Source organism: Coregonus clupeaformis, unplaced genomic scaffold (genome assembly GCF_020615455.1).
Source record: "Coregonus clupeaformis isolate EN_2021a unplaced genomic scaffold, ASM2061545v1 scaf2377, whole genome shotgun sequence".
Classification (NCBI taxonomy): Eukaryota; Metazoa; Chordata; class Actinopteri; order Salmoniformes; family Salmonidae; genus Coregonus; species Coregonus clupeaformis.
Genome location: NW_025535831.1, coordinates 1 through 72,089, shown reverse-complemented (window position 1 = coordinate 72,089; position 72,089 = coordinate 1). Strand labels below are relative to the sequence as shown.

Below are 72,089 nucleotides of genomic sequence, written 5' to 3'. Positions count from 1 at the left end.
GTGGAGAGAGAGGCTGGTTAACAGGACACTAAGGAGAGGAGAGAGAGAGATGCCGGTTAACAGGACACTAAGGAGAGGGGAGAGAGAGGCCGGTTAACAGGACACTAAGGAGAGGGGTGAGAGGGGCCGGTTAACAGGACACTAAGGAGAGGAGAGAGAGATGCCGGTTAACAGGACATTAAGGAGAGGGGAGAGAGAGGCCGGTTAACAGGACACTAAGGAGAGGAGAGAGAGAGATGCCGGTTAACAGGACACTAAGGAGAGGGGAGAGAGAGGCCGGTTAACAGGACACTAAGTAGAGGAGAGAGAGATGCCGGTTAACAGGACACTAAGGAGAGGAGAGAGAGAGGCTGGTAAACAGGACACTAAGGAGAGGAGAGAGAGAGATGCCGGTTAACAGGACACTAAGGAGAGGGGAGAGAGAGGCCGGTTAACAGGACACTAAGTAGAGGGAGAGAGAGAGGCAGGTTAACAGGACACTAAGTAGAGGAGAGAGAGATGCCGGTTAACAGGACACTAAGGAGAGGAGAGAGAGAGGCTGGTAAACAGGACACTAAGGAGAGGAGAGAGAGAGAGGCTGGTTAACAGGACACTAAGGAGAGAAGAGAGAGAGAGGCCGGTTAACAGGACACTAAGGAGAGTGGAGAGAGAGGCTGGTTAACAGGACACTAAGTAGAGGGAGAGAGAGAGGCAGGTTAACAGGACACTAAGTAGAGGAGAGAGAGATGCCGGTTAACAGGACACTAAGGAGAGGAGAGAGAGAGGCCGATTAACAGGACACTAAGGAGAGGAGAGAGAGAGGCAGGTTAACAGGACACTAAGGAGAGAAGAGAGAGAGAGGCCGGTTAACAGGACACTAAGGAGAGTGGAGAGAGAGGCTGGTTAACAGGACACTAAGGAGAGAAGAGAGAGAGAGGCCGGTTAACAGGACACTAAGGAGAGGGGTGAGAGAGGCCGGTTAACAGGACACTAAGGAGAGTGGAGAGAGAGGCTGGTTAACAGGACACTAAGGAGAGGAGAGAGAGAGAGGCTGGTTAACAATACACTAAGGAGAGAAGAGAGAGAGAGGCCGGTTAACAGGACACTAAGGAGAGAAGAGAGAGAGAGGCAGGTTAACAGGACACTAAGGAGAGGAGAGAGAGAGATGCCGGTTAACAGGACACTAAGGAGAGGGGAGAGAGAGGCCGGTTAACAGGACACTAAGGAGAGGGAGAGAGAGGCAGGTTAACAGGACACTAAGGAGAGGAGAGAGAGAGAGGCAGGTTAACAGGACACTAAGGAGAGGAGAGAGAGAGGCAGGTTAACAGGACACTAAGTAGAGGGAGAGAGAGAGGCAGGTTAACAGGACACTAAGTAGAGGAGAGAGAGATGCCGGTTAACAGGACACTAAGGAGAGGAGAGAGAGAGAGGCTGGTAAACAGGACACTAAGGAGAGGAGAGAGAGAGAGGCTGGTTAACAGGACACTAAGGAGAGAAGAGAGAGAGGCAGGTTAACAGGACACTAAGTAGAGGAGAGAGAGATGCCGGTTAACAGGACACTAAGGAGAGGAGAGAGAGAGGCCGATTAACAGGACACTAAGGAGAGGAGAGAGAGAGGCAGGTTAACAGGACACTAAGGAGAGAAGAGAGAGAGAGGCCGGTTAACAGGACACTAAGGAGAGTGGAGAGAGAGGCTGGTTAACAGGACACTAAGGAGAGAAGAGAGAGAGAGGCCGGTTAACAGGACACTAAGGAGAGGGGTGAGAGAGGCCGGTTAACAGTACATTAAGGAGACTGGGAGAGAGAGGTCGATTAACAGGACACTAAGGAGTGGAGAGAGAGGCTGGTTAACAGGACACTAAGGAGAGAAGAGAGAGAGAGGCCGGTTAACAGGACAATAAGGAGAGGAGAGAGAGATGCCGGTTAACAGGACACTAAGGAGAGGAGAGAGAGAGAGGCCGGTTAACAGGACACTAAGGAGAGTGGAGAGAGAGGCTGGTTAACAGGACACTAAGGAGAGGAGAGAGCGAGGCAGGTTAACAGTACATTAAGGAGACTGGGAGAGAGAGGTCGATTAACAGGACACTAAGGAGAGGGGTGAGAGGGGCCGGTTAACAGGACACTAAGGAGAGGGGAGAGAGAGGCCGGTTAACAGGACACTAAGGAGAGGGAGAGAGAGGCAGGTTAACAGGACACTAAGGAGAGGAGAGAGAGAGGCAGGTTAACAGTACATTAAGGAGACTGGGAGAGAGAGGCCGATTAACAGGACACTAAGGAGAGTGGAGAGAGAGGCTGGTTAACAGGACACTAAGGAGAGGAGAGAGAGAGGCTGGTTAACAGGACACTTAGGAGAGGAGAGAGAGAGATGCCGGTTAACAGGACACTAAGGAGAGGGGAGAGAGAGGCCGGTTAACAGGACACTAAGGAGAGGGGTGAGAGGGGCAGGTTAACAGGACACTAAGGAGAGGGAGAGAGAGGCCGGTTAACAGGACACTAAGGAGAGGGGAGAGAGAGGCCGGTTAACAGGACACTAAGGAGAGGGGTGAGAGGGGCAGGTTAACAGGACACTAAGTAGAGGGAGAGAGCGAGAGGCTGGTTAACAAGACACTAAGGAGAGAAGAGAGAGAGAGGCCGGTTAACAGGACACTAAGGAGAGTGGAGAGAGAGGCTGGTTAACAGGACACTAAGGAGAGAAGAGAGAGAGAGGCCGGTTAACAGGACACTAAGGAGAGGGGTGAGAGAGGCCGGTTAACAGGACACTAAGGAGAGGGGTGAGAGGGGCCGGTTAACAGGACACTAAGGAGAGGGAGAGAGAGGCAGGTTAACAGTACATTAAGGAGACTGGGAGAGAGAGGCCGATTAACAGGACACTAAGGAGAGGGGTGAGAGGGGCAGGTTAACAGGACACTAAGGAGAGGAGAGCGAGAGGCAGGTTAACAGTACATTAAGGAGACTGGGAGAGAGAGGCCGATTAACAGGACACTAAGGAGTGGAGAGAGAGGCTGGTTAACAGGACACTAAGGAGAGGAGAGAGAGAGATGCCGGTTAACAGGACACTAAGGAGAGGGGAGAGAGAGGCCGGTTAACAGGACACTAAGGAGAGGGGTGAGAGGGGCCGGTTAACAGGACACTAAGGAGAGGGAGAGAGAGGCCGGTTAACAGGACACTAAGTAGAGGAGAGAGAGAGGTAGGTTAACAGGACACTAAGGAGAGGGGAGAGAGAGGCAGGTTAACAGGACACTAAGGAGAGGAGAGAGAGAGGCAGGTTAACAGTACATTAAGGAGACTGGGAGAGAGAGGCCGATTAACAGGACACTAAGGAGAGGAGAGAGAGAGGCAGGTTAACAGTACATTAAGGAAACTGGGAGAGAGAGGCCGATTAACAGGACACTAAGGAGTGGAGAGAGAGGCTGGTTAACAGGACACTAAGGAGAGGAGAGAGAGAGATGCCGGTTAACAGGACACTAAGGAGAGGGGAGAGAGAGGCCGGTTAACAGGACACTAAGGAGAGGGGTGAGAGGGGCCGGTTAACAGGACACTAAGGAGAGGGAGAGAGAGGCCGGTTAACAGGACACTAAGTAGAGGAGAGAGAGAGGTAGGTTAACAGGACACTAAGGAGAGGGGAGAGAGAGGCAGGTTAACAGGACACTAAGGAGAGGAGAGAGAGAGGCAGGTTAACAGTACATTAAGGAGACTGGGAGAGAGAGGCCGATTAACAGGACACTAAGGAGAGGAGAGAGAGAGGCAGGTTAACAGTACATTAAGGAAACTGGGAGAGAGAGGCCGATTAACAGGACACTAAGGAGTGGAGAGAGAGGCTGGTTAACAGGACACTAAGGAGAGGAGAGAGAGAGATGCCGGTTAACAGGACACTAAGGAGAGGGGAGAGAGAGGCCGGTTAACAGGACACTAAGGAGAGGGGTGAGAGGGGCCGGTTAACAGGACACTAAGGAGAGGGAGAGAGAGGCCGGTTAACAGGACACTAAGTAGAGGAGAGAGAGAGGTAGGTTAACAGGACACTAAGGAGAGGGGAGAGAGAGGCAGGTTAACAGGACACTAAGGAGAGGAGAGAGAGAGGCAGGTTAACAGTAGATTAAGGAGACTGGGAGAGAGAGGCCGATTAACAGGACACTAAGAAGAGGAGAGAGAGAGGCCGGTTAACAGGACAATAAGGAGAGGAGAGAGAGATGCAGGTTAACAGTAGATTAAGGAGACTGGGAGAGAGAGGCCGATTAACGGGACACTAAGGAGAGGAGAGAGAGAGGCAGGTTAACAGGACACTAAGGAGAGGAGAGAGAGACGCAGGTTAACAGGAGACTTAGGAGAGGAGAAAGAGAGGCAGGTTTACAGGACACTAAGGAGATGGGAGAGAGAGGCAGGTTAACAGGACACTAAGGAGAGGGGAGAGAGAGAGGCTGGTTAACAGGACACTAAGGAGAGGAGGGAGAGGCAGGTTAACATGACACTAAGGAGAGGAGAGAGAGGCTGGTTAACAGGACACTAAGGAGAGGAGAGAGAGAGAGGCCGGTTAACAGGAAACTAAGGAGAGGGGTGAGAGGGGCAGGTTAACAGGACACTAAGGAGAGGGGAGAGAGAGAGGCAGGTTAACAGGACATTAAGGAGAGGGGAGAGAGAGGCAGGTTAACAGGACACTAAGGAGAGGAGAGAGAGAGGCAGGTTAACAGTACATTAAGGAGACTGGGAGAGAGAGGCCGATTAACAGGACACTAAGGAGTGGAGAGAGAGGCTGGTTAACAGGAGACTAAGGAGAGGAGAGAGAGAGATGCCGGTTAACAGGACACTAAGGAGAGGAGAGAGAGATGCCGGTTAACAGGACACTAAGGAGAGGGGAGAGAGAGGCCGGTTAACAGGACACTAAGGAGAAGGAGAGAGAGAGGCCGGTTAACAGGACACTAAGGAGAGGGGAGAGAGAGGCAGGTTAACAGGACACTAAGGAGATGGGAGAGAGAGGCAGGTTAACAGGACACTAAGGAGAGGGGAGAGAGAGAGGCTGGTTAACAGGACACTAAGGAGAGGAGGGAGAGGCAGGTTAACATGACACTAAGGAGAGGAGAGAGAGGCCGGTTAACAGGACACTAAGGAGAGGGGAGAGAGAGGCCGGTTAACAGGAAACTAAGGAGAGGGGTGAGAGGGGCCGGTTAACAGGACACTAAGGAGAGGGGAGAGAGAGAGGCCGGTTAACAGGACATTAAGGAGAGGGGAGAGAGAGGCAGGTTAACAGGACACTAAGGAGAGGAGAGAGAGAGGCAGGTTAACAGTACATTAAGGAGACTGGGAGAGAGAGGCCGATTAACAGGACACTAAGGAGTGGAGAGAGAGGCTGGTTAACAGGAGACTAAGGAGAGGAGAGAGAGATGCCGGTTAACAGGACACTAAGGAGAGGAGAGAGAGAGATGCCGGTTAACAGGACACTAAGGAGAGGGGAGAGAGAGGCCGGTTAACAGGACACTAAGTAGAAGGAGAGAGAGAGGCCGGTTAACAGGACACTAAGGAGAGGGGAGAGAGAGGCAAGTTAACAGGACACTAAGGAGAGGAGAGAGAGAGGCAGGTTAACAGTACATTAAGGAGACTGGGAGAGAGAGGTCGATTAACAGGACACTAAGGAGAGGAGAGAGAGAGGCCGGTTAACAGAACAATAAGGAGAGGAGAGAGAGATGCCGGTTAACGGGACACTAAGGAGAGGAGAGAGAGAGGCAGGTTAACAGGACACTAAGGAGCTCCTGAGGACACTAAGGAGAGGAGAGAGAGGCCGGTTAACAGGACACTAAGGAGAGGGGAGAGAGAGGCCGGTTAACAGGACACTAAGGAGAGGGGTGAGAGAGGCCGGTTAACAGGACACTAAGTAGAGGGAGAGAGAGAGGCCGGTTAACAGGACACTAAGGAGAGGGGAGAGAGAGGCCAGTTAACAGGACACTAAGGAGAGGAGAGAGAGAGGCAGGTTAACAGTACACTAAGGAGAGGGGTGAGAGAGGCAGGTTAACAGTACACTAAGGAGAGGGGGAGAGAGAGGCAGGTTAACAGGACACTAAGTAGAGGAGAGGGAGAGGCAGTTTAACAGGACACTAAGGAGAGGGGAGAGAGAGGCCGGTTAACAGGACACTAAGGAGAGGGGGAGAGAGAGGCAGGTTAACAGGACACTATGTAGAGGAGAGAGAGGCCGGTTAACAGGACACTAAGGAGAGGAGAGAGAGAGGCTGGTTAACAGGACACTAAGGAGGGGGAGAGAGAGAGGCCGGTTAACAGGACACTAAGGAGAGGGGAGAGAGAGGCAGGTTAACAGGACACTAAGGAGAGGAGAGAGAGAGGCAGGTTAACAGTACATTAAGGAGAGGGGAGAGAGAGGCAGGTTAACAGGACACTAAGGAGAGGAGAGAGAGACGCAGGTTAACAGTACATTAAGGAGACTGGGAGAGAGAGGCCGATTAACAGGACACTAAGGAGAGGAGAGAGAGGCCGGTTAACAGGACACTAAGGAGAGGGGAGAGAGAGGCCGGTTAACAGGACACTAAGGAGAGGAGAGATAGGCCGGTTAACAGGACACTAAGGAGAGGGGAGAGAGAGGCCGGTTAACAGGACACTAAGGAGAGGGGTGAGAGGGGCCGGTTAACAGGACACTAAGGAGAGGGAGAGAGAGGCCGGTTAACAGGACACTAAGTAGAGGAGAGAGAGAGGTAGGTTAACAGGACACTAAGGAGAGGGGAGAGAGAGGCAGGTTAACAGGACACTAAGGAGAGGAGAGAGAGAGGCAGGTTAACAGTACATTAAGGAGACTGGGAGAGAGAGGCCGATTAACAGGACACTAAGATGAGGAGAGAGAGAGGCCGGTTAACAGGACAATAAGGAGAGGAGAGAGAGATGCCGGTTAACGGGACACTAAGGAGAGGAGAGAGAGACGCAGGTTAACAGGACACTTAGGAGAGGAGAAAGAGAGGCAGGTTTACAGGACACTAAGGAGATGGGAGAGAGAGGCAGGTTAACAGGACACTAAGGAGAGGAGGGAGAGAGGCCGGTTAACAGGACACTAAGGAGAGGGGAGAGAGAGGCCGGTTAACAGGAAACTAAGGAGAGGGGTGAGAGGGGCCGGTTAACAGGACACTAAGGAGAGGGGAGAGAGAGAGGCCGGTTAACAGGACATTAAGGAGAGGAGAAAGAGAGGCAGGTTAACAGTACATTAAGGAGACTGGGAGAGAGAGGCCGATTAATAGGACACTAAGGAGTGGAGAGAGAGGCTGGTTAACAGGAGACTAAGGAGAGGAGAGAGAGAGATGCCGGTTAACAGGACACTAAGGAGAGGAGAGAGAGAGATGCCGGTTAACAGGACACTAAGGAGAGGGGAGAGAGAGGCCGGTTAACAGGACACTAAGTAGAAGGAGAGAGAGAGGCCGGTTAACAGGACACTAAGGAGAGGGGAGAGAGAGGCCAGTTAACAGGACACTAAGTAGAAGGAGAGAGAGAGGCCGGTTAACAGGACACTAAGGAGAGGAGAGAGAGAGGCCGGTTAACAGGACACTAAGGAGCTCCTGAGGACACTAAGGAGAGGAGAGAGAGGCCGGTTAACAGGACACTAAGGAGAGGGGTGAGAGAGGCCGGTTAACAGGACACTAAGGAGAGGGGAGAGAGAGGCCGGTTAACAGGACACTAAGGAGAGGGGTGAGAGAGGCCGGTTAACAGGACACTAAGTAGAGGGAGAGAGAGAGGCCGGTTAACAGGACACTAAGGAGAGGGGAGAGAGAGGCCAGTTAACAGGACACTAAGGAGAGGAGAGAGAGAGGCAGGTTAACAGTACACTAAGGAGAGGGGGAGAGAGAGGCAGGTTAACAGGACACTAAGTAGAGGAGAGGGAGAGGCAGGTTAACAGGACACTAAGGAGAGGGAGAGAGAGGCCGGTTAACAGGACACTAAGGAGAGGGGGAGAGAGAGGCAGGTTAACAGGACACTATGTAGAGGAGAGAAAGGCCGGTTAACAGGACACTAAGGAGAGGAGAGAGAGAGGCTGGTTAACAGGACACTAAGGAGAGGGAGAGAGAGAGGCCGGTTAACAGGACACTAAGGAGAGGGGAGAGAAAGGCAGGTTAACAGGACACTAAGGAGAGGAGAGAGAGAGGCAGGTTAACAGTACATTAAGGAGACTGGGAGAGAGAGGCCGATTAACAGGACACTAAGGAGTGGAGAGAGAGGCTGGTTAACAGGACACTAAGGAGAGGAGAGAGAGAGATGCCGGTTAACAGGACACTAAGGAGAGGGGAGAGAGAGGCCGGTTAACAGGACACTAAGGAGAGGGGTGAAAGGGGCCGGTTAACAGGACACTAAGTATAGGGAGAGAGAGAGGCCGGTTAACAGGACACTAAGGAGAGGGGAGAGAGAGGCAGGTTAACAGGACAGTAAGGAGAGGAGAGAGAGGCATGTTAACAGGACACTAAGGAGAGGGGAGAGAGAGGCCAGTTAACAGTACATTAAGGAGACTGGGAGAGAGAGGCCGATTAACAGGACACTAAGAAGAGGAGAGAGAGAGGCCAGTTAACAGGACAATAAGGAGAGGAGAGAGAGATGCCGGTTAACGGGACACTAAGGAGAGGAGAGAGAGAGGCCGGTTAACAGGACACTAAGGAGAGGGGAGAGAGAGGCAGGTTAACAGGACACTAAGGAGAGGAGAGAGAGAGGCAGGTTAACAGTACACTAAGGAGAGGGGAGAGAGAGGCAGGTTAACAGGACACTAAGGAGAGGAGAGAGAGACGCAGGTTAACAGGACACTAAGGAGAGGGGAGAGAGAGAGGCTGGTTAACAGGACACTAAGGAGAGGAGGGAGAGGCAGGTTAACAGGACACTAAGGAGAGGAGAGAGAGGCCGGTTAACAGGACACTAAGGAGAGGGGAGAGAGAGGCCGGTTAACAGGAAACTAAGGAGAGGGGTGAGAGGGGCCGGTTAACAGGACACTAAGTAGAGGGAGAGAGAGAGGCCGGTTAACAGGACATTAAGGAGAGGGGAGAGAGAGGCAGGTTAACAGGACACTAAGGAGAGGAGAGAGAGAGGCAGGTTAACAGTACATTAAGGAGACTGGGAGAGAGAGGCCGATTAACAGGACACTAAGGAGAGGAGAGAGAGGCCGGTTAACAGGACACTAAGGAGAGGGGAGAGAGAGGCCGGTTAACAGGACACTAAGGAGAGGAGAGATAGGCCGGTTAACAGGACACTAAGGAGAGGGGAGAGAGAGGCAGGTTAACAGGACACTAAGTAGAGGGAGAGAGAGAGGCCTGTTAACAGGACATTAAGGAGAGGGGAGAGAGAGGCAGGTTAACAGGACACTAAGGAGAGGAGAAGGGAGAGGCAGGTTAACAGTACATTAAGGAGACTGGGAGAGAGAGGCCGATTAACAGGACACTAAGGAGTGGAGAGAGAGAGGCCGGTTAACAGGACACTAAGGAGAGGGGAGAGAGAGGCTGGTTAACAGGACACTAAGGAGAGGAGAGAGAGAGGCCGGTTAACAGGACACTAAGGAGAGGAGAGAGAGAGATGCCGGTTAACAGGACACTAAGGAGTGGGGAGAGAGAGGCCGGTTAACAGGACACTAAGGAGAGGGGTGAGAGAGGCCGGTTAACAGGACACTAAGGAGAGGGGTGAGAGGGGCCGGTTAACAGGACACTAAGGAGAGGAGAGAGAGAGGCTGGTTAACAGGACACTAAGGAGAGGGGAGAGAGAGGCAGGTTAACAGGACACTAAGGAGAGGAGAGAGAGAGGCAGGTTAACAGTACATTAAGGAGACTGGGAGAGAGAGGCCGATTAACAGGACACTAAGGAGAGGAGAGAGAGAGGCCGGTTAACAGAACAATAAGGAGAGGAGAGAGAGAGGCTGGTTAACAGGACACTAAGGAGAGGGGAGAGAGAGGCAGGTTAACAGGACACTAAGGAGAGGAGAGAGAGAGGCCGGTTAACAGGACACTAAGGAGAGGGGAGAGAGAGGCAGGTTAACAGGACACTAAGGAGAGGGGAGAGAGAGAGGCTGGTTAACAGGACACTAAGGAGAGGAGGGAGAGGCAGGTTAACAGGACACTAAGGAGAGGAGAGAGAGGCCGGTTAACAGGACACTAAGGAGAGGGGAGAGAGAGGCCGGTTAACAGGAAACTAAGGAGAGGGGTGAGAGGGGCCGGTTAACAGGACACTAAGGAGAGGGAGAGAGAGGCAGGTTAACAGGACATTATGGAGAGGGGAGAGAGAGGCAGGTTAACAGGACACTAAGTAGAGGAGAGAGAGAGGCAGTTTAACAGTACATTAAGGAGACTGGGAGAGAGAGGCCGATTAACAGGACACTAAGGAGTGGAGAGAGAGGCTGGTTAACAGGACACTAAGGAGAGGAGAGAGAGAGATGCCGGTTAACAGGACACTAAGGGGAGAGATAGGCCGGTTAACAGGACACTAAGGAGAGGGGTGAGAGGGGCCAGTTAACAGGACACTAAGGAGAGGAGAAAGAGAGGCAGGTTAACAGTACACTAAGGAGAGGGGGAGAGAGAGGCAGGTTAACAGGACACTATGTAGAGGAGAGAGAGGCCGGTTAACAGGACACTAAGGAGAGGAGAGAGAGAGGCTGGTTAACAGGACACTAAGGAGAGAAGAGAGAGAGAGGCTGGTTAACAGGACACTAAGGAGTGGAGAGAGAGAGAGGCCGGTTAACAGGACACTAAGGAGAGGGGAGAGAGAGGCCGGTTAACAGGACACTAAGGAGAGGGGTGAGAGAGGCCTTTTAACAGGACACTAAGTAGAGGGAGAGAGAGAGGCCGGTTAACAGGACACTAAGGAGAGGGGAGAGAGAGGCCAGTTAACAGGACACTAAGGAGAGGAGAGAGAGAGGCAGGTTAACAGTACACTAAGGAGAGGGGGAGAGAGAGGCAGGTTAACAGGACACTATGTAGAGGAGAGAGAGGCCGGTTAACAGGACACTAAGGAGAAGAGAGAGAGAGGCTGGTTAACAGGACACTAAGGAGAGAAGAGAGAGAGAGGCTGGTTAACAGGACACTAAGGAGTGGAGAGAGAGAGAGGCCGGTTAACAGGACACTAAGGAGAGTGGAGAGAGAGGCTGGTTAACAGGACACTAAGGAGAGGAGAGAGAGAGATGCCGGTTAACAGGACACTAAGGAGAGGGGAGAGAGAGGCCGGTTAACAGGACACTAAGGAGAGGAGAGAGAGGCCGGTTAACAGGACACTAAGGAGAGGGGAGAGAGAGGCAGGTTAACAGGACACTAAGTAGAGGGAGAGAGAGAGGCAGGTTAACAGTACATTAAGGAGACTGGGAGAGAGAGGCCGATTAACAGGACACTAAGGAGAGGAGAGAGAGAGGCCGGTTAACAGGACACTAAGGAGAGGAGAGAGAGAGTGCAGTTAACAGGACACTAAGGAGAGAGAGAGAGGCAGTTAACAGGACACTAAGGAGAGGAGAGAGAGAGGCTGGTTAACAGGACACTAAGTAGAGGAGAGAGAGATGCCGTTAACAGGACACTAAAAGGAGAGAGAGAGCTGGTCTGGGACACTAAGGAGAGGAGAGAGAGAGGCTGGTGTAACAGGACACTAAGGAGAGAGAGAGGCAGTTAACAGGACACTAAGGAGAGTGGAGAGAGAGCTGGTACTAAGGACACTAAGGAGAGGGAGAGAGAATGCCGTTAACAGGACACTAAGGAGAGGAGAGAGAGGCGTGTTAACAGGACACTAAGGAGAGGGGAGAGAGAGGGCGGTTAACAGGACACTAAGGAGAGGGAGAGAGAGGCAGGTTAACAGTACATTAAGGAGACTGGGAGAGAGAGGTCGATTAACAGGACACTAAGGAGAGGGAGAGAGAGGCGGTTAACAGGACACTAAGGAGAGAGAGAGAGAGATGCAGTTAACAGGACACTAAGGAGAGGAGAGAGAGGCAGTTAACAGGACACTAAGGAGAGTGAGAGAGAGGCTGGTTAACAGGACACTAAGGAGAGGAGAGAGAGAGATGCGGTTAACAGGACACTAAGAGAGAGGAGAGAGAGGCAGTTAACAGGACACTAAGGAGAGGAGAGAGAGAGCTGGTGCTGACAGGACACTAAGGAGAGGGGGGAAGAGAGGCGGTTACCGGGACACTAAGGAGAAGTGGAGAGAGACTGGTGCTAACAGGACACTAAGGAGAGAAGAGAGAGAGATGCCGTTAACAGGACACTAAGGAGAGGGGAGAGAGATGCCGGTTAACAGGACACTAAGGAGAGAGAGAGAGAGAGGCCGGTTAACAGGACACTAAGGAGAGGAGAGAGGCAGGTTAACAGGACACTAAGGAGAGGAGAGAGAGAGGCAGGTTAACAGTACATTAAGGAGACTGGGGAGAGAGAGGTCGATTAACAGGACACTAAGGAGTGGAGAGAGAGAGCCGGTTAACAGGACAATAAGGAGAGATAGGCCGGTTAACAGGACACTAAGGAGAGGGGGTGAGAGGGCCAGTTAACAGGACACTAAGGAGAGGAGAAAGAGAGGCAGGTTAACAGTACACTAAGGAGAGGGGAGAGAGAGGCAGGTTAACAGGACACTATGGAGGAGAGAGGAGGCCGGTTAACAGGACACTAAGGAGAGGAGAGAGAGAGCTGGTTAACAGGACACTAAGGAGAGAAGAGAGAGAGAGGCTGGTTAACAGGACACTAAGAGTAGAGAGGACGGTTAAAGGACACTAGGAGGAGAGAGGGCGGTTAACAGGACACTAAGGAGAGGGGATGAAGAGGCCTTTTAACAGGACACTAAGTAGAGGAGAGAGAGGCCGGTTAACAGGACACTAAGGAGAGGGGAGAGAGAGGCCAGTTAACAGGACACTAAGGAGAGGAGAGAGAGAGGCAGGTTAACAGTACACTAAGGAGAGGAGAGAGAGAGGCAGGTTAACAGGACACTATGTAGAGGAGAGAGAGGCCGGTTAACAGGACACTAAGGAGAGGAGAGAGAGAGGCTGGTTAACAGGACACTAAGGAGAGAAGAGAGAGAGAGCTGGTTAACAGGACACTAAGGAGAGAGAGAGAGAGGCGGTTAACAGGACACTAAGGAGAGTGGAGAGAGGCTGGTTAACAGGACACTAAGGAGAGGAGAGAGAGAGATGCCGGTTAACAGGACACTAAGGAGAGGGGAGAGAGAGGCGGTTAACAGGACACTAAGGAGAGGGAGAGAGGCGGTTAACAGGACACTAAGGAGAGAGAGAGAGCAGGTTAACAGGACACTAAGTAGAGGGAGAGAGAGAGGCAGGTTAACAGTACATTAAGGAGACTGGGAGAGAGAGGCCGATTAACAGGACACTAAGGAGAGGAGAGAGAGAGAGGCAGTTAACAGGACACTAAGGAGAGAAGAGAGATGCCGGTTAACGGGACACTAAGGAGAGAGAGAGAGAGGCCGGTTAACAGGACACTAAGGAGAGGGGAGAGAGAGGCTGGTTAACAGGACACTAAGTAGAGGAGAGAGAGAGTGCCGGTTAACAGGACACTAAGGAGAGGAGAGAGAGAGGCTGGTTAACAGGACACTAAGGAGAGGAGAGAGAGAGAGGCTGGTTAACAGGACACTAAGGAGAGAAGAGAGAGAGAGGCCGGTTAACAGGACACTAAGGAGAGTGGAGAGAGAGGCTGGTTAACAGGACACTAAGGAGAGGAGAGAGAGAGATGCCGGTTAACAGGACACTAAGGAGAGGGGAGAGAGAGGCCGGTTAACAGGACACTAAGGAGAGGGGTGAGAGGGGCCGGTTAACAGGACACTAAGGAGAGGAGAGAGCGAGGCAGGTTAACAGTACATTAAGGAGACTGGGAGAGAGAGGTCGATTAACAGGACACTAAGGAGAGGGGAGAGAGAGGCCGGTTAACAGGACACTAAGGAGAGGAGAGAGAGAGATGCCGGTTAACAGGACACTAAGGAGAGGGGAGAGAGAGGCCGGTTAACAGGACACTAAGGAGAGTGGAGAGAGAGGCTGGTTAACAGGACACTAAGGAGAGGAGAGAGAGATGCCGGTTAACAGGACACTAAGGAGAGGGGAGAGAGAGGCCGGTTAACAGGACACTAAGGAGAGGGGAGAGAGAGAGGCTGGTTAACAGGACACTAAGGAGAGGGGGAGAGAGAGGCCGGTTAACAGGACACTAAGGAGAGTGGAGAGAGAGGCTGGTTAACAGGACACTAAGGAGAGGAGAGAGAGAGATGCCGGTTAACAGGACACTAAGGAGAGGGGAGAGAGATGCCGGTTAACAGGACACTAAGGAGAGGGGAGAGAGAGGCCGGTTAACAGGACACTAAGGAGAGGAGAGAGCGAGGCAGGTTAACAGGACACTAAGGAGAGGAGAGAGCGAGGCAGGTTAACAGTACATTAAGGAGACTGGGAGAGAGAGGTCGATTAACAGGACACTAAGGAGTGGAGAGAGAGGCCGGTTAACAGGACAATAAGGAGAGGAGAGAGAGATGCCGGTTAACAGGACACTAAGGAGGGGAGAGAGAGAGAGGCTGGTTAACAAGACACTAAGGAGAGAAGAGAGAGAGAGGCCGGTTAACAGGACACTAAGGAGAGTGGAGAGAGAGGCTGGTTAACAGGACACTAAGGAGAGAAGAGAGAGAGAGGCCGGTTAACAGGACACTAAGGAGAGGGGTGAGAGAGGCCGGTTAACAGGACACTAAGGAGAGGGGTGAGAGGGGCCGGTTAACAGGACAGTAAGGAGACTGGGAGAGAGAGGCCGATTAACAGGACACTAAGGAGAGGGAAGATGCCGTTCCTTCCTTATGCAGTGTGGATTAGTGTTCGATCTACAGCCCTACTCTTATGCCACAGACAAGGCTAGGATAGCCTTTGTGATTGAGTTGCTGCGTGGTCGAGCGCTGGAGTGGGCTTCAGCCGTTTGGGAACGACAGGATCCCTGCATGGCTTCATACCAGGGGTTCACGGCCGAGATGAGAAGCTCTTCGACCATTCCGTCCGAGGGAGGGACGCGGCTAGGCGCCTGTTTTCGCTTCGCCAAGGAACTTCGCAGCGTGGCCGACTTCGTGATCGAGTTCAAGACGTTGGCTGTGGAGAGTGGGTGGAATGAGGAGGCTCTGCAAGCGGCCTTTTACCAGGGTCTGTCGGAGCAGCTCAAGGATGAGTTGATCTCCTATCCGGAGCCTAGTGACCTGGACAGCTTGGTAGCCTTGTCTATTCGGGTGGATAATCGAGTCCGAGAGCGAAGGAGGGAGAAGCAATGGGTTCCGTCCAACCGATCAGCTTCTCAGTTCCCAGTCGGGTCGGGTGGTGGACCAGAACACGTCGATCATTCTCCACCACAAAGGATTAGTGGAGAGGTCCTCTCTCCCGATTCTGAACCCATGCAAGTGGGGCGGCACGGGTTAACCCAGGAGGAGCGTCAACATAGACGTAAGACCAACTGCTGCCTCTACTGTGGTAGCTCGGGACATTACATCTCCACTTGTTCCCGGCGGTCGTCAAACTGCCCGGCTCGCTAAAGTTGGGAGGACTTTTAGCGAGCCAGTTTCAACCTCTCAGTACCTCTGTCAGACCCCGTTTCCCGGCTACCCCTTGTGAACAGGAATCAGAGCTTAGCGATTAACGCTTTATCGATTCAGGTGCCGATGGAAGCTTTCTTGATGCCGAGTTGGTGGAACAGCTGGGGCTTTCCAAGGAGCAATTGCCGGAAGCCATTGAAGCGACCACTCTGAACGGCAGTAGTCTGGCACGTATCACGATGAGGACTGAACCGGTTAAGATGCGGTTGTCGGGGAATCATTCTGAGATGATTTCATTCTTCATTCTGCCGTCTTCCCATGTTCCTCTGGTCCTTGGATACCCCTGGCTGAAGGAACACAATCCCACGTTCGATTGGGTGACGGGCAAGGTAACGAAGTTGGAGCCTTGATTGTCATGCTAACTGTCTCAAGACTGCCTGCCCCCATTCGGTTCCCAGTCAGGTGATTGAGGCTAAACCCCCCAGATTTGTCCCTGGTTCCCGAGACATATCACGATTTGGGGGAAGTTTTCAGTAAGCAGAAGGCTCTGTCACTCCCTCCCCACCGACCATATGATTGTGCCATCAACCTGTTCCCTGGAGCTGTCTACCCCAAGGGAAGGTTATACAGTATCTCCCGACCTGAACGTGAGGCTTTGGAGACCTACATCAAGGAGTCCCTAGCTGCTGGTCTCGTTCGTCCCTCGTCATCACCCCTGGGGGCAGGATTCTTCTTTGTGGGTAAGAAGGATGGCTCTCTTCGACCGTGTATTGATTATCGGGGGTTGAATGACATCACGGTCAAGAACAAGTATCCCCTGCCATTGATGAGTTCTGCCTTCGACTCCTTACAGGGTGCTACGGTGTTCACCAAGCTAGACCTACGCAATGCGTATCACATGGTCCGGATCAGAGAGGGGGACGAGTGGTTGACGGGTTTCAATACACCGATGGGTCACTTCGAGTATCAGGTGATGCCGTTTGGACTGACCAATGCTCCAGCGGTATTCCAGAGTATGGTGAACGACGTCCTGAGAGATATGATCGGTCTCTTTGTGTTTGTTTACCTGGATGACATTCTGATCTTCTTGAAGGAACCTTCCGACCACGTCCAGCATGTCCGGCAGGTTCTGCAGCGATTGTTGGAGAATCGCCTGTTCGTGAAGGCCGAGAAGTGCGAGTTTCACGCCCACACGACATCCTTTCTCGGGTACATCATCTCCAGGGGAGAGATTAGGATGGACCAGGAGAAGGTTAGAGCGGTTCTGGAATGGGCCCAGCCCGGTACGAGATTGCAGCTCCAGAGATTTTTGGGGGTTTGCAATTTCTACCGCAGATTCATCCGGGATTACAGCCGTGTGGCCGCTCCGTTAACTGCCTTGACTTCCAGTATCAGGACCTTCAAGTGGAATCCGGAGGCGGATCGAGCGTTTCTGGATTTGAAGAGGCGATTCACCAACGCTCCGATTCTCTCTCAACCGGACACGGCCCGTCAGTTCGTCGTTGAAGTGGACGCGTCTGATGTGGGAGTTGGCGCCATCCTGTCGCAGCGATGCTCCACGGACAGTAAACTCCATCCCTGCGCCTACTACTCGTCGCCTTTCGCCTGCGGAGAGGAATTACGATGTGGGTAACCGGGAGCTTCTGCGGTGAAACTTGCCTTGGAGGAGTGGCGCCACTGGTTGGAGGGGCGGAGCAACCGTTTATTGTCTGGACTGACCACAAGAATCTTGCTTACGTGCAATCGGCTAAACGTCTCAACTCCCGTCAGGCCAGGTGGGCGTTGTTTTTCGGACGATTCAAGTTTTCCCTGACGTTCCGACCTGGATCTAAGAACGGCAAGGCGGGACGCCTTGTCCCGGATGTTCTCCAAGACGGAGGAGAGTGGGTCCAAGACCGAGACAATTCTCCCCGGAACTGCGTCGTGGGAGCAGTTATGTGGAAGATTGAGGAGGAGGTGCTGGCGGCCCTTCGGACTCAGCCCGGTCCCGGTAACGGTCCACCCGGTCGGTTGTTTGTGCCTGAGTCGGTTCGTCCTGCTGTCCTCAAATGGTCCCACGCCAGCAAGATGGCTTGTCACCCTGGCGTGGCTCGGACAATGGCGTTTCTTCGCAGACGTTTTTGGTGGCCTGCCATGGCCGAGGATACTCGGGGTTTTGTTGCTGCCTGTCCAGTGTGTGCACAGAATAAGAGTACCAATCGGCCCAGCTCTGGACTACTTCACCCCCCTTCCTATTCCCCGGCGACCATGGTCGCATCTGGCCCTGGACTTCGTCACTGGGTTGCCCGCTTCTGAGGGGAACACGGTCGTTCTGACTATCGTGGACAGATTCAGCAAGTTCGCCCACTTTGTGCCAATTGCCAAGCTTCCCTCTGCCTCGGAGACGTCCGAGATCCTGGTTAGGGAGGTTTTCAGGGTCCACGGGTTGCCCAGTGATATCGTTTCCGACCGTGGCCCTCAGTTTACCTCTGCTGTCTGGAAGTCCTTCTGTTTGGCCATTGGAGCTACAGTCAGTCTCACATCTGGTTTTCACCCCCAATCCAATGGTCAGGCGGAGAGAGCCAACCAGAAGATGGAATCCACGCTACGCTGTCTGGTCTCTTCCAACCCCACCTCCTGGGTCTCTCAGTTGCCTTGGGTTGAGTATGCCCACAATACTCTCCCTACATCTGCCACTGGGATGTCTCCCTTCCAGTGCCTGTATGGCTACCAACCTCCCCTGTTCCCTTCTCAGGAGAGGGAGCTCTCAGTGCCTTCTGTTCAGGCCCATATTCGTCGTTGCCACCGGACCTGGCATCGGGCCAGAAAGGCACTCCTTAGAGTTTCGGACCGGTATCAGCTCCAGGCGAATCGTCGCCGGATCCCCGCTCCCACCTATACCATCGGAGATAGGGTTTGGTTGGCCACACGGGATCTTCCGTTACGGACTGAGTCTAGGAAGTTGTTACCGAAGTTCATTGGTCCGTTTGTGGTGGAGAAGGTGATCAATCCAGTGGCAGTTCGACTCAAACTACCGAGGACGCTCAGAGTCCATCCCACCTTTCATGTCTCCTGCCTCAAGCCTGTCTTCCTCAGTCCTCTGTTGCCTCCTCCGCCTCCTCCTCCTCCTCCTCGGATGATCGGAGGTGGTCCTGCCTACACGGTGCGTCGCATCATGGATTCCAGACGGCGGGGCCGGGGTTTCCAGTATCTCGTGGACTGGGAGGGGTATGGTCCTGAAGAGAGGAGTTGGATTCCGCGGCGACAGGTCCTAGATGCTGACCTCATCAGTGACTTCTACCGCCTCCATCCTGGCGCTCCGGGGAGTCCGCCCGGTGGCGTTCGGCCGGAGGGGGGTACTGTAACGATCCCGGCAGTCTGAGTCGGGTCCTGTCTGGTGACTAGTTTTTCTGTTCGTGATCTCCAGTTTCCCGAGGGTTCGGGAACGCTCCGGGGAGCTCTCTTGATTTCCGCACCTGCATCCCATCAGCAATCTGCACACCTGGTCCTGATCATCACCCTTCTTAGGCTCTGGCCTAACATCCAGTTCCTGCCGGATCGTTAGCCATGAACAGTATGTTTGTCCGTGTATCAGCCTTGGAACATCTAGCGTTAGTTTTGTTGTTTTGCACCTTGTTGACTTGCTGTGTACTCACCTCCGTTTTGTTCTGTCTGCAGTCTCTCACCCGGAACCTTCACCCAACCTCTGCCTGATGGTCGGCGGCTGCCGAGCCATACTGGACCTACCACTGCACCCTCAACAACCCATCCACGCCACCCGCTCTGTTCCCTGGATTATTCAGCCTCACTCGGGAATCTATTAAATAAACACTCACCTTTGTCTCAACGTACCTTGTCCTGGTCTGCTTCTGGGTTCTGGCTTAGCAACTCGTGACATACGTTCTAATATGATGACAGGAATAAGTATATTTCAAGCCAGAATCTAACAGGTAGAAAAGTGAATGTTTGTCTGTCTCTCAACTTCATAATTGCATTGATGGCAGTGGAGTCATGTTTGTAACTTGCCCTATGTTTGACAGCCACATTTCAGGATAGTCAGACGGGGCATCTCCAGAAGAAGATTGAGGGGCTTTACCTCAGTGTGAAACAGAGGAAACACTACCTCTACCGTTTGACAGGTAAGCCCCAACAACATTATGACCTCAAACACATTATTAATCAAGCAGTAAAACTGATTTGTGAAAGAAAATGCATTAGTCATACACATCAGACCATGTTTATGATCAAATGTAGGCATGACCTATGTTATTAATTGATCTAATGCAAACAATTTATTAAACTGAGAAATGACGTGACCATAAACAGCAGTTGTGAGCAACAACTCTGCATACCTTGTTATAACTGCATGACAAATGCTTTAGAAATCAGTTGATTGCTTTGTACTCGCTTTGTCTGTGCCTCTATCGTAGCTCTATAACTTATAGTCATGTAATATATCTGAATATACAGTCCGTCTAATCACCCCTTTTTATTCAGACGGCAACAAGAGGCATCAGATTCTGAGAAATTGTTGAGGACAAAGCAGCCTTGACAAATTCAAAAAATAAAATAACGGAAAAGTGGTGCGTGCATATGTATTCACCCCCTTTTGCTATGAAGCCCCTAAATAAGATCTAGTGCAACCAATTACCTTCAGAAGTCACATAATTAGTTAGATTGCACACAGGTGGACTTTATTTAAGTGTCACATGATCTCAGTTTAAATACACCTGTTCTGAAAGGCTCCAGAGTCTGCAACACCACTAAGCAAGGGGCACCACCAAGCAAGCGGCACCATGAAGACCAAGGAGCTCTCCAAACAGGTCAGGGGCAAAGTTGTGGAGAAGTACAGATCAGGGGTTGGGTTATAAAAAATCCATTATAAAAAAATTGAAAGAATATGGCACCACAACAAACCTGCCAAGAGAGGACCACCCACCAAAACTCACGGACCAGGCAAGGAAGGCATTAATCAGAGAGGCAACAAAGATACCAAAGATAACCCTGAAGGAGCTGCAAAGCTCCAAAGCGGATATTGGAGTATCTGTCCATATGACCACTTTAAGCCGTACACTCCACAGAGCTGGGATTTACGGAAGAGTGGCCAGAAAAAAAGCCATTGCTTAAAGAAAAAAATAAGCAAACACGTTTGGTGTTCGCCAAAAGGCATGTGGAAGACTCCCCAAACATATGGAAGAAGGTACTCTGTTCAGATGAGACTAAAATTGAGCTTTTTGGCCATCAAGGAAAACGCTATGTCTGGCGCAAACCCAACACCTCTCATCATCCCGAGAACACCATCCCCACAGGGAAGCATGGTGGTGGCAGCATCATTCTGTGGGGATGTTTTTCATCGGCAGGGACTGGGAAACTGGTCAGAATTGAAGGAATGATGGATGGCGCTAAATACAGGGAAATTCTTGAGGGAAACCTGTTTCAGTCTTCCAGAGATTTGAGACTGGGACGGAGGTTCACCTTCCAGCAGGACAATGACCCTGAGCAACTGCTAAAGCAACACTTGAGTGGTTTAAAGGGAAACATTTAAATGTCTTGGAATGGCCTAGTCAAAGCCCAGACCTCAATCGAATTGAGAATCTGTGGTATGACTTAACTTGAAGGAGCTGGAGCAGTTTTGCCTTGAAGAATGGGCACAAATCCCAGTGGCTAGATGTGCCAAGCTTATAGAGACATACCCCAAGAGACTTGCAGCTGTAATTGCTGCAAAAGGTGGCTCTACAAAGTATTGACTTTGGGGGGGTAAATAGTTATGCATGGTCAATTTTTCAGTTTTTTTGTCTTATTTCTTGTTTGTTTCACAATAAATATTTTGCATCTTCAAAGTGGTAGGCACAAGAAAAATGCCTAGGGGTGAATACTTTCGTAAGCCACTTTCGCGACCAGTTGAAGTCGGAAGTTTACATACACCTTAGTCAAAGACATTTAAACTCTGTTTTTCACAATTCCTGACATTTAATCATAGTATAAATTCCCTGTCTTAGGTCAGTTAGGATCACCACTTTTATTTTAAGAATATGAAATGTCAGAATAATAGTAGAGGGAATGATTTCTTTCAGCTTTTATTTCTTTCATCACATTTCCAGTGGGTCAGAAGTTTACATACACTCAATTAGTATTTGGTAGCATTGCCTTTTAAATTGTTTAAATTGGGTCAAATGTTTTGGGTAGCCTTCCACCAGCTTCCCACAATAAGTTGGGTGAATTTTGGCCCATTCCTCCTGACAGAGAAGGTGTAACTGAGTCAGGTTTGTAGGCCTCCTTGCTCACACATGCTTTTTTAGTTCTGCCCACACATTTTCTATAGGATTGAGGTCAGGGCTTTGTGATGGCCACTCCAACACCTTGACTTTGCTGTCCTTAAGCCATTTTGCCACAACTTTGGAAGTATGCTTGGGGTCATTGTCCGTTTGGAAGACCCATTTGCGACCAAGCTTTAACTTCCTGACTGTTGTCTTGAGATGTTGCTTCAATATATCCACATAATTTTCCTTCCTCATGATGCCATCTATTTTGTGAAGTGCACCAGTCCCTCCTGCAGCAAAGCACCCCCACAGCATGATGCTGCCACCCCCGTGCTTCACGGTTGGGATGGTGTTCTTCGGTTTGCAAGCAACCCCCTTTTTCCTCCAAACATAACGATGGCTTTTTCATGGCGTTTTTGGAGCAGTGGCTTCTTCCTTGCTGAGCGGCCTTTCAGGTTATGTCGATATAGGACTCGTTTTACAGTGGATATATATGCTTTTGTACCTGTTTCCTCCAGCATCTTCACAAGGTCCTTTGCTGCTGTTCTGGGATTGATTTGCACTTTTCGCACCAAAGTACGTTAATCTCTAGGAGACAGAACGTGTCTCCTTCCTGAGCGGTATGACGGCTGTGTGGTCCCATGGTGTTTATACTTGCGTACTATTGTTTGTACAGATGAACGTGGTACCTTCAGGTGTTTGGAAATTGCTCCCAAGGATGAACCAGACTTGTGGAGATCTACAAATTTTTTTCTGAGGTCTTGGCTGATTTCTTTTGATTTTTTTCCCCATGATGTCAAGCAAAGAGGCACTGAGTTTGAAGGTAGGCCTTGAAATACATCCACAGGTACACCTCCAATTGACTCAAATGATGTCAATTAGCCTATCAGAAGCTTCTAAAGCCATGACATCATTTTCTGGAATTTTCCAAGCTGTTTAAAGGCACAGTCAACTTAGTGTATGTAAACGTCTGACCCACTGGAATTGTGATACAGTGAAATAATCTGTCTGTAAACAATTGTTGGAAAAATTACTTGTGTCATGCACAAAGTAGATGTCCGAACCGACTTGCCAAAACTATAGTTTGTTAACAAGAAATGTGTGGAGTGGTTGAAAAACTAGTTTTAATGACTCCAACCTAAGTGTATGTAAACTTCCGACTTCAACTGTACATGTTGAAATTTATATATTTTTATTATTAAATTGTAATGCTGTGCGATAGCTTTCTCGAGTGCCTACTCAAATGCCACCCGTGCCTCATCCCGCTCTTTGCTCAAGATCATTTCTCTATTTGATAGAATTTTTTTAAAACCTTTTTATTTAACTAGGCAAGTCAGTTAAGAACAAATTCTTATTTACAATGACGGCCTACACCGGCCAAACCCGGACGATGCTGGGCCAATTGTGCGCCGCCCTATGGGACAGCCTGGAATAGAACCAGGGGGTCTGTAGTGACGCCTCAAGCACTGAGATGCAGTGCCTTAGACGCTGCGCCACTCGGGAGCCCATAACATAAACGTTATTGTATGTTTAACGTAGAAAAACAAGTACCAAAATGTGTGATCTTTTACTGTGAGACACAATCAAATATATATAAACTCAGCAAAAAAAGAAATGTCCCTTTTTCAGGACCCTGTCAAAGATAATTTGTAAAAATCAAAATGTAACTTCACAGATCTCCATTGTAAAGGGTTTAAACACTGTTTCGCATGCTTGTTCAATGAACCATAAACTATTAATGAACATGCACCTGTGAAACAGTCGTTAAGACACTAACAGCTTACAGACGGTAGGCAATTAAGGTCACAGTTATGAAAACTTAGGACACTAAAGAGGCCTTTCTACTGACTCTGAAAAACACCAAAAGAAAGATGCCCAGGGTCCCTGCTCATCTGCGTGAACGTGCCTTAGGCATGCTGCAAGGAGGCATGAGGACTGCAGATGCGGCCAGGGCAATAAATTGTAATGTCCGTACTGTGAGACGCCTAAGACAGCGCTACAGGGAGACAGGATGGACGGCTGATTGTCCTCGCAGTGGCAGACCACGTGTAACAACACCTGCATAGGATCGGTACATCCGAACATCACACCCGCGGGACAGGTACAGGATGGCAACAACAACTGCCCGAGTTACACCAGGATCGCACAATCCCTCCATCAGTGCTCAGACTGTCCGCAATAGGCTGAGAGAGGCTTGACTGAGGGCTTGTAGGCCTGTTGTAAGGCAGGTCCTCACCAGACATCACCGGCAACAACGTCACCTATGGGCACAAACCCACCATCGCTGGACCAGACAGAACTGGCATAAAGTGCTCTTCACTGACGAGTCGCGGTTTTGTCTCACCAGGGGTGATGGTCGGATTCGCATTTATCGTCGATTCACACATGACAGAATTAAATTGGTATATATTGTGGATGGTTGATTTTCATTATTGTGTGAACTGCATTATATTGTGCAAAAGCCTCCACAGTTAACACTCAAATGTTTTTGTTATTTATCTGTTTAAATGCATTTACATCTCAGGTGCGAACAATGCTGGTATTATATACAGGCCATAAATAAATTAGCTACGCCATCAAATATCTAATTAAAAGGCTAAATAGTTTTTTTCTGTTTATTATATGTTATGTATTATATGCAGAGTAATTGTTTATTTTAAGTTGGGTGCGGTATTCACCACAACCATAGGTATAATAAGAACACAGGTTAGTTCCGGTACAAATGATAAAATGTTAGTTCGGTTACTACGGAATCATGGGAGATTGAATTTCACAGTCCGTCACTCACAGCCAGACACTTAAGTCATGAAATAAATAGCTCAATAATTAGCTAAAAAGTATTTCCATGTGCTTACACGATTGATATTATTGATTGTCTTTTTACGTGATTAATAACGGCAAGCAGCTAGCTAAAAAGGCCCAATGCTCACTGGGGTTGCAACCCGCGGGAACCAAAAAGCTAACGTTAGCATACAAGATACTGTTGGCCAGAGCGAATATATATATATATATAACGTCCTGTCTACAAGATGAACCAATATACGTAACTGATTGAAATAAGAGTTTAGAATTATGCGGGCAGAAATACTAGATTATTTGTCATTTCTTTTCCGATAACTCCAAGTGATTTTAATTCAAGAAATCTGTTCCCAAGTATTCCCACGCATAATAGACATGTGAATGATACAAATGTAAGCAATGTTTGAAATGATTATGTTTTAGTCAAACTATATCTGTTTGGGCTTCTTGAGGTCAATTTGCAGTCTACAAATTATTTGTAATTATGAACCATCCGCTTCAGAAGAAATCGGCCCGTGGCTGAATCTAGTTGATGATCCCTGGCCTATAGGATATAGCCTACCTTTTAGGAGGACAATTTGCAGGCAGGGACAAATAATTCAGACTTATTGAAAATAAAAAGACGCAGCACTCGCTCACCATAGCAGCCTGACCTATGTGCACGTTGTGCCTTTTCCTTTTCAATGATTACATTTTTGATTGCACAAATAATTAATACTGCTCGGTTACCAAAGCGCAGCGTCTTGGCCCTTTCCAATGCCCGAGATGGTCACATTTGAGTACCCCAGGTAGTTCAACGCATTCAGCTATGGCACTGAGGGGTTTAGGTGGCAGGCCACCTCCTGAATGCAGAGAATACTCATTAGACAACAAAATAGTCTACTTTACAGTGTGCATAACATAGCAACTGAACTTTGGCCTAACTGTTTTTTCCATTTCCCTGCAGAAGTTGGCAATCTCCAACCTACATTCTGATAGGATGGTGTGCCAGCATTTTTCACATTCTTCAGGAGTTCTTATGGAAAAATTAAATGTGCGGATTATTGATTCAGAGATGGCCCTCCACACGTCCTTCTTGTGCTGGCTGGTCAATGTAGGACACGTGTCAAACTCATTCCACGGAGGGCTGCGTGTCTGCAGGTTTTCGCTCCTCCGTTTTACTTGATTGATGAATTAAGGTCACTAATTAGTAAGGAACTCCCCTCTGCTCGTTGTCTAGGTAAAGACCGGAGAAGCTAAGGAAGAGACGGGCGGTGTGTAACGATTTGCAAATCTGGAGACGTCAGACGCAGGTGGCGTTAGAGAGGGAGCGAAGTTTATGGCTCATATTTGATCGAAAGCGCTATGAATACATTTAGAAAGGGAGAGTAGGAAGGTAAATGGAGTCCCTTGAGAAAGCAAGAAACATATGTATGTCAGGAGAAGTGCAGTATTATCATAAGGAAACGTACACCTGGATGACAGAGAGGAATGGAGGGAAAAAGTGAGGCAGAGGAGGTCTAAGAGAGAGAGAGAGGGAGGAAGACTGAGCTTGAGTCTGTTAAAAATGGCGGAAAAAAGGGAGAAGGTTTGTTAAAGAAGAATGGTAGGAAATGTAAGCAAAGTGAGCTGAAGACCGGAGGAGAAATGGAAGTGAATAAGGGTGACGTATCGGAGGTGGAAGGTGTGGTGAAGTACTCGGAGCCCGAGGATTGCACAGAGGGTCAGGATGAAGATGAGTCTGTGACAGTAGGAGTGACGTTTTAGGAAAAAGTGGAGCCTTGCCTTTTGGCTGATCCATTTGTGGTTTCAAGATGGGTGAAAAGAGCGTTGGGTAAAGTGGAATCAGTGAGGGTAACCCGAAGTGGTCTAGTGATAATTGTTTGTGTTTCTGTTGGTCAGAGGGAGAAGGCGCTCAGATTTTAGACAAATGGGGGAAAGAATGGTGAATTGTTTCGCTCTCAAGAAAAGGGCGCCATTGAAAGGAGTGATTACTGGGGTAGCAGTAAATGTAAAAGTTGACCAACTGAAGGGGAAGATTCCCGGTGTGTGTGTGATGCTCGTCGTTTGGTGCGACACAAACGGGGGCGAGAGTGGGGAAACAGAGGAGTCATTGTCTGTTCTTTTGAGTTTTTAAGTTGAGTCTTTGCCGGATAAAGTGAAGTATATAAGTTATCCTGTACGAGTATGTGCCGAATACATTACGATGTTACAGGTGTCAAATTTATGGGCATGTGGCAGCAGTGTGTAGGAGGGAGGTTCCAAGGTGTGAGAAGTGTGCAGAAGGGCATGAGACAAAGGAATGTGTAGCATTGGGGAAAGTAGTGGTATGGGCTAATTGTAGGGGTGACCATGAGGCTGGGGATCAGAAATGTCCTGTGCTAGAGAGGCTATTTGAGGTTTCCAGGGTAAGAGTAGTGCAGAAGTTGTCATATGCTGAGGCAGTGAAGAAAGTAGAGGAAGATGGGTCAAGGGGGAGGAGTGGTGAGAGTAGTAGAGATGTACCAGTACAGAGGGATAGGACAACAATTGATATATGTTTCAGTAAGATTAGATTTTTAGCATTTATAGCAATGGTTATTAATTGTACTGCAGGGATGGAACGTAAGTCTAAGAAAATTGAGGTTGTGGTGGCAGCTGCAGAGAGATATTTGGGTGTGCGAGACTGGACATCAGAAGAGTTACAGGGAGTATTAAGTGATGTTCCATCTCAGGTTGAGGGCGTAAGGTACAAATAAATATATTTAAATAGTGGAGTGGGGTGGTGTAAGGGATCGGGGTTTGGCAGGATCTAGACAGAGTCTGACACTTCCCGATCTACTGAGAGGGGGGAGTCATCAGACTCGATCTGATTCACCTGAGTTCTGAGCACACCTGTCAGTAATTAGTATAGGATTTAAGGTGTGCTCAGAAGCTCAGTCGGCGCGAGGTATTGTTCCATTGTGACTTGCTAAGCGTTTTGTTCCGAGTGAGAGAGAGAGAGTTTGTTGTTTTGATTATCCGTGTATCCGACCAGTGCCTTGTTAGTTGACTCCCCGTATTGCTTAATCCTCTACTTGTCTACCCCAGTGATTACCGTTCTCGGATCCTGTGCCTGTGACATCGACTACGACTAGCCCGCTCCTTTGGTACCCCTGCCTGTCTATGCCTGGCCCGGTTTTGACCACAGCCCGCCCGACCACGATTAAGCCTTTCCCTTGTCTGTACTTTAATAAAGCATCGCTATTCTGCGATTGGATCTTACCACTCTGTCCGAGTATTCATTACAGAATACCTCGCCATTACCATGGATCCAGCAGAATTACAGAGGCGATGGGAGATACAGGAGAAACGCATGGATGAACTCCTACAGCTACTCAACGCTGGTGCAGCGGAAGGCACCACCCCGAGTACGGTCAGTCCTCGTCATGCACCTCCGATTTCTATACCGACAAGGTACGACGGGGAACCTGGCAAATGTCAGGGGTTTCTACTCCAGATGTCCCTGTATATGTCGTATAATCATTCCATGTTTTCCGATGACCGTAGCAGGGTGGATTTCATGATTTCTCTGCTAACGGGAAGAGCACTGGATTGGGCTACTGCGCTTTGGGCAGCTGAGGTCCCCGAGCTGAATGAGGAAGTTCAGTTCAAGAGACTGTTTCAAGAGGTGTTCGACCACCCAGTATCTGGGCGTAGTGTGGGAGATCAGCTATGCGAACTTCAGCAGGGCCGTCGCACAGTAGCCGACTACGCTTTAGAGTTTCGTACTATAGCAGCCGGTAGCGGATGGAGCGAGACTGCTTTGCTCACAGTTTTCCGTAGAGGGCTGCGCAAAGACGTACAGACTGAGTTGGCTTGTCGAGGAGATATCACTACGCTACATGAGTTTATCAAAATTGCCATCTCTATTGATAATCTTATAGTGCAACACAAGGCATCCACAGTTCGGGAGCCCTCGATCACTGGTCCTATGCAAGCGACAGAGCGGAGGAGAGAATCTGAGGAGGAACCTATGCAACTGGGACGGTCACCTCTACAAGGGTCGGTGAGACAACAACGTCGGCAAGACGGACTATGCCTGTATTGTGGTCAGTCGGGTCATTTCGTGCGTCAATGTCCGGTACGACCTAACCGTACCTCAGGATATCGCCTCGGAACTGCCAAACCGGTGAGTGAGACTCCAGTTTTGAACATTACAGCTAAACAAATGTATGTACCTGTTACCTTATCTGTCGGAGAGAAAGTGCGCAGGTTGGAAGGACTTATTGATTCCGGAGCGGCGGCCAGCTTTCTGGATATGGGTCTTGCTGAGGAGTTGGGAGTTCAACTTATTCCTATTCAACCTCCCCTGCGAGTCAACGCGCTAGACGGTGAGCCCATGGGCACTGGGTTCATTACGCACCGTACCGGGGAGATCAAGTTACAAGTGGGCGCCATACACCAGGAGAACATCTTTTTTTTCATCATCTCCGCTCCACGGGAGCCACTAGTTCTCGGCCACCCCTGGCTCGTCCTCCATGATCCGGTTTGAGTTTGACAAACTTGTTTTTAAAAAGGCTAGAAACTGAAAAGGGATGAGTAGTCCTATGTAAAGAGGGCAATGCGAGACAGCTGTTCATAATGTTCTCTCAAACTATTTGGGTGAGTTAGATTAGCCTACAGTGCCAACCTTTCATGCACCGGTGTGCCTGGGAGCAGTGGTGTAAAGTACTTAAGTAAAAATACTTCAAAGTACTAAAGTCGTTTTTTGGAGTATCTGTACTTTACTATTTATATTTTTGACTACTTTTACTTCACTACATTCCTAAAGAAAATATTGTACTTTTTACTCCATACATTTTCCCTGACAACCAGAAGTACTCGCTACATTTTAAATGCTTAGCAAGACAGGACAATTGTCAAATTCACACACTTATCAAGAGAACACGTGGTCATCCCTACTGCTTCTGGCCTGGCGGACTCCCTAAACACAAATGCATCTTTTGTAAACAACTCCACTACAAACTGTGCAAACTGATGTCCCAGACTACCGACAAAGAGAGAACCGGGGCGTAGTTATCAAGTGTCTCAGAATTACTCTATAGGAATCGCGCTAAAAGCATGACTGTGACCTAATTTACTCACCACTCAGAGTAGGACCCAAAAGGTAGATCAAGCGTCTCTCCCCTACACTCAACGATGAGTAGGGGTTTAGTATTATGGTTGATCTCAGTATGTTTTTAAGACATGAGAAGAGCCGTTAAGTGATGACAAACCATCATTTTTCAAGTTGTTCAAACCAATTATAGGCCCATCAACATAACGTTTTGATGTTTGATTTGTAGGCTATTAGATATGTCTTGTTTTATATTGTTATATTAAAATGCAATCATCATAAAATATGCAAAGGAGAACGATGTAGGCCTATTACAGCAACATTTGAGTAGTAGCCTAGGCTGGCTACTCAACTACAATAGATTTTGAGTGTACCACACAGCAATTCAACCACACCGGTGATGCATGCAGTGCAAAAAAAGGAAAAACATGTTTTAAGTTTAAATGTTACAACAACCTAATAGCTACATTTTTGTTATTTGGAGTTATTAAATACTTTTTGATTCAGGTCACAGCATATTATGCACATCTGCAAGCAGTGGTGATTTTAGCATGTAAATCTTGGTGTGGCAAACTCCCAAAACATTTTAGATGCATGCCAGCAAAGCCACTACACAACACCACACTAAACAATACATTAATTGCACTATAACAGTGACAAACGGTGCCCACAAACTGTTAGGGCCTACATAAAGCTGTCCCAACAGCAGAGCTTTCTTTTCGGCACCATGGAGTGAATCCTTACCACTGCTACACCTGGCTATCAGCAGAGCCTTGTCTGGCAGCGAAATAGTTCATTCAGCCTCATTTACTGCCTTTAAAAAAACATAGCTGATATGGCTGACTTGCTTAAACAAATGTGGTTTCTACTGACAATTGAGATGTACAAATTATGGCATAAGGGGACGACTCACGGATAAGAGGCAATCCGTAATTTCGATTAAGACATTAATGAGCGAGCTAGGACGGACGTAGTCAATATAACTATTTGTTCAGCACTTTTGAAATGTACAGCGACAGAATTCAGAACATGGGCCGTTCTTACAGTACTCTCCCTGTACACCAAGTCAGACCGTAGGATAAATAAAGGGGGCATATAAGCAGACAATGAAAGTTCTTACAAAATTCGATGATTACATTTCTCTAAAACAGGTTATAGGCTACATGTGCACCACCAAGTCAGAACAGTAGGCTAAGTTATGAGGGGGGAAAGGGACCAAATCATTAGGGTGAGACACATGGGCTACTAACAGCTTACTACACAACATACACTTATATTACTTTCTTAGCTACAGTATACATATCTCCCTGACATATTACATACTTAATGCAGGAGCATACAATACATTTTTGGACTCACCTTGTTGTGCTGTGCTCACATGAACAGGAAGGTGGCACGGCGGTCCTTGTGGGTAAATTATGTCATCAAACTTTGTCATCAAAGTCTGGAATTCTCTGGATTTATGGTGCTTTCAAGACAACTGGGAACTCCGAAAAAAACAAGGTTGAATCATGACGTCAGTGATCTTCAGGTCGGAGCTCTAGAAAGAGGCCCGAGTTCCCGACTTGGAATTCCGAGTTGGATGACCGTTCAAAATGTATTTTCCCAGTCAGAGCTCTTTCCCAGTTGTCTTGAACTCACTGAAGTCTGAGATTTCCCAGTTCCGAGTTTCCAGTTGTTTTGAACACGGCAGAAGTCATGCTGGATTGACACATGGCCAATGTATTCAACCTTTTCTGGCCCATGGCATGTGAAATCTTTATCCTTTTAACTTGGAAAAGAGACCCTTAAACCCAGACTTGGACCACACACCCAGTCCACTGAATAGCAGGCTAGTGATTGCTTTGCAACACTTGCAGTTAGCCACTGATTCCTTTCAAACCACTCATTGTTGAATTTGCGATTTCCAACTTGTTGTGTAAGCACCGATTCGTTTTATCTATAATTTGTCTTCATATGACAAGGATTGAAAAGGATTTGCCAGTAGATTGTCAACATGATTCATGATGATGACAGCTTGTCTAGATTGCTAGCTAAGATTTTGAAAGTATGACGTTGACATGATCAGTCCAATCAAAGCTACGGTAGATATAACGTGATTTGACGTCATTTGATCTGTGGCCAATGACCTTGAGCCTTCTTGGATGGGCACTTCTAATGTAACTCTATGGCAGCACCCAAGGGGCTTGACATTTCTAGCTCTCCCGTAGATTTTACGGTGACGTAGTGTCCCCATGAGTGACAGAACGCTGAGCCAATCACGGCGCAAATAGAGACCATATACCAACCCCTACTGAGATTTGCTGTGACATTTGCAACATTGTTCCAATATTGAAATTCTATCTCCAGCTGTCCCATAGTAATGCATGTGTAGGGTTTGGGACGAGACAGAAAGGCAGGCAGCTTTTCTCAGCCAGTCGAAATCATGAATCAGCATAATTTTTATGGATATATATACAAAGAAATGTCAATAGATAACAGGTAAAACAAAGTGAAATGCAGCTCGTTTACGGTCTTTTCAGCTTCAGTTTGAAGTGATTGTGTTAGCTGTGTTGTTGGCTAGCTCCTTTGAACAACAGTGTCCTGACGAGAAAGCAAATGTTCTATTCCAGTTGAAATTGCACATCATTAGCTCATTGTTATGGATGTACCCAAATAAATGTCAATAGAAAACAGCTTAAACAAATGCAAACGCGGCTACTTTGCTGTTATTCTGACTGTAAGTTAGACGTAGTAGAAAACAGCTTAAACAAATGCAAGCGCGGCTACTTTGCTGTTCTTCTGACTGTAAGTTAGACGTAGTTGGCTAGCTAGCAAGCAAGGGATAAGAACGTTTCCAGCCAATATGGCAATAGAACATTTAGAAAGAACGACTGGGTGGCATCCATAGATACAGAACCAAAAGACTTAACGACTGGGTCGCGTCTCTGGCAACTGAATCGATAGAACGAACGACCAGCTGACTTGGGTAGCAACCCTAGATTTGTGTCGGGTCTATAGAATGAATAAATCCATCAAAAGAATGTTTTTAATGAAAATTATTTATTTGAATATGTTGGGAACCTGTTGTATAAAAGTGATAATGCCATCGAAGCCGGTGTTTGGAGGATATATTGGCACAGTTTGCTGACAGCTTTTTGTTAGGTCCAAGGTTCTTCTCTCTGACACTAGTGCATGCAACTCAAAAAACACAACATAAGAAGGGAACCGCTATGGTCAACGATTCTCTGTTCTCTGTGTTTATATCTTTAAGCTGATTCAGGATGTCTGTACACTAATGGTGACTAATCAGACCACAATATGGACAACCAGGACTCTGACCTTCCTGATGAAGTAGCCTTGGAAGGTGACATCTCAGCTGGTGGTGTGAGGGATGGACATGGGTACAATGTTGGCCAGTCTCTCGGTCTCATGGATCACTGCATCAATGTAGGGCAGGTTTTTCCTGTCCTCTACCAAGGCCTGATGACTTCCTATGACCATCTCCTCTGGGAACCGGTCTGGAAAAAAGACTGGAAGTACCAATGTTACTATAACCCAGAGGTGAAACATCAATCTGAATGATCTTTAGCCTGTTATCTGTTCAGTGACTTGTGTTTCAGGTTGGCCTCTTGCCAGTGCTTACATCTAACAACACCCATGCCAATACAGTGCATTCGGAAAGGATTCACACCCCTTGACTTTTTCCACATTTTGTTATGTTACAGCCTTATTCTAAAATGGATTAAATAGTTTTCCCCCCCCCCTCATCAATCTACGCACAATACCCCGTAATGACAAAGCAAAAAAAAAGACATTGTTGGAAATTTATGTTTTTAAAAACACGGAAATATCACATTTACATAAGTATTCAGACCCTTTACTCAGTACTTTGTTGAAGCACTTTTTACAGCCTTGAGTCTTCTTGGGTATGATGCTACAAGCTTGGCACACCTGTGTTTGGGGAGTTTCTCCCATTCTTCTCTGCAGATCCTCTCAAGCTCTGTCAGGTTGCATGGGGAGCGTCGCTGCACAGCTATTTTCAGGTCTCTCCAGAGATGTTCGATCGGGTTCAAGTCCGGGCTCTGGCTGGGCCACTCAAGGACATTCAGAGACTTGTCCCGAAGACACTCCTGCGTTGTCTTGGCTGTGTGCTTAGGTCGTTGTCCTGTTGGAAGGTGAACCTTCGCCCTAGTCTGAGGTCCTGAGCGCTCTGGAGCAGGTTTTCATCAAGGATCGCTCTGATCCCAGTCCCTGCCGCTGAAAAAACATCCCCACAGCATGATGCTGTCACCACCATGCTTCACCGTGGGGATGGTGCCAAGTTTCCTCCAGATGTGATGCTTGGCATTAAGGCCAAAGGGTTTAATATTGGTTTCATCAGGTCTGCGAGCACTTTAGGTGCCTTTTGGCAAACTCCAAGCAGGCTGTGATGTGCCTTTTAATGAGGAGTGGCTTCCGTCTGGCCACTACCATAATGTTCTGATTGGTGGAGTGCTGCAGAGATTGTTGTCCTTCTGGAAGGTTCTCCCATCTCCACAGAGGAACTCTGGAGCTCTGTCAGAGTGACCATCGGGTTCTTGATCACCTCCCTGACCAAAGCCCTTCTCCCCCAATTGAGCAGTTTGGCTGGTCAGCCAGCTCTAGGAAGAGTCTTGGCGGTTCCAAACTTCTTCCATTTAAGAATGATGGAGGCCACTGTGTTCTTGGGGACCTTCAATGCTGCAGACATTTTTGATACCCTTCCCCAGATCTGTGCCTCGACACAATCCTGTCTCAGAGCTCTACGGACAATTCCTTCGACCTCATGGCTTGGATTTTGCTCTGATATGCACTGTCAATTGTGGGACCTTATCAAGACAAGTGTGTTCCTTTCCAGATCATGTCCAATCAATTGAATTTACCACAGGTGGACTCCAATCAAGTTGTAGAAACATCTTAAGGATGATCAATGGAAACAGGATGCACCTGAGATCAATTTCGAATCTCATTGCAAAGGGTCTGAATACTTATGTAAATAAGCTATATATATTTTTTGCTTTGTTATTATGTGGTATTGTGTGAGATTGATGAAGAAAATGTTTTATTTTAACCATTGTAGAATAAGGCTGTAACGTAACAAAATGTCGAAAAAGTCAAGGGGTCTGAATACTTATACTTATAATACACTGTATATCCTCCAAACACTGACTTCTCGGACATTAACACTGAAGTATTTTGTGGCTTGTCCCGAAGACACTCCTGCGTTGTCTTGGCTGTGTGCTTAGGTCGTTGTCCTGTTGGAAGGTGAACCTTCGCCCTAGTCTGAGGTCCTGAGCGCTATGGAGCAGGTTTTCATCAAGGATCGCTCTGATCCCAGTCCCTGCCGCTGAAAAAACATCCCCACAGCATGATGCTGTCACCACCATGCTTCACCGTGGGGATGGTGCCAAGTTTCCTCCAGATGTGATGCTTGGCATTAAGGCCAAAGGGTTTAATATTGGTTTCATCAGGTCTGCGAGCACTTTAGGTGCCTTTTGGCAAACTCCAAGCAGGCTGTGATGTGCCTTTTAATGAGGAGTGGCTTCCGTCTGGCCACTACCATAATGTTCTGATTGGTGGAGTGCTGCAGAGATTGTTGTCCTTCTGGAAGGTTCTCCCATCTCCACAGAGGAACTCTGGAGCTCTGTCAGAGTGACCATCGGGTTCTTGATCACCTCCCTGACCAAAGCCCTTCTCCCCCAATTGAGCAGTTTGGCTGGTCAGCCAGCTCTAGGAAGAGTCTTGGCGGTTCCAAACTTCTTCCATTTAAGAATGATGGAGGCCACTGTGTTCTTGGGGACCTTCAATGCTGCAGACATTTTTGATACCCTTCCCCAGATCTGTGCCTCGACACAATCCTGTCTCAGAGCTCTACGGACAATTCCTTCGACCTCATGGCTTGGATTTTGCTCTGATATGCACTGTCAACTGTGGGACCTTATCAAGACAAGTGTGTTCCTTTCCAGATCATGTCCAATCAATTGAATTTACCACAGGTGGACTCCAATCAAGTTGTAGAAACATCTTAAGGATGATCAATGGAAACAGGATGCACCTGAGATCAATTTCGAGTCTCATTGCAAAGGGTCTGAATACTTATGTAAATAAGCTATATATATTTTTTGCTTTGTTATTATGTGGTATTGTGTGAGATTGATGAAGAAAATGTTTTATTTTAACCATTGTAGAATAAGGCTGTAACGTAACAAAATGTCGAAAAAGTCAAGGGGTCTGAATACTTATACTTATAATACACTGTATATCCTCCAAACACTGACTTCTCGGACATTAACACTGAAGTATTTTGTGGCTTTTGTCGAATGTGTTCCAATGATCTAAAGTCGCGCTGTTGCTACTGCCTGTAAACACACAGTCCAAAGTGAATGATGGCAGGCCCATGTAGCAAATGGCTTATTTGCATATAAGCCTACTGTAGCTCTGATTGGCTATGGCACACTGGTCTCGTGAGACTCCGGTCCTGGACAAGATATGTTTTTATTGTGTTTTATTTACTACAGTGTCTATTAATTGTCCAAACGCACAGCCGTTTTCCCACTCCTATGTTTCTATAGAATTTTCACAAATGCCTTAGTATACGTCATTCCCAAACATTCTATGAATTTATGAAAACGTGAAAATGACCATATCTAAGTGCTCGCTTGTCAGAAAATGTAAAAAAAAAAAAACGTGTCATTCTTCCTGGTGGTGTATATTAACAGATTTTTATAATATTTCATGTTGCTAAAACGCTGTCAGTTCCACTTTAATAAAGGAGTATATATTAGCCTACATGTAGTGTGAATAGCAAAGTCATTTGCAGTTTGATTATTGCTGCTAAAATGCCACAATAATATCCTTAACAAATTAGCTAGGCCTATTTGATGTCCACCGTAACATTTTGGAATGTTCATTCAAATCGTTCAACTGAAATTGTTAGGTAATATGTTTGCTGCAAACGGAAGCCTTGTTGAACTCACCTCTTAACTTAAAAAACGTTTAGTTATTCTATTTGATCACTGAATCTGCGCAGCACCTGTCGACCCAATCCTTCCTCCCGTACTCGTATAGGCAATTGCAAGTTCCAGATAGGCCTTGTAAACATGGATGCAGGATGCAACCGAGAAATGTAAATACTTTGTTAGAAATGTTCAAACTACCACCAAAGGCTGACAGTTATAATTACAGCTTTAAGAATAATAAGAGCTAGTTGCCCCAATGCACGGTGCCAACTGTAAAGTTTGGTGGAGGAGGAATAATGGTCTGGGGCTGTTTTTCATGGTTCGGGCTAGGCCCCTTAGTTCCAGCGAAGGGATGCTACAGCATACAATGACATTCTAGACGATTCTGTGCTTCCAACTTTGTGGCAACAGTTTGGGGAAGGCCCTTTCCTGTTTCAGCATGACAATGCCCCTGTGCACAAAGCGAGATCTATACAGAAATGGTTTGTCAAGATCGGTGTGGAAGAACTTGACTGGCCTGCACAGAGACCTGAGCTCAACCCCCATCGAACACCTTTGGGATGAATTGGAACGCCGACTGTGAGCCAGGCCTAGTCGCCTAACATCAGTGCCTGACCTCACTAATGCTCTTGTCGCTGAATGGAAGCAAGTCCCCGCAGCAATGTTCCAACATCTAGTGTAACGCTATCCCAGAAGAGTGGAGGCTGTTATAGCAGCAAAGGGTGGACGAACTCCATATTAATGCCCATGATTTTGGAATGAGATGTTTGGCGAGCAGGTGTCCACATACTTTTGGTCATGTAGTGTAGTGTAGTGTAGTTCAGGGTTTCTAAAACTCTGTCCTGGGGTCTACCCCCCCCCTTTGTGCACGTTTTGGTTTTTGCCTTAGCACATCACATTCAAATAATCAAAGCTTGATGATGAGGTGGTTATTTGAATCCGCTGTGTAGTGCTAGGGCAAAAACCAAAATGTGCACCTAGGGGGAGCCCCATGACCGAGTTCAGGAAACCCTGATGTAGTTTATGTTTGTATGATGTTGTCGCTTGTATGTGTATGTTTTGTTTTGTATTTGTTTTGTAAGAACTGTTTTGTTTTGTAAGAACTGAATAAACATTTTAGCATAATAAAGGAAGGCACAATTTATAGTATAATATTTACACGAGTTTTGGGGAGGGGGGGCAAGTGTTTAAATTTAGCAATATAATAAGAGTCTGGTAGCAGCAGTTGTGATGTGTGTGTCTGTGTAGCATGAATGTGTGTGTGTAGGGTACAATCTCGAGTGTTAAATATTGACTATATACATAGCCCTTGTACCATGAACTATTGACAAACAGGACATACATGGTAGTGACATTGTTTGAAATCCTTTACATGTGGGCGTATGTGCCCTACACAGCAGGTGTGTGGACCTTTTTGTGTTTGAATGTGTTTTGTTTCCTCTCATATCATACCTAAACCTAGAAGTATAGCTATACATGTAATTCTCTCCTCACCAATATCGTTCCTTGTTATGGTCAACAACGTGTGTGCTTTTAATGTAATAGTTGTTTTCTTTGTAATTCAACAATGAACATGCCACTAGATGCCTCTCTAAATTAAGTAGGAACAGGTAATATATGTGTGTGTCACGTACGTTAAGAGACGGGTCGGACCAAGGTGCAGCGTGAAAGGCGTACATGTTTATTTAACTAATAAACACACGACACAGTAACCAAAATAACAAACTTAACCGTGACGGTCCAAAGGGCTAACACACAAGCCTAAACAGGAACACAACAAAATCCCACAACACAGGCAGGAAAACTGGCTGCCTAAGTATGATCCCCAATCAGAGACAACTGACTGAGCTTCTGATTGGGAACCACACCCGCCAAACATAGAAATCTACCGGTACCCCCTTTATATAGCCTCCCTACTGTTATTTTGTTTTACTGCTGCTCTTTAATTATTAGCTATTTTTTATTTTTTACTTATCTCTTTTTTACATAACACTTTTTTAAATTATTTTTTTACTGCATTGTTGGTTAAGGGCTTGTAAGTAAGCATTTCACTGTAATGTCTACACCTGTTGTATTCGGCGCATGTGGCAAATAAAATGTGATTTGATTTGATAATACATGAATGCTCTCTAACTGATCATGGTGGCTGTCCAATATGGGCCCAATATGTGGACAAACCAGACTCCATGCTGGGATAAACAGGGTACGAATGCTTAACCTCATGAAAACTTGTTAACTCCACATAGCACCTATAGGAAGGACATAGCCTGCTCTTAGATCTGTTTGTGCTGTCTTGCCAACTCCAACATTTGGCATGGCGTGACATTGAGCATTGAAGGTGGCAAGACAGATCTGGGACCAGGCTATAGGCAGGGCATGCTATGACCTGTTTTAACCCTAGTAATTACAGTAGGTCATTATTCATCATGAGTTGGCTCTCTATTCTCTTCCAGCTCAACATCTTGTCTGAAAACCTGAGTGGGTAAGGTTTGTTTCAAATTATGTTTTATTGGAGAGCAGCATTCTAAATGCAATATGCAAATCAGTGTGCTCCATTTTGTACATTAATGACAGGCAGGAACTAAATAATAATAATAATAATAATAATAATAATATGTTACAACAGGATGTCAAATGAAAATGCACATGTGAACAGAAAAGCTAAGTGCATGGAAAAAGACAGCAGTGACATCTATCTTCAGTAGCTCAATGCTTATTAGTGTTATCAGTAATAAATAAGTGTTTGTTTTCAGCCCTTGGCATGGCAACCTATTTATGATGCCTCTCTGCCTAGGTAGGGATACAATCTTATTGCTAGGCAGTGCAACAAACGAAAGCTGAGAGAGGAAGTGAAAAACGTTATGGTCCCAGGCAGTTGGTTTCTAATCGGGTTAGAGGGCGGAAGGTAGCTTAGTGGTTAAGAGCGTTGTGCCATTAACCGGAAGGTCGCTTGTTCTAATCTCCGAGCCGACTAGGTGAAAAATCTGTCGATGTGCCCTTGAGCAAGGCACTTAACCCTAATTGCTCCTGTAAGTCGCTCTGGATAAGAGCGTCTGCTAAATGACCAATTATTAATTTATTTATACTGGTATGACAAGAAGACGTGTATGTGTTTGCTTCAATTAATATCCATAAATACCCACATGTTCATATAGAACAAAAATAGTTGGTCAGTCCTATAAATGACCTGCTCATTAATGCCCCCAACTCCTTGTTATCTGGAGTCTTGATAAGGCCACTTCTATAGAACCTATAAAGTTCCAAAATCTTTTACTGAGTGAAAGTCAAATATTGTCTAACTGTAAGTCGCTCTGGATAAGAGCGTCTGTTAAATGACTAAAATGTAAATGTAAATGTGAGAGGAAAAGGGAACAATACAAATGTGACCTACAAATGTGAATTAGCAGGTAAGCAATTCGAGACCGGATAAAAAAGCACTATATATGCAATCAATTATTATTATCATTATTAATATGATTATCATTAAGGTAAATGCTCTCTCTCAAATTAAATGTTTCATAGCATGCCATTCTGAGTTGGCTGTTTTCAGAATGGAATTAAAACATTTTTAACAAATCCTTGTACAAAGTAATGTACAATAAACCATTCTGGGTACTAGTCTGTTTAGCTATACAGTAGTATCTTGCCACTCCTTGTCATGCTAAACATCTTTGGCACACGGAGTACAAGGAGTGGAATGTTAGTTAAACATAGACCAGGCTACATAATATGCTATCATAAAGTGAATGTATGCCTAGTATGAGGGCCAATAGCACTCCTGAATAAATCATTAACAGTATGTCCCAGTCTGCTAGAATGGCCCTCTGTCTGCTAGTCTGTTCAGATGCTAAAAGTCCAGGGATAGACAATTTAGGTGTAAGAATACAGCTCGTGCTATCGGATTTTATAGTGGATATCAAGGCGGTCCATAGGAACCTACTCACCGTCTAGTGAGCATCAAGATCACCGTGCACATTCAACACCCTGTGAAGTTCATTATAAATTATTTAATCTGTTGCTTAATAAACGGCATGGTTTCCCAATTCGTATTGGGAGGACCACACAACATATCATAGCGTGACTAAAATTTCACTTCGATATTATAGTTATTATATCAATATTTGCGCATAATATCGTTTCTGCAGCCATTTGTTGCATAATGAATTTTACGGATAGTAAAAGATCTCACCATTTCGAACGAACAAATGATCAGACTGCATGTATAAAATTGTACCGAAACTTCTTGTTTCCAACACAGCTGCAGCCGTCATGTTTAAAACTATATATGGTATGACTATACTCGCATAAAAACTGGATGGAAACGTGGTTATATATGGTATGACTTTACTCGCATAAAAACTGGATGGAAATGTGGTTATTGAGGCGATATTGAACAAATATCTTTCTCTCCTGTCACACTGTAAGGTATGATTTATTTTTCCCTTTTTAACTTGATTAACATTTGATCAACTAAATTTGACCAGTTATTTAAACATTGAAAACGACTCTTGTTACAATAAGATGAAATTGCATGTTTTGTTCCATTATGCCTTCATGTCGTCATGAGTATTACGGTAATACATTGCTATACCCGCGCTTGTGTGTGTGTAGATAGGCCTACATTCAAGTGTTATATTGGGTGCGTACACAATGTCTTCTAGTCCACTATACAAACTAGATTTGTTATTTGTAATAGACTACTACACAGCTGTCATTTGAATCGTAATGTCACTTTGACACCGCCAATGTCATAGCATATATGTCATTTCACATACTGTCATTCCCTGTAAAAGATTATGACCCCTTTCCATTAGAAGTGACAACACCAGTGACAGTTTATTTCTGATACAACAAATATTAGTGACTGTTAATGTCAAGTGTCATTATTTCTGAGAAGAAAATGTCTGCGTAATCCACATATCTTTATTCAGTCAAGCAGTGGCAGGAGATGACTTTCAACAGATCGCCTACAACTAGGCCTATACCTGAAAGTGCACGCACCTCAAACTGTGATAGGGACATCAGCGCGCTAAATGAAACAATTTTGACAGGTACGTTTTTACTGAATCTACATTTTCGAAATGTATGCCTATTCGATGCTAACACTTTAACCTACTAGACTAGGCTACTTTACATATTTCCATTCCTTTTGCGACGTTCAATGTGTTTCCATCGCATTTTCAACTCTATGGATTGTTTTTTCACAAAATCTGTTGCGCTAAATAAGAAATGTGAAGAAATGTGCATGTGCGCTCTAGCCAACAGCTGGTAGATACAGTACGGGCAGGCTGATCTACATTAAGACATTATTATGGATAAGAGCGAGAATATTTTATATTTGTCAAAGTAGTCAAGCATCGATTATCATGTCACCAGAATCAGAACCTCGATGTTTAGGCTATTGGAAAGGAGCATCAAGATCACCGTGTACTTTCAACACCCTGTGAAGTTCATTATAAATTATTTAATCTGTAGCTTAATAAACTGCATGGTTTCCCAAGTCGTAGTGGGAGGACCACACAACATATCATAGCGTGACTCAAATTTCACTTCAATATTTGCGCATAAAGGCGTTTCTGCCGCCATTTGTTGCATAATGAATTTTACGGATCGTAAAAGATCTCACCATTTCGAACGAACAAATGATCAGACTGCATGTATAAAATTGTACGGAAACTTCTTGTTTCCAACACAGCTGCAGCCGTCATGTTTAAACTATATATGGGATGACTTTACTCGCATAAAAACTGGATGGAAACGTGGTTATTGAGGCGATATTGAACAAAGATCTTTCTCTCCTGTCACACTGTAAGGTATGACTTATTTTTCCCTTTTTAACTTGATTAACATTTGATCAACTAAATATGACCAGTTATTAAAAAATTGAAAACGACACTTGTTACAATAAGATGAAATTGCATGTTTTGTTCCATTATGCCTTCATGCCGTCATGAGTATTACGGTAATATATTGCTATACCCGCGCTAGTGTGTGTGTGTAGATAGGCCTACATTCAAGTGTTATATTGGGTGCGTACACAATGTCTTCTAGTCCACTATACAAACTAGATTTGTTATTTGTAATAGACTACTACACAGCTGTCATTTGAATCGTAATGTAACTTTTCATAGCATGTATGTCATTTCACATACTATCATTCCCTGTAAAAGATTATGACCCCTTTCCATTAGAAGTGACAACACCAGTGACAGTTTATTTCTGAGAAGGAAATGTCTGTGTAATCCACAGATCTTTATTCAGTCAAGCTGTTAGAATATAATAGCAAATTAATTGAACAGAGTGGGCACATGCAGGTAAAACAGTATTTAGGCTAAGCTCTAACTAAGCACTTAAGTAAGTGGCCTTGAGCCAGAACGCTCATAGGTATGGGCACCAGTCTGTTTATCTATCATGCCACTCCTTGCCACTCCTGTCACGCTAAACATCTTATGCATATGACAAGGAGTACAAGGAGTGGAATGTTAGCTACATCCTGTTTCTGTATATATGAAGAAAAAAACGGAATGTCAAACCAATATCAAATCATGTGAAACAAGTGTAACATAGTAGCCTTAGGAAGTAAATATTATTATTATTATTATTATTATTATTATTATTATTATTATTATTATTATATATTTTTAAACACAAGTAGTTGAATACTGGAATGTAGGCCTATTTGGAAATACACTTAAAGTATTAGCATGTATTTGAAAATAGACAAATTGTCTGTTTTGGTATTTGAAAGAATGTATTTGAAAATATTTTCAAGTAGAAGGCCATTATAGGAAGTTATTTGAAAATACTTTCAAATACTTCCAATAGAAGTAGTGGTTTAGAGCCACATTATTTGAAAATACTCAAATGCATAGAAAATAAGTATTTCAATAACAAATAATAAAATACACATGTATTTGAACCCAGGTCTGAAACACGACTGACTAGTGTCTTATTGGTCCGATCTGCCCTTTAGTCACATCGATCTGTGTCTGACTGTGTCCGTGATGCGCTGCCTCGTTCAGAAGAAAACATGCCTTGTCATTTTATCTGCACTGCTACTGTACGTCCTCCTCCACTACTGGACTGGAAGGGCCACCACCACTGTTGATGTGGGACCAGGTCAGAGCTACAAGGCACAGAAGGTTCTGAATGATAGGCTGCAAGATGTCCCGAATAGTTCTGACAATATCCCATATGTCCTGAAGGAAAGTGTGGCAGGGGTGAGTTAATATGGACAAATGGTATTCCTGAATCCCTGCAGTACATTTAAACATTTAAGAGACGCATCCAATGCAAAAAACAAAAACCAGATATCTCTAGTTAAAACTGATGGATTTTGATGGGGATTTTTTAAATTATATAACTTAGTTACTTAGTTAATCGATTATAGGTGGTTAATATATAGTTGCAATCCCATTTCAATTCGGTCAATTCAAAGCAAACTGAAATTCCAGGTCCAATTACAATTTTCCTCATTGCTTTTAAAATGTTGAACTACTTCCTGATTCGACTCAATCAAATGAACCTGCATGGTTTCCATTGCACTAATAGTGCTTATTTTGTTGCACACTCTTGCCACCTGTCCACAACTTGTCCCTTGCTCTCTTCATTCATCTCCTTCAGGCATCTGGCACTGAATGGGTGTGTGTGTGTGGCAGATAGGAAGCCTGCCATAGACCTGCCCTTTGCTCAAGTGCTGTTCCCCCGTGTCTGGACCCAGGATGACTTCCACACAGCCTTCCAGGAGAAAGAGCTAGCCCAGGTGAAGAGTCACAGGCAGCAGGAGTACAACAGCTTCCAGCAGAGGTAACTGTACAGTACAATGAAGTGTTGTGCTGTGCTTTGCAGTGCTATATACAGGGTTCATTTGTAAAAGAGACCTAGGTCTCAACATGTCTTCCTGTTAAAATAAAATAAAAATAAAAAAGTACATTACACCATCATACTTTAGCTTGCGCTTATTTCTAGTCTGTCTAATTCTCCATGTTGGCTGCAGGTACCAGAGTCCCGCAGACCTCCTTGTTATAGCAGAAGCCAACAGTCCCCTGCAGTACCCTACCCAGGGGGTGGAGGTTCGCCCTCTCAAGACTATCGTTATCCCTGGTAGGACTAAACAAAGTAGTTATTCCACTGAAAAGATTTACACTCTGGGCAGAAGGGATTTTTGCAGCTTTGTTGTAAATATCACCTTTGCCCCAACCATAACCGTAGAACAGTTAAAAACAAAACTAACCTGACCTTATTACTGAAGATGAAATTCTCTTATCTTTTTTAAGGGTTGGGTCTGAAAGAAAAGCATAGACAACTTCATACAGTAAGTTTATCTCCATTTATAATACTACATTGAACAAAAATATAAAAGCAACATGCAACCATTTCAAACAGAATAGAAAACCAGTCAGTATCTGGTCTGACCACCATTTGCCTCATGCAGCGCACACATCTCCATTGCATAGAGTTGATTAGGCTGTTGATTGTGGCCTGTGGAATGTTGTCCGACTTGTCTTAAAAGGCTGTGCGAAGTTGCTGGATATTGGCGGGAACTGGAACATGCTGTTGTGCATCCCAAACATGCTCAATGGGTGACATCATATGTTATGTGAATTATTTAACAAACTATTTCAGTGTCTCTGTGCGTCTCCCAAAATCAAGAAACGGACAGAGTCCCGGTCTGCATAGTCAGAGATTTATTCATTGAGAATTCTGCCATCACAATTTCAGAGTCCATCTTTTATACTCACACGTCATACAAAAATCCCTCCCCTCTTAAGGCGGGCTGTAGTTTTCCACTTTAAAACTGCTCTCCTGACCATCAGTACACAGACACACACACACACACACACACACATACATACACACACACATGCATACACACACACATACATACACACACACACATATGCATTCCTTAGTTATCGCCGTCCTCACAATATCCTGCATACTCCATAAAAAGCCTAACTGTTTCTCTCCTCCCTAAATTGGGAGGCCCCTTTATCTTGGTTTCTCAGTTGTCTGTAGACAGTTCTCCTTGTCCTTTGTTGTCTGGTCTAACTCTTACTCACATTGCTAAATAGTAGCTCAATGTCATAGTCTTTACTGGTCCTACACTCACACATTCTAACACATTTCACACAGTTTCAGGGTGTAAGAATTAGTCATTAATAATTAATCTATCATCATGTTGGGTGAGTATGCAGGCAATGGAAGAACTGGGACATTTTCTGAAACATGAGGTAATGGCGGTGGATGAATGGCACGACAATGTGCCTCAGGATCTTATCACGGTATCTCTGTGCATTCAAATTGATATCGATAAAATGCTAATTTGAAAGAGAAGACTTTTGTGCATATGGAACATTTCTGGGATCTTTTATTTCAGCTTGGGACCAACACTTTACATGTTGCGTTTCGATTTTTGTTCAGTATACATGTGTTGTAGTGGCAGGTAGTCTAGCAGTTAGATTGTCTGGCCAGTAACCGAAAGGTCGTTGTCTATGTGCCCTTGAGCAAGGCACTTAAACTGTAAATCGCTCTGGATAAGAGTGCCTGCTAAATGACTAAAATGTTAAATCTTGAATCATGTTTAACATAAATTATATCTACAGTCATTATGTGGCCATTGTTTGAAGTTATTTGAATTGAATAGAATCCTCCCTCTCATCTCCTATAGGTGACTCTTACTGCTACCCTGGGGACATTTGATGTGTCAGCCACCGTAGACGGGGTCTCAGTTAGAGGACAGGGAGAGATGAACATGACTCTGTCCAGTAGACACCTCTCCACTCTGAACAGACAACTACAGTTTGTCACCTACACCAACACCCGGTTCCACCCCAGGACTGCTGACACAGGTGGGTCAGCCCCTCTGTGTGTGTCTAGTCCTGAGTTCTGATACCGCATTACAGGGTTTTGAAAATCAACTTTTTAGTGCCTGCAACTGTACAGGATCTGTATGCCAAGTCTGTTTACAATACTATACAATACAATGCAACTTTACTGTCCATTTAGTTACAGCGAAAAAAAGGAAATATGTCTTCTACGCTGTTCTCAATCCCCCAAGTCTTCATTATCATTCCTTGCCACTCCCTGTCACGCTAAACACTGAGTAGTATATGGATTCAAATATTAGCTGAACCTTTACAGGATTTCAGGCTACTCTATGCCCACCTGCCTGGGAATTTTTACTTCAGTACATCAATACAGAGATCTTTATAAACGTGTCACGCCCAGGGAGAGGCACACAACTAGTCTACACTATAATCTACACTATAAATCACAGTCCGTGTTTAGGCAAGAGAACATGCCGCACCTGGAGAAAAAGCATTGGGTACTGGAATTTGACATTCCATGTTACAGATTACAACTTGTTTGCTGAACGAGACTTGGACTCTGGAGAGCAATTCTAAGTTAATTTAGCTGTTTGTGAAAAAGAGATGTTAGCACAGAGGCAGACTGTTTTTTGTTTAGTTTTATGGTAGTTTTAATATTTAATGAAATTAACTATACTGTACTGTGATATACACAAGATATTAGAGTGATGAAATGTGTTTCTCTGTTCTATTCCAGTGCAATTTGAGACTGATGGACACCAGTCAGTTTTTACCATAAAGGTTGGACATGCTGTTATTCCTAAACTCTATCACTCAGCTTCCACTGGAGGTATGCATGTTGTTTATTTGGAATTTGACCACTGTACAGATCCGAGGACCTAAATGTTGCAATGTTGTTAAAGGCCCCGTGAAGTCAAAATGCAGTTTTTCCTGTGTTTTATATGAAATTGTTTAACAGCGGATGAAACTAACACTGTAAAAGTGTGAACAAATTTGCTCAGTGTTATTTCCTGATAGTTTCTGGTTGAAAATGCAATCTACACAAGACCTTCTAGGAGTTTTGGCTTTCCATGGTGACATCACCATGCAGTAAATTGGTTAAAAGAGTTCCAAACCTCTCTGACAATAACAGCTAGTGTTCAGTTTTCCCCTCCCCACTCAGACCACTCACAGAAAGTCCTAGCTAAAATCTTGCTAAAAAAGCTATTTTGGCCCATTCCACCCAAAAACTATATTTTGGTATTTGTTTCATTAGTCCATTGTTGACATAGTCCCAATTTTTTTTGCTTGTCAGCAATCAATAACTTTCAAAATACAGAAATCATCACTTAATGATGCATTTGGCATCATATGGGGGATGATTTCTGTATTGTGAAGGTCACTGAAGTTAAGTATAAGTATGAATATTAATATTTGGGTACGAATACGCCTTTCCTTTTTCCTCAGAATACAACATAAGCTCACTTGTCACCATAGCTACCAAGACATTTCTGCGTTATGACAAACTGCAGGATCTGATTGACAGCATACGGCAGTTCTACCCCACAGTCTCCATAGTTATAGCAGATGACAACGAGCACCCCCAGCCAGTGACGGGTCCACACATTGAACAGTACATTATGCCGTTTGGGAAGGTAAGAAAGCTTAATTTTGGTAAGTCAAGTGTTGCTCCTGTTTCATCACAGTCTTCTTCAGTCCTGGTCTTGGGGGACCCACAAGTTGTGCTTTTGTTCCAGCCCAGTATTTAATTTACTTGTGATTCCCTCCTGATACTCTGAGGGTCTCCATGTCCAGGATTTAAGATCACCTTGGCTATCAAACATTCGGCTATCGCCAAATTGTTAATTAAGTATTTGTCCTGTCTGTCCACCTCCATGCAGGGTTGGTTTGCAGGGAGGAATCTGGCTGTCTCCCAGGTGACTACCAAGTACGTGCTGTGGGTGGACGATGACTTCCTCTTCACCTCCAACACCAGGCTGGAGAAGATGGTGGAGGTCCTGGAGAAGACCACCCTGGACATGGTGTGTGTGTGTGTGTATGTGTGTGTGTGTGTGTGTGTGTGTGTGTGTGTGTGTGTGTGTGTGCGCATAGACCTGGACCTGGTGAGTGATGAGGGCGAGGCCTCTCTGAGAGGAACGATTAGAATGAGGGTAGAATCGGTTTAGAATCATAGTAGAACCTGGGGTGGAATTGAGGGAGGACGCATGGGAACTGAGTTCTCAAAGTGAAAGTCATATTGACATGTACAGTGAGGGAAAAAAGTATTTGATCCCCTGCTGATTTTGTACATTTGCCCACTGACAAAGAAATGATCAGTCTATAATTTTAATGGTAGGTTTATTTGAACAGTGAGAGACAGAAAAACAACAAAAAAATCCAGAAAAACGCATGTCAAAAATGTTATAAATTGATTTGCATTTTAATGAGGGAAATAAGTATTTGACCCCCCTCTCAATCAGAAAGATTTCTGGCTCCCAGGTGTCTTTTATACAGGTAACGAGCTGAGATTAGGAGCACACTCTTAAAGGGAGTGCTCCTAATCTCATCTTGTTACCTGTATAAAAGACACCTGTCCACAGAAGCAATCAATCAATCAGATTCCAAACTCTCCACCATGGCCAAGACCAAAGAGCTCTCCAAGGATGTCAGGGACAAGATTGTAGACCTACACAAGGCTGGAATGGGCTACAAGACCATCGCCAAGCAGCTTGGTGAGAAGGTGACAACAGTTGGTGCGATTATTCGCAAATGGAAGAAACACAAAAGACCTGTCAATCTCCCTCGGCCTGGGGCTCCATGCAAGTTCTCACCTCGTGGAGTTGCAATGATCATGAGAACGGTGAGGAATCAGCCCAGAACTACACGGGAGGATCTTGTCAATGATCTCAAGGCAGCTGGGACCATAGTCACCAAGATAACAATTGGTAACACACTACGCCGTGAAGGACTGAAATCCTGCAGCGTCCGCAAGTGTTGTGGTCAGATGAGACCAAAATCGAGCTCTTTGGCATCAACTCAACTCGCCGTGTTTGGAGGAGGAGGAATGCTGCCTATGACCCCAAGAACACCATCCCCACCGTCAAACATGGAGGAGGAAACATTATGCTTTGGGGGTGTTTTTCTGCTAAGGGAACAGGACAACTTCACCGCATCAAAGGGACGATGGACGGGGCCATATACCATCAAATCTTGGGTGAGAACCACCTTCCCTCAGCCAGGGCATTGAAAATGGGTCATGGGTGGGTATTCCAGCATGACAATGACCCAAAACACACGGCCAAGGCAACAAAGGAGTGGCTCAAGAAGAAGCACATTAAGGTCCTGGAGTGGCCTAGCCAGTCTCCAGACCTTAATCCCATAGAACATCTGTGGTGGGAGCTGAAGGTTCGAGTTGCCAAACATTAGGCTCGAAACCTTAATGACTTGGAGAAGATCTGCAAAGAGGAGTGGGACAATATCCCTCCTGAGATGTGTGCAAACCTGGTGGCCAACTACAAGAAACGTCTGACCTCTGTGATTGCCAACAAGGGTTTTGCCACCAAGTACTAAGTCATGTTTTGCAGAGGGGTCAAATATTTATTTCCCTCATTAAAATGCAAATCAATTTATAACATTTTTGACATGCGTTTTTCTGGATTTTTGTTGTTGTTATTCTGTCTCTCACTGTTCAAATAAACCTACCATTAAAATTATAGACTGATCATGTCTTTGTCAGTGGGCAAATGTACAAAATCAGCAGGGGATCAAATACTTTTTTCCCTCACTGTATATACCTTATTTACATAAGTATTCAGACCCTTTGCTATGAGACTCAAAATTGAGCTCAGGTGCATCCTGTTCCATTGATCATCCTTGAGATGTTTCTACAACTTGATTGGAGTCCACCTGTGGTAAATTCAATTGACTGGACATGATTCGGAAAGGCACACATCTGTCTATATAAGCTCCCACAGTTGACCAAGCCATGAGGTCGAACAAATTGTTCGTATTTGTGAGGAGGCACAAATCTGGGGAAGGGTACCACATGTTTTTGCAGCATTGAAGGTCACCAAGAACACAATGCCCTCCATCATTCTTAAATGGACACCAATACTCTTCCTAGAGCTGGCCGCCCGGCCAAACTGAGCAATCGGGGGAGAAGGGCCTTGGTCAGGCAGGTGAACAAGAACCCGATGGTCACTCTGACAGAGCTCTAGAGTTCCTCTGTGGAGATGGGAGAACCTTCCAGAAGGACAACCATCTCTGCAGCACTCCACCAATCAGGCATTTATGGTAGAGTGGCCAGACAGAAGCCACTTCTCATTAAAAGGCACATGACAGCCCGCTTGGAGTTTGCTAAAAGGCACCTAAAGACTCTCAGACCATGAAAAAAAAGATGATCTTGTCTGATGAAACCAAGATTGAACTCTTTGGTCTGAATGCTAAGCGTCACATCTGGAGGAAACCTGGCACCATCCCTACGGTGAAGCATGCTGTGGGGATATTTTTCAGTGGCAGGGGGATTAGTCAGGATCGAGGCAAAGATGAACGGAGCAAAGTACAGAGAGATCCTTGATGAAAACCTGCTCCAGAGCGTTCAAGGACCTCAGACTCTGGCGAAGGTTCACCATCCAACAGGACAACGACCCTAAGCACACAGCCAAGACAACACAGGAGTGGCTTTGGGACAAGTCTCTGAATGTCCTTGAGTGGCCCAGCCAGAGCCCGGACTTGAACCTGATGGAACATTTCTGGAGAGACTTGAAAATAGTTGTGCAGCAACGCTTCCCATCCAACCTGACAGAGCTTGAGAGGATCTGCAGAGAGGAATGGGAGAAACTCCCCAAATCAAAATATATTTTAGATTTTAGATTCTTCAAAGTAGCCACCCTTTGCCTTCATGACAGCTTTGCACACTCTTGGCATTCTCTCAACCAGCTTCATGAGGAATGCTTTTCCAACAGTCTTGAAGGAGTTCCCACATACAGTGGGGAGAACAAGTATTTGGTACACTGCTGATTTTGCAGCTTTTCCTACTTACAAAGCATGTAGAGGTCTGTCATTTTTATCATAGGTACACTTCAACTGTGAGAGACGGAATCTAAAACAAAACTCCAGAAAATCACATTGTATGTTTTTTAAGTAATTCATTTGCATTTTATTGCATGACATAAGTAACCAGTAAGAATCCCAGCTCTCACAGACCTGTTCGTTTTTCTTTAAGAAGCCCTCCTGTTCTCCACTCATTACCTGTATTAACTGCACCTGTTTGAACTCGTTACCTGTATAAAAGACACCTGTCCACACACTCAATCAAACAGACTCCAACCTCTCCACAATGGCCAAGACCAGAGAGCTGTGTAAGGACATCAGGGATAAAATTGTAGCCCTGCACAAGGCTGGGATGGGCTACAGGACAATAGGCAAGCAGATTGGTGAGAAGGCAACAACTGTTGGCGCAATTATTAGAAAATGGAAGAAGTTCAAGATGACGGTCAATCACCCTCGGTCTGGGGCTCCATGCAAGATCTCACCTCGTGGGGCATCAATGATCATGAGGAAGGTGAGGGATCAGCCCAGAACTACACGGCAGGACCTGGTCAATGACCTGAAGAGATCTGGGACCACAGTCTCAAAGAAAACTATTAGTAACACACTATGCCGTCATGGATTAAAATCCTGCAGTGCACGCAAGGTCCCCCTGCTCAAGCCAGCGCATGTCCAAGCCCGTCTGAAGTTTGCCAATGACCATCTGGATGATCCAGAGGAGGAATGGGAGAAGGTCATGTGGTCTGATGAGACAAAAATAGAGCTTTTTGGTCTAAACTCCACTCGCCGTGTTTGGAGGAAGAAGAAGGATGAGTACAACCCCAAGAACACCATCCCAACCGTGAAGCATGGAGGTGGAAACATCATTCTTTGGGGATGCTTTTCTGCAAAGGGGACAGGACGACTGCACCGTATTGAGGGGAGGATGGATGGGGCCATGTATCGCGAGATCTTGGCCAACAACCTCCTTCCCTCAGTAAGAGCATTGAAGATGGGTCGTGGCTGGGTCTTCCAGCATGACAACGACCCAAAACACACAGCCAGGGCAACTAAGGAGTGGCTCCGTAAGAAGCATCTCAAGGTCCTGGAGTGGCCTAGCCAGTCTCCAGACCTGAACCCAATAGAACATCTTTGGAGGAGCTGAAAGTCCGTATTGCCCAGCGACAGCCCCAAAACCTGAAGGATCTGGAGAAGGTCTGTATGGAGGAGTGGGCCAAAATCCCTGCTGCAGTGTGTGCAAACCTGGTCAAGACCTACAGGAAACGTATGATCTCTGTAATTGCAAACAAAGGTTTCTGTACCAAATATTAATTCTGCTTTTCTGATGTATCAAATACTTATGTCATGCAATAAAATGCAAATTAATTACTTAAAAATCATACAATGTGATTTTCTGGATTACAGACAGTCTACATGCTTTGTAAGTAGGAAAACCTGCAAAATCGGCAGTGTATCAAATACTTGTTCTCCCCACTGTATGCTGAGCACTTGTTGGCTGCTTTTCCTTCACTCTGCGGTCCAACTCATCCCAAACCATCTCAATTGGGTTGAGGTCAAGTGATTGTGGAGGCAGTGGCGGCTCCTGAAAAAATTCTCAGGGGGGGCAATTTTTCTGATGATTTAGGTGACCTACACACATTTAAAAAAAGATATGTCCAGCAACAACATGAAGACAGGGGCAGCATATAAGTCAATACTGATATACACATTACTTGCTTCAAAAAGGCCTCATGGTTGAATTGGAAATATGTGCACCTGAGCATAATTCACAACAAGCAAGCAGGAGCTTTTGATAGAGGCTACTGAAAACATTGATGCAAGTTATTGGTAATAAGACATTTTTATAGACTTCCATATTCTGCCCTCTTGTATAGATTTGTGAAAATGAACAGTGATAGACATTTTGCCTGAAAACAGAATTTGAAAATAATTTCTAGAAAAGGTAAACACAGCTATCTGTATGGCTTTGTAAAAATGAACAACCATATTCTGGCCAATTGTATAGATTTGTAAATATGATGATGTCTCCTTTCATGCATACATTTTCAAATAAAGCTCTGCTTTGAGAAAGATCGAATGATATTGTTTAATCTTACCTTATGGCCTGCACACTGCTTGTGAAGCTGTCGAGGGCACGTTTGATGAAGACAGCATCGATGTCCTTCTTCTGTAGCTTCTGGTACAGAATGTCGACGTGGGGCATGATTTTTGTGAAAAAGCCCCAGGAAAAAAATAAAATCTTCTTGCTATCTATGTACCTCAGCACAAGCACCAGCTGTGTCTGTGTAGAAACGTCCGTGGTCTCGTCAGCTTGGATAGCTACGAAGTTCGCCGACTTCACCTCCTCCACAATATGTTCCCTCATGACCGCTAGCATACACTCCAGTAGCTCGTTTTGAATGGTCTTTGATGTGCCCTTGAAAACTTTAGCATTTTTAAGATGGTCATCAAACACCTCATCTAATTGTGCCACAAAGTTGACAAGTCCAAGAAAAATACCAGGGTTGGTGGAGCCCTCAGTTTCATCTTTGCCTCGCAAAGCTAACTCAAACACTCCGCAAAACTTCACACACTGGATTAGCCGGCTGAGGATGTGGATGTGGTTCTTGCTAACCTCATCGTTGTGGCGGCGGACAGCTAGCCTGTATCCCTCATCCAGTTGAGTGGCAATGTTCACTCTCCCCAAAGCAGACAATCTCAAACAGCTATCCATGTGGGTCTTTGACAGCTCATGTTTCTTAATCTTTTCTGAAAGATGGTGCATGTCCGTTACACCAGTCGCTGTCCAAGCGGTGCTGTCTGCCGTGCCGCCTTCAGGGTGAAAGAGTAAGCAGGGGTAGCAGAAGACTGCATTAGCTACATCGCAGCCTGCTAGCCAGGTTTTTCGTTCGTACCAATTTTTGGAAAATCCTCGGGTGTAGGACTTTCCCCCTTTAGTAGAAACCTGTTGAATTATTAAATTTGGTCTGGGAGGTCCTAATTGTTTCGTTGCCAATTTATCTTGATTTGTTCGCCGACAAAAATGAACTTCTTTCAAAGAGACAATCGAGTTGCACTGAACGCTAGCCATCTTCACAGTAGTACGTGAATTGATTGACGCTGCTACCCGCTCTTTTCTTAGTTATGTTCATGGTTATGTTACGTATGACGAAAGCGCGTAAGTGCAAGCCCTCCCGGAACCCATAGAGATTGTATTGAAAGCTCTGATATTTGAAAAAAAAAAAGATTTTACATGAGAGTCTGAGAGACTTCTGGGGCGATTTTCAACCTGACTGAAATCGCCCCAAAACGGGCGGGGCCATTTGAAGCACGACTTTAGCCTGATTGGACATTTAGTGGCAGATCAGACGTCTAGATTAGAACACTGAAAACTACTGTTGCCGTGATATAATTGATTAAAAAAAAATCCCTTCCTTTTCCCGTTTGGCAGTGCGTCGCCCATATCGCCCTAATGAACACACCGCCCCTGTGTGGAGGATAGGTCATCTGATGCAGCACTCCCTCACTCTCCTTCTTGGTTAAATAGCCCTTACACAGCCTGGAGGTGTGTTTGGGTCATTGTCCTGTTGAAAAACAAATGATAGTGGGACTAAGCGCAAACCAGATGGGATGGCGTATCGCTGCAGAATGCTGTGGTAGCCATGCTGGTTCAACTTCTTTGCGTCTCACAAAGACATGGCAGTTGGAACCAAAAATCTCAAATTTGGACTCCTCAGACCAAAGGACAGATTTCCACCGGTCTAATGTCCATTGCTTGTGTTTCTTGGCTCAAGCAAGTCTCTTCTTCTTATTGGTGTCCTTTAGTAGTGTTTTCTTTGCAGCAGTTCGACCATGAAGGCCTGATTCACATGGTCTCCTCTGAACAGTTGATTTTGAGATGTATCTGTTACTTGAACTCTATGAAGCATTTATTTGGGCTGCAATCTGAGGTGCAGTTAACTCTAATGAACTTATCCTCTGCAGCAGAGTTAACTCTGGGTCTTCCTTTCCTGTGGCAGTCCTCATGAGAGCCAGTTTCATCATAGCACTTAATGGTTTTTGCGACTGGACTTGAATAAACTTTCAAAGTTCTTGAAATTTTCTGGATTGACTGACCTTCATGCCTTAAAGTAATGATGGACTGTCGTTTCTCTTTGCTTATTTGAGCTGTTCTTGCCATAATATGGACTTGGTCTTATACCAAATAGAGCTATCTTCTGTATACCCCTCTACCTTGTCACAACACAACTGATTGGCTCAAACGCATTAAGAAGGAAATAAATTCCACAAATTTACTTTTAACAAGGCACACCTGTTATTTGAAATGCATTCCAGGTGACTTCCTCATGAAGCTGGTTGAGAGAATGCCAAGAGTGTGCAAAGCTGTCATCAAGGCAAAGGGTGGCTACTTTGAATAATCTAAAATCTAAAATATATTTAGATTTGTTTAACACTTTTTTGGTTACTACATGATTCCATATGTGTTATTTTATAGTTTTGATGTCTTCACTATTGTAGAAAATAGTAAAAATAAAGAAAAATCCGGGAATGAGTAGGTGTGTCCAAACTTTTGACTGGTAGTGTATATTATTACATGTAGTCCCTCCCACTCATTTTGTTCCTTTTGTGTCTGTTACCCTAGGTGGGTGGTGCTGTGAGAGAAGCTACAGGCTACACTGCTACTTTCCGCCACACCATCTCAGTGGAGGAAGGGGGTGAGGAGGGGGACTGTATACACATCAGAAACGGATACCATCATGCCATCCAGGGCTTTCCTAACTGTGTCCTAGCCGACGCTGTTATCAACTTCTTCATGGGGAGGACAGACAAGGTGCAGCAGGTTGGATTCGATCCTCGTCTGAATCACGTGGCTCATCTTGGTGAGTGTCTTTGTCTCATCACTAGAGCCCAGAGGTTTTCCTTATTTGTGATCAAAATATTGCTTTTATTTTAATTATGGTAACACAAACCAAAGGAGCATCAAAAGACCTACATACTTTACTGTAGGTGGATACCCCTCAGGGGTGTGTGCTTTGTCCCCTCCTGTACTCCCTGTTCACCCACGACTGCGTGGTCACGCACAACTCCAACACCATCATTACATTTGCTGACAACACGACGGTGTTAGGCCTGATCACCGACGACGATGAAACCACCTATAGAGAGGAGGTCAGTGAACTGGCAGTGTGGTGCAAGGACAACAACCTCTCCCTCAATGTTAGCAAGACAAAGGAGCTGATTTTGGACTACAGGAAAAGGAGGGCAGAGCACACCCCAATCCACATCGACAGGGCTGTAGTGGAGCGGGTCGAGAGCTTCATGTTCCTCAGTGTCCCCAATACTAATGAATTAACATGGTCCACACACACACCAACACAGTCGTGAAGAAGGCACGACAACACCTCTTCCCCCTCAGGAAGCTGAAAATATTTGGCATGAGCCCTCAGATCATCAAAAGGGGGAAGAGGCTCTGTTGAGCCTTCTTCATGACTGCGCGTGTGTGGACCATTTTAAGTTCTTAATGATTTGGACACAGAGGAACTTGAAGCTATCGACCTGCTCCAATGCAGCCCCGTCGATTTGGATCAGCTCCTTGGTCTTATTGACGTTGAGGAAGAGGTTGTTGTTCCGGCCCCATACTGCCAGGTCACTGAACTTCTCCCTGTAGGCTGTCTCATCGTCGCCAGTGAGCAGGCCTACCATAGTCGTGTCATCAGCAAACTTGATGATGGTGTTGGAGTCGTGCGTGGCCACGCAGTCATGGGTGAACAGGGAGTACATCACTGGGATCGAGCTCCCTGCCATCCAGGACCTCTTTATCAGGCAGTGTCAGAAGAAGGCCCTAAAAATTGTAAAAGGCTCCAGACACCCAAGTCATAGACTTTTCTCTCTGCTACCGCACGGCAAGCGGTAGCAATGCACCAAGTCTGGAACCAGCAGGACCCTGAACAGGTTCTATCCCCAAGCCATAAAACTACTACAGTGCCTTGCAAAAGTATTCATCCCCCTTGGCGTTTTTCCTATTTTGTTGTATTACAGAACCTGTAATTTAAATGGATTTTTATTTGGATTTCATGTAATGGACATACACAAAATAGTCCAAATTGGTGAAGTGAAATTTAAAAAATAAATAACGGAAAAGTGGTGTGTGCATATGTATTCACCCCCTTTGCTATGAAGCCCCTAAATAAGATATTGTGCAACCAATTACCTTCAGAAGTCACATAATTAGTTAAATAAAGTCCACCTGTGTGCAATCTAAGTGTCACATGATCTGTCACATGATCTCAGTATATATACACCAGTTCTGAAAGGCTCCAGAGTCTGCAACACCACTAAGCAAGGGGCACCACCATGCAAGCGGCACCATGAAGACCAAGGAGCTCTCCAAACAGGTCAGGGACAAAGTTGTGGAGAAGTACAGATCAGGATTGGGTTATAAAAAAATATCAGAAACTTTGAACATCCCATGGAGCACCATTTAAATCCATTATAAAAAAATTGAAAGAATATGGCACCACAACAAACCTGCCAAGAGAGGGCCACCCACCAAAACTCACGGACCAGGCAAGGAGGGCATTAATCAGAGAGGCAACAAAGAGACCAAAGATAACCCTGAAGGAGCTGCAAAGCTCAATTTTAATTCCAGGTTGTAAGGCAACAAAATAGGATACTTGTTCCACATTATATTGTGTTACAGCCTGAATTGCGATTTTGTGTCACTGATCTATACACAATACCCCATAATGTCAAAATGGAATTTGTTTGTAGAACATTTTCTAAATTAATAAAAAATTAAAAGCTATAATGCAGTGGTGGAAAACGTACCCAATTGTCATACTTGAGTAAAAGTATAGATACCTTAATAGAAAGTTACTCAAGTAAAAGTGAAAGTCAGCCAGTAAAATACTACTTGAGTAAAAGTCTGAAAGTATTTGGTTTTAAATATACTTAAGTATCAAAAGTAAAAGTATAAATCATTAAAAATTCTGTATATTAAGCAAAGCAGACGGCACCATTTTCTTGTTTAAAAAATGTACTGATAGCCAGGGGCACACTCCAACACTCAGACATTATTTACAAAAGATGCATTTGTGTTTAGCGAGTCCACCAGGCCAGTGGCAGTAAGGATGACCACGTGTTCTCTTGATAAGTGGGTGAATTTGACAATTTTCCTGTCCTGCTAAGCATTCAAAATGTAACAAGTAGTTTTAGTTGTAAAGGAAAATGTATGGAGTAAAAAGTACAATATTTTCTTTAGGAATGTAGTAAAGTAAAAGTTGTCAAAAATATAAAAGGTAAAGTACAGATACCCCCAAAAACTACTTAAGTAGTACTTTAAAGTATTTTTACTTAAGTACTTTACACCACTGCTAAAATGTATTGAGTCAATAAGTGATCAACCCCTTTTGTTATGGCAAGTAACAAATAATACGTTTCAGGAGTGAAAATGTGCTTAACAAATCACATAAGTTGCATAACTCAGTTGCCAAAGAGGAAGGAAAACTGCTTGACAGAGTAAAAAGAAGGAAGCCTGTACAGAATACAAATATTTCAAAACATGCATCCTGTTTGCAACATGGCACTAAAGTAATACTGCAAAAACAAATGTGGCAAAGCAATTTAGTTTTTGTTTCACGCCCTGGCCATGAGAGGCCTGTTGTCTTTAGTTGGTTTGGTCAGGGCATGAGTTTCTATGTTCTATATTCTGTCACTCGTTGTCTCTGATTGGGGATCATACTTAAGTAGCCTGTGCCTACCTTAGTTGTGGGATCTTGTTTCCGTGTTAGGCTTGTATGTGTATAGCCTGAGGACTTCATGTTACGTTGTTTCTTGTTTTGTTTATGTTTATTGAGTTAAATAAACATGTACGCTATTCACGCTGCACCTTGGTCTGACCCGTCTCTCAACGTTTGTGACAGAAGATCCCACCACAAAAGGACCAAGCAGCGTGTCCAGAAGGAGCAAACGCCTGGTACTCAACAGGAGGCTACGTTGGTAGATGTCCTCCTCGGTTGGGGGAAAATCACAGAGGAGGAGGCCGTCCGCTACAGTAAGGCAATGAAGGAGGAAGCCCGGGTAGGAGAGGATCAACAGCGACATCAACGAAGCCGGCCGAAGAGGAAGCCCAAGAAGCAGCCCCAAGAAAATGTTGAGGGGGGGCTCACGAGGTGGACGACGAGGCAGCAGGAGGCCGGGAAAGGGCTGACTAGTGAGGAGGAGGCCGCTATTTTAGAGGTCCTCCAAGACCTGCGGATCGAGAGAGAGAGGAGCCCCGACCACTGCACCCGGTGGAGTCCCTAAGACCATGGGAACAGGAATGGGAACAGTTTTACACTGAGGAGTCGGAGGATGACGACGACGATGAGTTTCTGTTCCCTAACTCGTGGGGGCTCCCGGAGGAGTCCTCACTGGAGGAGGATTGGGCGTGGAGAGAGAGGGACTGGAACAATCGTACATATCCAACGCCAGTTCCCAGCCCGGTATGTCCTGTGCCTGCTTCTCGCACCAAGCCAGTAGTGCGTGTTCCCAGTCCGGCACGGCCCGTACCAGGACAGGAACACGCACCTAAAATGGAGTCAGCAGGTACAGTCGGTCCGTCCAAATCTTTGGAGGAACGTATCCAACGGCAGGCGAGTAGGATCCAGGCTCTCAGCAGTGCAATGGAGCGCGTGGGGAGTAGTAAAACTAAATGCATGCTTTTCAATCGAACGCTGCTGGCACCCGCCCACCCGACTAGAATCACCACTCTCGACGGGTCTGACCTAGAGTATGTGGACAACTACAAATACCTAGGTGTCTGGTTAGACTGTAAACTCAACTTCCAGACTCACATAAAGAATCTCCAATCCAAAGTTAAATCTAGAATCGGCTTCCTATTTCGCAACAAAGCCTCCTTCACTCATGCTGCCAAACATGCCCTCGTAAAACTGACTATCCTACCGATCCTTGACTTCGGCGATGTCATTTACAAAATAGCCTCCAACACTCTACTCAGCAAATTGGATGTAGTCTATCACAGTGCCATCCGTTTTGTCTCCAAAGCCCCATACACTACCCACCACTGTGACCTGTACGCTCTTGTTGGCTGGTCCTCACTACATGTTCGTCGTCAAACCCACTGGCTCCAGGCCATCTATAAATCACTGCTAGGCAAATCCCCGCCTTATCTTAGCTCATTGGTCACCATAGCAGCACCCACCCGTAGTCTGCGCTCCAGCAGGTATATGTCACTGGTCATTCCCAAAGCCAACACCTCCTTTGGCCGCCATTCCTTCCAGTTCTCTGCTGCCAATGACTGGAACGAATTGCAAAAATCTCTGAAGCTGGAGACTCTTATCTCCCTCAATAACTTTAAGCATTAGTTGTCAGAGCACCTTACCGATCACTGCACCTGTACACAGCCCATCTGAAATTAGCCCACCCAACTACCTCATCCCTATATTGTTATTTATTTTGCTCTTTGCACCCCAGTATCTCTATTTGCACATAATCTCTTGCACATCTAGCATTCCAGTGTTAATACTATTGTAATTATTCTGCACTATAGCCTATTTATTGCCTTACCTCCATAACTTGCTACATTTGCACACACTGTATATATATTTTCTGTTGTATTTCTGACTTTATGTTTTTTACCCCATATGTAACTCTGTGTTGTTTTTATTGCACTACTTTGCTTTATCTTGGCCAGGTCGCAGTTGTAAATGAGAACCTGTTCTCAACTGGCTTACCTGGTTAAATAAAGGTGAAAAAAAAAAGAAAAAAAAAAAGATTGGAGCGATGGGAGAGAGGTGGCGTTTCTACACCTCCTCCAACCACACAATTCACCCGACCTCCAGCGACGGTCCCCTGCAGGGAGCACTTTAGCGTGTCGGTGCCCAGTCTGGGGCCGTTAACCAGCCCAACTACAGGGCTGGAATTTTCCTCTGCGTTGGTGCCCAGGCTGGGCACGGCATTTAGTCCTGCTACAGAAATGGGGATGGATACAGGTGCGGAAGTTTGCTTCACTCCGGAGCCAGAGCCATCCGCTCCACCGGTGCCTGATCCAGCTCCGGTCAGCGTCTCCACTCTGGAGCCAGAGCAATCCGCTCCACCGGTGCCTGATCCAGCTCTGGTTGGTTGCTCCACTCCGGAGCCAGAGCAGTCTGCTCCACCGGGGTCCAGTCCTGCTTCGGTCAGCGTCTCCACTCCGGAGCCAGAGCAGTCCGCTCCACCGGGGTCCAGTCCAGCTCCGGTCAGCTGCTCCACTCCGGAGCCAGAGAAGTCCAGTTCGGTACGGCCCGTAACAGCTCCTCGCACCAAACCAGTGGTGCGCGTATCCAGTCCGGTACGGCCCATGCCAGCTCCTCGCACCAAACCAGTGGTGTGTGTATCCAGTCCGGCACGGCCTGTGCCTGCTCCTCGCACCAAATCACTGGTGCGTGTATCCAGTCCAGTACGGCCCGTACCTGCTCCCCGCACCAAACCAGTGGTGTGTGTCGCCAGCCTGGTACGCCCCGTATCTGCTCCCTGCACCAAACCAGTGGTGCGTGTATCCAGTCTGGTAAGCCCCGTGCCTGCTCCCCGCACCAAACCTGTGGTGCGTGTATCCAGTCCGGTACGGCCCGTACCTGCTCCCCGCACCAAACCAGTGGTGCGTGTCGCTAGCCCGGTACGCCCCGTACCTACTCCCCGCACCAGACCAGTGGTGCGTGTATCCAGTCCGGCACAGCCCGTGCCTGCTACTCGCACCAAACCAGTGGTGCGTGTTTCCAGTCCGGCCCGGCCTATTCCTGCTCCTCGCACAAGACCTGTGGTGCATGTTCCCAGTCCGGCCCGGCCCGTACCTGCTCCTCGCACCAGACCTGTAGTGCGGGTCTCCAGTCCGGCCCGGCCATTCCTGCTCCTCGTACCAGACCTGTGGTGCGTGTCCCCAGTCCGGCCCGGCCCGTTCCTGCTCCTCGCACCAGACCTGTGGTGTGTGTCTCCAGTCCGGCCCGGCCCGTTCCTGCTCCTTGCACCAGACCAGTTGTGCGTGTCCCCAGTCCGGCCCGGCCTGTTCCACCGGTGCATGGTCCAGCAACGGTCAGCTGCTCCACTCCAGAGCCAGAGCAGTCCGCTCCACCGGTGCCCAGTCCAGCTCCGGTCAGCGGCTCCACTCTGGAGTCAGAGCAGTCCGCTCCACCGGGGTCCAGTTCAGCTCCGGTCAGCGGCTCCACTCCGGAGTCAGAGCAGTCCGCTCCACCGGGGTCCAGTTCAGCTCCGGTCAGCGGCTCCACTCCAGACCCAGAAGTCTCCAGGTTTGGGGTCTCCCACACCAGGGTCCAGACAGGGCTTGGCGCATCGTGGGGTTGATTGCCGATCCAGGTCCAGACGTCAGCACCTCTCCAGGTTCGGGGTCTCCCACACCAGGGTCCAGACAGGGCTTGGTGCATCGTGGGAGGAAGGAGAGGGGAAGCATCGCGCCGAGGTCCAGACCAGACCAGGGGCGCAACGGGGAGGCAGAGAGGAAGAGGTCGTCACGGCCGGAGCCGGATCCACCTCCATGGCTGAAAGTCCACTCGGACCCTCCCCTAATGAGTCAGGTTGGTGCGACCGGAGTACGCACCTTTGGGAGGGGGGGTACTGTCACGCCCTGGCCGTGAGAGGTCTGTTGTCTTTAGTTGGTTTGGTCAGGGCGTGAGTTTCTATGTTCTATATTCTATGTTTACGTTCTAGTTAGTCTATTTCTATGTTTCAGTTCTAGGTTGTGTGTCTATATTTGGCCGGGTGTGATTCCCAATCAGAGACAGCTGTCGCTCGTTGTCTCTGATTGGGGATCATACTTAAGTAGCCTGTTTGCCTACCTTAGTTGTGGGATCTTGTTTCCGTGTTAGACTTGTATGTGTATAGCCTGAGGACTTCACGTTACGTTGTTTATTGTTTTGTTTATGTTTATTGAGTTAAATAAACATGTACGCTTTTCACGCTGCACCTTGGTCTGACCCGTCTCTCAACGTTTGTGACATTTTGTCCTGAATACAAAGTATTATGTTTTGGCAACTCCAATACAACACATTACTGAGTTCCATATTTTCAAGTATAGTGGTGGCTGCATCATGTTATGGGTATGCTTGTAATCGTTAAGGACTGGGGGGTTTTTCAGGATAAAAATGAAACTGGATGGAGCTAAGCACAGGCAAAATCCTAGAGGAAAACCAGGTTCAGTCTGCTTTCCAACAGACACTGGGAGATGAATTCACCTTTCAGCAGGACAATGAACTAAAACACAAGGCCAAATCTACACTGAAGTTTCTTACCAAATAGACAGTGAATATTCCTGAGTGGCCGAGTTACAGTTTTTACTTAAATCTTCTTGAGAATCTATGGCAAGACCGGAAAATGGTTATCTAGCAATTACCAATTTCACAGAGCTTGATGAATTTTGAAAATAATAATGGGAAAATATTGCTCAATCCAGGTGTGGAAAGCTCTTAGAGAATTACCCAGAAAGACTCACAGCTGTAATCGCTGCCAAAGGTGATTCTGAAATGTGTTGACTCTGGGAAATTAAATCATTATCTAATTATATATTTATTTATATATCTATTTTTTTTAACAAATGTAAAAAATGTTGAAATTGTGTTATTTACATTGGATAAAAGTAGAGACTCAAAGCTAGAAAATGGTACAGTATATCATACACTACAGTTGAGGAACAATGGGAAAGTAATTCTGCTTTGAAAGTTGATAAACTTGTAACATCACTTTTGAGGAAATGGCCTTTGAATGTTTTGGTAAACCTACTGGAGACCTCTTCTTTGTCTATACCCATTCAGCATCATTCACCTCTTAAGCTTTAGCCCCACCCATCTCATTAAGGGTTGATCTGAGCGTTCTGTCCTAACAACAGCAGTCAAGCACCCAAGCTAACTGGCTAACGTTGGCTAGCTACAAATGAGAGACAGCTCTCTCTGATTATTTTACTCGTCCTTGCAGAGCTGGTTAGGTTGTTTTTATGTTATCCAGAGCGTTGGTGACTGCAACTCTGCTGCTGGCAACAATTTACGCTTTTTTGCCAACGTTTACTGACACCGTCCATATTCAACGGGTGTTGAGCGTTCGTAAATTCGTCAGTTATTCTGCACTCTGGCACATTCAGATGAGAGTGCTCTGAAATCGGAGTAGATAGCCAGAGCGAAATTACCAGCGACGTTTATCAACAGTTGTCGCAGTGACATCATTAACATTCTATTGAAATGGTTACTTGCATAGCTAGAGTCTATTGTTAAGACATGTAGCTAGCTAGCTAGCTAGCTAAACAATGAACCAAAATCCCAATGCATGACGTTACTACCCTGCATGAATCTGCAGGTAGCTAACCAACCAGGTTCAATGTTAGCTAGCTAACATTAGGCTATAACTAGCAAAGCAAATGGCTCTGAGATACGAATAATATTACTACACAGATCATACATGTAACGTTAGCTAGCAAGCCAGCCAGCTAACGTTAGCTAGCTAGCTAACAGTACACTTTAACTTGAAATGAAAAATACTTTCTTACAAAATTAGAAACATGTAATATCTGAAAATTTTGCTAGACTATCTTACCAGTATACATGGATGGACGCTTCTCCCTCTCTCCCAGATGCCATGGTTGCCCTTAGTTTGAAGATGTAATCCGGAGACAGGTGTTTTCTCCATCTCCTTAGCTATCATAATTCCACTGATTTCAAAACTCTGTCGTCCAGAAAGTGGAGAGCAACACTTATGGAGTTCTACTACGCAATATATTTGTTAAAAAGCCTTAGACAGGATTAACTACACATACTGACCAGCTCAAATAGACAGAAGCGTGCTACATGGCAGACCAATCCAAAGTCCTCTCTCGGCATGTCCAGTCCACTCATTATCTTAGCCAATCATGGCTAGCGGGAAGGTTGCTGTCTTTTTCTGTGGCTAAACCAACTATGCTCATAATTTAACAATTTTATTTGTATTTACAGATGGCATACAAGTTTGTTATTAAGGCACATGAAAGTTCACATGTTCCAGAAGGCACTTAATGCATTTTGATTTTTTTTTAAAGTTTACGTTCAAATGGCTCTCCTGTGAAGTAGAGACGTTCGACGTACGCTAGTTTCCTGAAACGAGTCACAAATGTTTCTTCCACTTTGACATTACAGAGTATTTTGTGTAGATCTTTGACCAAAAAAATTACAATTACTGTAAATAAATTTTTTCCCACTTTGTAACACAACAAAATGTGGAAAAAGTCAAGGGTTGTGAATACTTTCTGAAGGCACTGCTACTGTTTATTATCTATCCTGTTGCCTAGTAAACTTTACCCCTACCAATATGTACATATCTACTTCAATTACCTCGTACCCCCCTCGTACTTGGTACTGGTGCCCCATGTACAGTATATTGTTACTCAGTGTTCTTTTCTGCATTGTTGGGAATTTCGCTTTTAGTCTACACCTGTTGTTTACGAAGCATGTGACAAATACAATTTGATTTGATTTAATAAGTCACATCCTTCTAGACTGAGAACATAAGTTGTGGCTGATGTCACTGAAAGTCTGCAACAAGAAAACAAGACATTCCTTTTGTGATCTAATTTTAAAAAGCTTTTATTGCATCCTCATAGAGTTCTTCATCGACGGGCTGGGGATCCTCCACATCGGTTCCTGTGATGACATCATCGTAAACCATGCATCTAAGATCAAGTTGCCATGGGGCAAGTCGGACAGTGAGAAGGCCTACGCCAAGTTCCGCTACTCCTCATCGGATGCTGCCCAAATCAGAAATGCCCTTTTTTACTTCAAGAACAGATTCAAATGCATGTCTAGTAATTGAAACAGGCTCAACGAACTATCACTTGAAGTTTTAAAACTGGTAGCACAAGAAAAAATGTTGCACTGAGCAGCCATTTTTAGTCATCACCAACATCACCATATGGGGCACAGGGGCACGTTCCCCCCTCGGATTGGTCCTGTTAAAAAAAAAAGAATACTTTTTTGTACGTAATTTTTGTTGTTGTTGTTTCTCTGTAATACTACTAGCCACCTAGCAATTTTATGAAGTTGGATTTAGCTAACCCAGATAGGTTCCCAATCTCCCAACCTCATAACTAGCTACCAAGAAGCCATTTCAGGCTATCAAGTTAGAGTAGCTAGCTTGTCTATCTTAGCTGGCATGCCTGCTGGCTAGGTTGGTAGACTTTAGAAAAGAAAGCAATAACTAAATGCACTGAATAAGACTCACATTCCTTTCAATCTTTTACCCAGGCTTTAGCAGAGATGCAGAGAAGCATATTTATCACCAGTCAGGAAGACACAGACCGCTTGTCACGAATTCAGCCGAGGCTGCTCCTCCTCCTTGCTCGGGCAGGCTTCGGCGTTCGTCGTCACTGGAGTATTAGCTGCCACCGATCTATGTTTCTGTGTTCTATTTGTTTTATCTTTATTGCACACACCTGGTTCCAATATACGTTAATTTGTTTCCCTATTTTACCCACTAGTTCTCTCATGGTGTTGTGCGTGATTGTTCGTTGTTTTGTTGTCATTGACGTGTGAGTCTGTATTTTCTTCCCTGCGTGGAAGATATGTTTATTTACTTGTGATAAGTAAAGTACGTCGTTGACTAAGTTCTGTGTCCTGCGCCAGACTCCGTCCTACCGCTACACACTGACACATAACAGAATCACGCACCATTATGGAGTCAGCAGGTACATCCATTCCTCCAGGATCAGTGGAGGAACGCATCCAGCAGCACTCGACCATGCTACAGACTCTTGGCACAGCCATGGATCGAGTGGTACAGACTATGGAGCGATGGGAGAGGGGGGGGGGGTTTCTACACCTCCTTCCACTACTATTCACTCCACACCGCTGTCCACCCCTTCACCACCTGGATCCAGTGGGATTCGGCTCTCGCTCCCGAGGGCATATGATGGAACAGCTGCCGGGTGCCAGGGGTTTCTGCTCCAGGTGGAGCTCTACCTGGCAACCATCCACCCGGCTCCCTCGGGATACGAGAGCGTGTCCGCCCTCATCTCCTGTCTGTCGGGGAAAGCGCTCGAGTGGGCCAACACTGAGTGGGAAGGAATAGACGCGGCATCGGTGTGCTTATGAAGATTTCCCCCGCCGTTTCCGGGCGGTATTTGATCATCCACCGGAGGGGAGAGCGGCGGGGAAATGGTTGTTCCACCTCAGACAGGGGAAGAGGAGCGCACAGGACTTTGCACTGGACTTCAGGACCTTGGCAGCCCGTGCGGGATGGAATGAGAGGGCCCTGATCGACCATTACCGATGCAGCCTACGGGAGGACGTTCGTCGGGAGCTGGCCTGCAGGGACACCACCCTTAACCTGGACCAGCTGGTGGATTTATCGATACGAATGGATAACCTGTTGGCCACCCGCGGATGTCCGGATCAGGGTCCGTCCAGTCCATTCCCCAGCACTTCCGACCCTACACCGATGGAGCTCGGAGGTGCTGATCTAAGGGTAACCGGAAGGGGGGCTGTTTCCTGCACCAACTGTGGCCGCAGAGGACACACTGCTGGTCGGTGCTGGAAAGGGTCCTCAGGGAGTCGAGGCAGCAGGCAGGGCACTGGTGGACCACCCCAGGTGAGTAGGCACCCGACTCACCCAGAGCTCCCTGTTGCGCACATGTGTGTTCATGTAGAATTTCCTGAGTTTTCCCCGCATTCCCAGCATAAGGCGCTCGTAGATTCAGGCGCAGCTGGGAATTTTATGGACTGTCTATTTGCTCATAGATTAGGGATCCCTATTGTGCCTGTTGATGTGCCCTTCCATATACATGCCTTAGATAGTCGCCCTTTAGGGTCAGACCTGATTAGGGAGGTCAAAGCTCCACTCTAGATGAAAATGCAGGAGGGTCATGAGGAAGAATTAGTCTCTTCCTGATCGATTCTCCTGCGTTTCCAGTGGTGTTGGGGCTTCCCTGGTTAGCCTCTCATGACCCCAATATTCCGTGGCAACAGAGGGCTCTCAAGGGATGGTCCCGTCAGTGCTCAGGGAGGTGTGTAGGTGTTTCCGTAGGTGCAACTATGGTGGAGAGTCCAAACCAGGTCTCCACTATGCACATTCCTCTCGAATATGCCGATTTGGCTCTCGCCTTCTGTAAAAGGAAGGCGACTCAATTACCACACCATCGACAGGGGGATTGTGTGATAAATCTCCGGGAGGGCGCTGCACTTCCTCAGAGTCACGTGTATCCTCTGTCACAGGAAGAGACATATGGAAAAGCTATGGAAACATATGTCTCTGAATCTCTGGGACAGGGATAAATTCGGCCTTCCACTTCCCCTGCCTCCTTGAGTTTCTTTTTTGTGAAGAAGAAGGATGGAGGTTTACGCCCGTGCATTGACTATCGAGGTCTCAATCAGATAACGGTGAAGTACAGTTATCCACTACCTCTCAATGCTAGTATGACGAGTCATTGCACAGGGCGCACTTCTTCACCAAATTGGATCTCAGGAGCGCGTACAACCTGGTGCGTATCCGGGAAGGGGATGAGTGAAAGACGGCATTTAGTACCACCTCTGGGCACTATGAGTACCTCGTCATGCCGTACGGGTTGATGAATGCTCCCTCAGTCTTCCAATCCTTTGTCGATGAGATTTTCAGGGACCTGCACGGACAGGGTGTAGTGGTGTATATAGATGATATTCTCATATACTCCGCTACACAAGCCGAGCATGTGTCCCTGGTGCGCAAGGTGCTTGGTTGACTGTTGGAACATGACCTGTACGTCAAGGCTGAGAAATGTCTGTTCTTTCAACAGTCCGTCTCCTTCTTAGGCTACCGCATGTCCGCGTCAGGGGTGGAGATAGAAAATGACCGCATTTCAGCCGTGTGTAATTGGCTGACTCCAACCACGGTTAAGGAAGTGCAGCGATTCTTAGGGTTTGCCAACTACTACCGGAGGTTTATCCGGGGCTTTGGTCAGGTAGCGGCTCCCATTACCTCCTTGCTGCAGTGGTCAGCTGAGGCGGGCAGGGCTTTTGGTCACCTGAAGGCTCTGTTCACCTCGGCTCCCGTGCTGGCTCATCCTGATCCCTCCTTGGCATTCATAGTCGAGGTGGACGCGTCTGAGGCTGGGATAGGAGCTGTATTGTCTCAGCGCTCGGGTACGCCACCAAAGCTCCGCCCCTGTGCTTTCTTTTTGAAGAAGCTCAGTCCGGCGGAGCGTAACTATGATGTGGGGGACCAGGTTCTGTTAGCTGTTGTTAAGGCTCTGAAGGCGTGGAGACATTGGCTTGAGGGGGCAAAACACCCTTTCTTCATTTGGACTGACCACCGCAATCTGGGGTATATCCGGGCGGCGAGGAGACTGAACCCTCGTCAGGCAAGGTGGGCCATGTTTTTCACACGTTTTGTTTTCACCCTCTCGTACAGACCAGGTTCCCAGAATGTTAAGGCAGACGCTCTGTCCCGGCTGTATGACACAGAGGAGCGGTCCAGGGAGCCCACTCCCATACGGGGTTTCACCCCGAGAGTAATGGGCAGGTGGAGAGACTAAACCAGGATGTGGGTAGGTTTCTGAGGTCCTATTGCCAGGACCGGCCGGGGGATTGGTCGGTTTACATCCCATGGGCAGAGATGGCCCAAAACTCCCTCCGCCACTCCTCCACTAACCTGTCTCCATTTCAGTGTGTACTAGGTTATCAGCCGGTCCTGGCACCATGGCATCAGCCAGATCGAGGCACCTGCGGTGGATGAATGGTTTCGGCGCTCGGAGGAAACCTGGAATGCTGCCCATGTGCGCCTGCAACAGGCTATCAGGCGACAGAAGGCGAGCGCCGACCGCCACCGCAGTGAGGCCCCGGTGTATGCACCGGGGGACCGGGTCTGGCTCTCGACCCAAAACCTGCCCCTTCGCCTGTCCTGCCGGAAGCTGGGTCGGCGGTTTGTGGGGCCATTTCAAGTCCTGAGGAGATTGAACAAGGTTTGTTATAGGTTACAGCTCCCTCCTGATTACCATATTAACCCCTCGTTCCATGTGTCTCTCTTCAGGCCGGTGGTAGCTGGTCCGCTCCAGGAGTCTGATGTGCGGGAGGTCCCTCCGCCCCCACTGGACATCGAGGCGGAACCGGCGTACTCGGTCCGTTCCATCCTGGATTCGAGGTGTCGGGTGGGGGGCCTGCAGTATCTCGTGGAGTGGGAGGGGTACGGTCCGGAGGAACGGTGCTGGGTTCCTAGGAGGGACATCCTCGATCCCTCCCTGTTGAGGGATTTCCACCGTCGTCATCCGACTCGCCCTGCTCCGCGTCCTCCTGGCCGTCCCTGAGGCCGGTGTCGGCGCACGGCTGGAGCCGCACATCAAGGGGGGGGGGTACTGTCACGAATTAAGCCGAGGCTGCTCCTCCTCCTTGCTTGGGCAGGCTTCGGCGTTCGTCGTCACCGGAGTACTAGCTGCCACTGATCTATGTTTCTGTGTTCTACTTGTTTTGACTTTATTGCACACACCTGGTTCCAATGTACATTAATTTGTTTCCCTATTTTACCCTCTGGTTCTCTCATGGTGTTGTGCGTGATTGTTCGTTGTTTTGTTGTCATTGACGTGTGAGTCTGTATTTTCTTCCCTGCGTGGAAGATATGTTTATTTACTTGTGATACGTAAAGTACGTCGTTGACTAAGTTCTGTGTCCTGCGCCTGACTCCTTCCTACCGCTACACACTGACGCATGACACCGCTCAAGAGGGTACGCTAAGATATACAGAAAAATATACATATTTTTGACATACAGTATATTAAGCATAATGATTACGGCTCTAGATGGCAGGAAAAAGCTGTTTCGGGTGTTTGAAAAAAAAAAGAACATCTCCAACTTCCGGACGAGGGTCATAGCCCCCCTCCAGACTACCCCCCAGCCGTCCTCATGTACTTTGTGCCCCCTCTGAATTTTGGGGTGCATGACACACCTGATCACCACCACAGTATTTGTTGTGGACACAGTGATTGTGTGGAAACAAACATTGAAAGTGAAGAACCAAACCAATGAGTGTCTCATTTGTCTGTGTTGATCAGGCTTTGGTCAAGGTGTGTTTCCACCGCAGAGAATGATAGAGATGTCATCTTTCTATATGTCCCATTATGACGTCTGTGAGTGCACGGGCAGCGCCATTGAGGCAATCTCAATTTTTAAGTAGTACGTTTTCTTCTTTTACTAGTTTTGTTGGCAAACAAACTGAAAGGGTGCATACTGCCAACTAGTGTTTGCTCACATGTATAATTAATTGGCTGATCCCTCCTGGTGACCTGGATGTAATTATGTGATCCTTCCTTAACCCATAGGAAGTCCCACCTAGTTGACTACTTTAAAATGGTGGAAGACCTCAAGGGCAATGTCCATGCAAAAATGTGTTTTATCCATCTAGAGTCCTCTATCCAACTCTATGGTATCCACAGACGGTGTCAATGTGTGAGTCATGCCATCATGCCATAGTACCAAAGTGCAACGCCTCCTCCCGTAATACTCAGGACAAACTAACTACTGTTCAATGTTTATGTGGCAAACCTGTCTATCATGGTCTGTATATGGCACCCTATTCCCTATATAGTGCACTACATTTGTATAGGGATAGGATACCATTTGGGACGCAAGATAGTCTGAGATCACAATATGAACTTTACTTTATGGAGATTGACATTCTGAATATAGTCCTATATTCACGCACTTCAAACATCTATTCATCTAGCTGCAGCTCTTCCAACCAATCAAACACTTATTTCCTTTGAAATTGAATGTTTGTT

General features: G+C 46.4%; 1 protein-coding gene across 10 annotated transcripts; it reads left to right on the top strand.

Annotated features, from left to right (window-relative positions):
• Positions 1-38,611: 38,611 nt before the first annotated feature.
• LOC121537887 (beta-1,4 N-acetylgalactosaminyltransferase 1) lies at positions 38,612-66,376 on the top strand. 10 transcript variants are annotated; one of them, XM_045219429.1, is made up of 13 exons: positions 40,463-40,931; positions 41,438-41,557; positions 42,202-42,319; positions 43,480-43,726; positions 44,131-44,312; positions 44,503-44,609; positions 44,783-44,820; positions 46,177-46,357; positions 47,073-47,165; positions 47,783-47,970; positions 48,217-48,357; positions 55,986-56,223; positions 65,955-66,376. In XM_045219429.1, exons 4-13 carry the CDS (start codon positions 43,511-43,513, stop codon positions 66,161-66,163), a joined length of 1,593 nt encoding a protein of 530 aa, XP_045075364.1. In that variant the 5' UTR covers positions 40,463-40,931; positions 41,438-41,557; positions 42,202-42,319; positions 43,480-43,510; the 3' UTR covers positions 66,164-66,376. The 10 variants fall into 10 exon arrangements, with proteins under 10 accessions (XP_045075372.1, XP_045075362.1, XP_045075368.1 ...); XM_045219433.1 differs by lacking the exons at positions 40,463-40,931; positions 41,438-41,557 and adding an exon at positions 40,160-40,456; XM_045219431.1 differs by lacking the exon at positions 41,438-41,557.
• The last annotated feature ends 5,713 nt before the right edge of the window (positions 66,377-72,089 follow it).

Coding starts and splice junctions, on each gene's coding strand:
- LOC121537887 (XM_045219427.1), top strand. CDS start 38,933: ATGAGTTGGCTCTCTATTCTCTTCCAGCTCAACATCTTGTCTGAAAAC. Junction 46,358..47,072: donor CCCCAGGACTGCTGACACAG/GTGGGTCAGCCC, acceptor GTTCTATTCCAG/TGCAATTTGAGACTGATGGA. Junction 47,166..47,782: donor TCACTCAGCTTCCACTGGAG/GTATGCATGTTG, acceptor CTTTTTCCTCAG/AATACAACATAAGCTCACTT.